The 72,089-nt window shown below is 35.7% G+C and overlaps 1 non-coding gene across 1 annotated transcript; it reads left to right on the top strand.

Moving 5' to 3' along the window:
• Nucleotides 1–44,601: 44,601 nt before the first annotated feature.
• Nucleotides 44,602–44,708, top strand: LOC116138761. The gene has a single exon (XR_004129341.1). It is a non-coding gene; the product is annotated as a small nucleolar RNA R71 (small nucleolar RNA).
• Nucleotides 44,709–72,089: the final 27,381 nt, after the last annotated feature.

Genomic DNA, 72,089 nt, shown 5'->3' with positions numbered 1-72,089 from the left:
AACAGTAATCTGCTACAGTAACTACGGTTAATTTGTGTAGTTTTTAATTGCTAATCCCTTACTTCTATTGACACTACGTGGCTCTAATACCATATTTTGCAGGATCGTTAAAAAATCAAAGTAAATCAAAGTAAATGAATGGAAAGTCAAGTAAATAAATGAAAATTAAAGTCAAGTCAAATATTGGATCATTAAAAGCAAAAAATATTTTAAATTATTTCAATGTAAAAAGAAGTCAAATAGTATAATGAATATGATGAAGAAAACTTACAACTGATATATTGCGTGATAACAATTTGTACATGAAAGTTTTGCTCTCAAAGTTTTGAATTCTAAAATCTAAACTCTCTACTTTTTGCAACTTTAAAATCTATCTTCTATCGATAACAAAGGATGTGACACAGATTTATACTACAACAGACCGGATTTCAAAAATATTTGAATCCGTTATCATTATTACAATATAGGAAAAAGATAAAGTTGTTGATAAGGTGATGAACTGTCTTGGATACATGTCTTGAGATATTGAGGGGTCCTACTCAAATAATGGCCGACAAAGTGATAATGTTCTGTTAATATTTTAAGCTCAAAACGCAACGTTTCTACAGAATTTCATTAAGCAAAACGCTGCAGTTTCACTCAAGATTAGAGCAGATCACAGCCACTGAAATCAAGCAAATCCAAGGGCCAGAATTAGCGCACAAGGTCAAACTATAAAAGGGAGAGCTTTTTAACACAGAAACTATTTTGCTTCTTCTCTTTTACGCATCAGATCTGTTTTACCTGTGAGTGTTAAGAGTTTGTTTCAATCTTGTTTTGAGTTGCAAATCTGTGTAATTCTAGGTGAGGGTAGCTTGTTTCTTCAGTTTTAGAGAGACTGGGTCAGGTCATCTCTAGGGTTTTTTCAGGTTTGTGTGAGTGGGTTTCTTGATTGAGATTTGGGTAAATCGATAATTGATAGTGAATTTTCATAATAGTGGTATCAGAGCGAGGTTAGTGTTGTCAATCCTAGGGTTTCTTGATTTTTCGAAATCTAGGGTTTGGTCATAAATTGGGGATTTCTTGATTAAAGGCTTGGGAGAGTCTAGGATTAGAAATTCTAAAAATTTAGGATATCAATTTGAGAAGGAGAGGACAATCTTGGTTTCTTTCTTGGGTTCTGTTTAGTAATCACCAAACACAAAAAAACAAACACATTCAGTCATGAGTACAACTAGGGTTGAGATCACCCAGTATGATGGAAAAATCAATTTCGGTAGTTGGAAGAAGAAGATGAAAGCTTTGTTGTCCCACAACAAAGTGTCTATCGCGCTGGAGAAGGATTCCACCAAGTGATCGGAGGAGAAGCTGAAGAAGAAGGCCGAAGTGGATGAAGAGGCCTACAATTTAATCATCATGAACCTTGTCGACGGTGTGTTGCACAAGGTCGATGAGCTTGAAACCCCAATCGGCCTCTGGGTAAGCTTGAAATTCTCTATGCTTTACAATCAGCTCCTAATCTAGCATACTTAAAAGGTGCCCTATTTTCGTATAAAATGGATAGTAATAGGACTGTTGAGGAGAACCTTGATGAGTTCTTGAAAATGACCCTGGTTCTCAAGGATACTGATCAAGAACTCAGTGATTTCAGCCTTGCCATGATTCTTTTAAATTATTTGAATGATGAATATCAGGTAGTAAAGAATGCTTTGCAGTACACTGGCACTGTACCTAGTGTAGATTTAATTGTTGCTAGGTTAAAAGCTAGGGAGTTAGAACTTAGGGTTCAGAAAAGGAGTAGTAATAGCCTATTTTTTAAGGGTAAGGGCGAAATTAGTCAGGTGGTAGTAATCCTCATCACGGCAGTGGCTCTAGGAACAAAAAGAAGGGTAAAAACACTAATAAATCTAAAGGGGAAACCTGAAAATGTTTCTATTGCAATAAGACTGGTCATCTAAAGAAAAACTATTTTGAGTGGATTAGGAAATAGAAACAAACCAACACTGAGAACAATTTAGCCACCACCAAACATAGCATTGAAGAATCAAAGGTCCTAACAGTGTCTAAGGCTGATACCATAAGGGAATGGGTGTTAGATTCTGGTTGCTCATTCCACATGAGTCCAAACAAAAATTGGTTCTAAGAATTTGAACCAAATGACTATGAGACTGTGTTTATGGGAAACAACAATGCATGCAAGGTTCAGGGAGTTGGTAGCATATCCTTGAGGATGAATAATGGAAAACTAGTCAAACTTACTAAGTTTAGGTATATTCCAGATCTTAAGAGAAACTTGATTTCAGTAGGAACCTTGGATGAATCTGTGTGTTGATATAAGGCAGAAAATGGTTGCTTAAATGTCTATAAGGGTAATAGCATAGTACTTAGTGGGGTAAAGAAGAATGGGATGTACATCTTGAGTGGGGGTTACTGTTCTGCTTGTTTGTTTACTACAAACCTGACAGACACTGAAAAATGGCATTTAAGGTTAGGGCATATGAGCCAAAAAGGCCTAGATGCTCTAAGTGAATAAGGGTTGTTTTGTAGGGATGTCATTAGTGATATGAAGTTTTGTGAAACATGTATAATGGGGAAGCAACATAGGCTAAGTTTTCATAAGGGGACACACCAGGCCACTAACTATTTAGAATACTTACATGCTGATCTTTGGGGGCCAGAAAAGATAAAATCTCATGGGGCAGCAGCTATTTCCTGCCAATAGTGGATGACTACAGTAGGAAAGTGTGGGTTTTTCTGCTTAGATCTAAAAATGAGGCTTTAGATAGGTTCAAGAATTGGCAAACACTTGTAGAAAATCAAGTGGACCGAAAGGTTAAAGCCCTTAGGACAGATAATGGGCTATAGTTCTACAATTCAAAGTTTGATAGATACTGTAGTGATCAGAGTATTTTGAGACACAGAACAGTCAGGGGAACTCCTCAGCAAAATAGAGTAGCTGAGAGAATGAATAGGACGTTGTTAGAAAATGTGAGATGCTTACTGTTCACATTAGGATTACCTAAGACCTTTTGGGGAGAAGTCTTTAACACTACATCATATTTAGTCAATAGAAGCCCCTATAGTGCAATAGGTTTCACCTGTCCCGATGAGAGATGGTCCAAAAGAAAGCCAAACCTAAACCACCTTAAGGTCTTTAGGTGTGCAGCCTATGCACACACAAATGAAGGGAAACTTGAACCTAGGTCACTAAAGTGTGTTTTCCTCAGTTATTAAGAAGGGATTAAGGGGTTCAGATTATGGGAAACATCACCAAGTGTTAAAGTAATAATCAGTAGGGATGTTATTTTTAATGAAGATATTTTTCCTTGCAAAACTACTAACCCTGATACTGGTACCTCTAACATTGATCCTATGAATCAAGAACCAAGTGCAGGGACACAAATTGAAATGGAGCCCTCAAGTATTCAACTTGATGAAGAAAAATCAGATGAAGAAACTGAAATGGCAGCCTTGGATCATGACCAAGAGGGTGAACCAGCTGAGAACTTAGAACCAACCTAAGAAGAGTCCCTGGCACAGTATCAGCTAACCAGAGACAGGACCCGTAGAGAGATCGGACCTCCAGCAAGATATTCCTATGCTTATTTGATCTTCACTGCACTAGTGGCTGGAGCTGAAGTACTAAGATCAGAACCTAATAGCTATAAGGAAGTAATCAGATCAAATGACAAGGACAAATGGCAGGCTACAATGAAGGAAGAAATGCAATATCTGAAGGTCAACAGAACCTGGTCCTTAGTCCCAACTCCAAAGGATCAGAAACCAGTTGAATGTCGATGGCTATTCAAGGTAAAAGAAGGTATAAACTCTTCTGACCCTCCTACGTATAAGGCTAGACTTGTAGCTAAAGGTTACACACAAAGGGAAGGCATTGATTTTAATGAAATTTTCTCACCAGTAGTTAAGTATAAAACAATTAGGATTATGTTGGCCGCAGTTGCACATTATGACCTAGAACTAGAGCAACTAGATGTTAAGACTACTTTTCTACATGGAAACCTAGAAGAGAAAATATATATGAGACAACCTACTGGATTTGTTGATAAAAGACTTCCAAATTATGTGTGTTTGCTTCATAAGTCATTGTATGGACTGAAACAGTCCCCTAGGCAGTGGTATAAGAGGTTTGATGCATTTATTTTAAGCATTGGGTTTAATAGGAGCAAATATGATAGTTGCTTTTATTTTGCTTTGGATAATGATATGCCTTTGTATTTACTCTTATATGTGGATGACATGCTCTTGATTAGCAAATCTAAATCTAGGATAGATGGGCTAAAGAGTAAACTTAAGGCTGAATTTGACATGAAAGACTTAGGATGTGCTAAAAGGATATTAGGATTGGTAATACATGGGAATAGAAACTATCATGAATTAAGATTAACTCAAAGCTCCTACTTGAAAAAATTAGTTTCTAAGTTTAATATGGCTGAATCAAAGGTTGTATCTATGCCTTTAGCAAGTCATTTCACACTTAGTAAACACCAATGTCCCAAAACAGATTCTGAGTTAATAAAGATGGAACAAGTCCCCTATGCAAATGTAATAAGGTCAATTATGTATGCCATGATTAGCACCAGACCTGACGTTTCCTTTTCTATGTCATTGTTGAGTCGTTTTATGTCAAATCCTGGGTCAGAACACTGGTCAGCCCTTAAATGGGTTCTGAGGTATATTAATGGCACTTCACATATTGGTTTGGAATACTGTAAAAGATATAATTCACTTGATCTTATGGGTTTTGTAGATTCTGATTTTGCAGGGGATAAAGACATGAGAAAATCAACCACTGCTTATGTCTTCACATTGGGAGGAAACTGTGTGAGCTGGAAATCCCAACTCCAGCCTATTGTGGCACTCTCCTCAACTGAGGTAGAGTATGTGGCTGTTGCTGATGCATTCAAGGAAACACTGTGGCTCCAAGGAATACTAACTAAAGTGAATTTGATTGATGGAGTAGCCAAAATTTATTCAAACAGCCAAAGCACCATTCACCTAAGCAAGAATCTTGTCTGTCATGACAGGACCAAACATGTGGATGTGAGATTTCATTTCGTCAAAGATCTAGTTGCCCAAGGATTGATCATCTTGAAGAAAGTCTCAACAGAAGATAATCCTACTTATATGGGTACCAAGATTGTCACTGCTGCCAAGTTTAAGCATTTCTTGAACCTACTGTTTGTAAAGTAACTGGCAGCAACTAAGCTATAAAGGGAGTTTAGGATGGTGAGCTGCACTTAGGAAATTTGGATTGTAGAAGTTTTAAGCTTCAAGGTGGAGAATTGTTAATATCTTAAGCTCAAAACACAACGTTTCTGCAGAATTTCATTAAGCAAAATGCTGCAGTTTCACTCAAGATTAGAGCAGATCTCAGCTGCTGAAATCAAACAGATCCAAGGGCTAGAATTAGCGCACAAGGTCAAACTATAAAAGGGAGCGCTTTTTTACATAGAAACTGTTTTTCCTTCTTCTCTTTTACGCATTAGATCTATTTTACCTTTAAGTGTTGAGAGTTTGTTTCAATCTTGTTTTGAGTTTCAAATCTGTGTAATCCTAGGTGAGGGCAGGTTGTTCCTTCAGGTTTAGAGAGACTGGGTCAGGTCAGGTCATCTCTAGGGATTTTTCAGGTTTGTGTGAGTGGGTTCTTGATTGAGATTTGGGTAAATCGATAACTGATAGTGAATTTTCATAACATGTTCATAAAAGGATATCTTGAAAAGTCTTGATGTCTGTCAGGGGATCTTGAAAATTGCATTTTGAAAAGTGATAACTTGAAAGTCTACAAATCCTGAAGAGTAACTTGACAGTCTTGAAAAGAGAACTTTGAAAAGTCTTCATTGTTGCAGGCATGTGATAAAAAAGGTCATGGAAAATCTTCTTGAAAAGTGTTGTACTGATAAGGAGAAGCTTGAAAGGTCTTGATCATTAACTACAAACTTTGAAAATCGGATAAAGGTGATGCTGAGTCATTGTCTTTTATTGAAATCATAATTGATTTGGTTTTGGAACATTACAAAATAATCATCCTCATCTTGATCACTCGGTGATTTGGTGTTGTCTGAATCTGCCTTTTGAGAAGAGGAAGATCCAATGGCCATAATAATTTTGTCCATATCTTGCGGGGTTTGGCATTGAGCCAGCTCAGCCATAAGTTTTGATTTTTGTGTTAGAAATGTTGATTGTTTTTTAGGCTGACATAACTGAGAGTGTTGAGAAATTCATATCTGCACAGCTGGTGGGCTAACATTTTGGATGGAAAAGCTAGGCCACCATTTAATAAAGAATTCTCTTTGTAGTTCTCTGAATTTTGGAGGAGGAGCTGTCGTGATATGAAATTGCTAGCTCATTATCCAGGCAAGTAAGAAATTACTAGAAAATGCAAGTAAAGGATCTTCACTGTTGTTGAAATTTTTGGCAAATAATTGATATCCTTCCCAAACCGAAGGTGGGAGGATTTTTTCATTTAAACCGAAAAAATTAAACCATTGTTGGAACCATTTTGGAAAAGTTTTTGGACAAGTTTTGTTAAAGATAAAAAACCGAGAGTGTGTTGTATGTGTTAGACAGAAAGCATAAAACCAGGCTTTTTGATAATCTTTATAAGAAAATTCTTGGGGAATAAAGTTTTGAGAAAATGGGCATTTTTGATAAATTTCAATGCGCCAATCTTGAGGTCTCAACACTTTTTTGATTTTGCACTTTGAAAAAGCAATTCTATTTGGATTATTTCTATCTGGATTATGGGTAATTTCTATTGAATCAGTATCAACTAAAATAAATTCATAAAATGTTCTTGTTTTTAATAAATCATCAGGAATAAAATAAAAATCTGGAGGGAAAATTTTTGATAAGGTTTCTTGCATAGTTTGTCCCCAATATTCGGGTTCAACAATGCAAATTGATTGAGTTATATCTTTCTCAATGTATTGAAAAGTGGGATTAATGTTGGTAGGTTTTGACGGAGAAGGTGAATAAGATGGTGGTATTGTAAGGGCTTGTTGGTAATTTTTTGGTGGTTGGTGATCTTTTGGGGGTGATGAAGAAACAGATTCTTCATCTAGAAGAGTGAACCGGTTTGGTTGGGTGATAATGGTTTTCTGTTTATTGGGCTTTGAAGATTTTGATTGTGAAGGTTTTGTTTGTGGGGTAATAGGTTGTTGAGGTGGTAGCATCGCATACGATGCTTTTGATTTTGGATTGTTTTTGGGTTTGATGGGAGTGCCCATCTTTTCCTCACTTTCTCTCAAAAACTCTGTGTCCTGAAAGTTGTTGTGATGAGAGAGTCTATTAGAAAAACTTTTTGACTTTTGCATTTTATTGAAAACGTAATTTTGAAACTTTTGAAGTCTTAATGCAAAAAGTTGAAAACAAGTTTTTGTAATGCAAGCATCCAAAATTTTGTGGTAATCGAGCCATTCTTTTGTAGGGACAATTTCTAGACTCTCTACTTTAGTAATAGTATTTATCTTAGATATTGAAACGTTTTTTAAATTACTAATATCTTTTATTAATGGTGGATTTACGAATTCAAACATTACATCTTGTCCTAAAATATTGGTTATAATTCCTTTATTGGTTACATTAAAAGGGTAAATTTGAGTAATAAAGGGGGTACCTAATATCACATCTTGATCTAAATCTTTTGCTAGAATAAAGGTACTTTTAATACAAAAATTTTGTATACATACATGTGCATTAGATAATTTATAATTAATGTTTAATTGTTGACCATTAGCTCCATATAATTTTTCTTTTGTTTTTTCATAATATTTTGTTGGAATTAATCCTTCTCTTATGCAATTTTGATCTGCTCCTGTATCTACTAAAGCTTGTGTAATAAGATCTAACTCTTGATTGATATTGATCCTAATGTAAACATGCCATTTTTGAAATTGAATTCGAGAGATTTCATTAATAAATGCTTCTTCAGTTTCTTCTATGATTTTTAATTCTGATTTTGAGGTTGATGGTTGTCCTATAGTTTCTTTGGAGGCTTTTAAACATAATAAATCTGTCTTGATTTCAATATTATCGTTTTGTAATTCTTTAACTTGATTTTTCAGAATATTGATTTCTTCTTGCAAATCACTTAAAGTAACTTGTGTGGGTTTATCAAATCTTTTGAATATGTCTTTTAAATTGTAAGAATCTACATCTTTTTGTTTTCCTTCAGATAAAATTAATTCTTTAAGTTTTAATAAATATTCTCTTTTAATATCTTCATCCTGAATTTTGTCAATAATATCTAATAAAAATTCTTTTGATTTGGTGATAACATTTATTGACTTAGGTTTAGATTTTGATATCATATTTATTGATTTCATTGCACAGTAGCAAGGCCCCATGCAATCACAATCATCAGAGTCTTGTGAAGACTCACTCATTGATTCAGAAGTATTTTCTTGAATTTGATATATCATATCTTCATTATCTGTATTGTAACTAGAATCTTCTTCAGAGTCTGTTTGAATAATTTTTAATAATTGTTGTTTTAATTCAGAATCTATTTCTAATTTTTTAATTTGATTTTTCATAGGGCACTTTGTTGCATAATGACCTTGTTGTTTACATTTCCAACATGTGATAGGTTTTTTGGATATTTTCTTGTTAGAAGATCTTTTCTTTTTATAAGGTTTATCATAAGATTTTTGTTCGTATTTATAATCTCTTTTGTAATAAGGTTTTCTATATTGTTTTTGTTTTTTATCTTTTTTTTACTTAATAGGGGGAGGTAATATTTTTTCATAACCATATTAACTACAAAATCCACTTAATTATGTTTTCTTATGTTTTAATTTATTTTTTAATTTTAAATCAGTGCATATTATTAAAGCTTCATTTTTAATAAAACTAATTAAATCTCCATATGTTAATTCTTCATAAGGTATATTTCCATTATATTTTTTATATAATGCATTCTGGACAGTTTGACTAAATAATCTAGGTAGACCGTCTAGGAACCTTTCTTTCCAACAGGGTTTCCTACAGTCTATTCTTGTGAATACTTTTTGTAAAAACATATCCTTATACCATCTAAAATCTGCCATGGTAGGACATCTTAAGTTTGATAATATTTCTTGTGATTTTTTCTGAAAACTTGTTGGGTCTCTTACAAAGTTTTTGGTTATTACATAAATTAATGTAGCTACAGCGTCTCCTTCTTCTTGATCATATTCTACTTGACTAGTACCTTCTATTTTGACTTTTCTAGTCTTTTTTGTTGCGTGTAATAGATGATATTTTTGTGATTCTGGTAAATCATTATCCCACCAATTTTTTAACATTCCGGTAAATCCTGAGACTAATATTTTTGCTATTTGATGATCAGTGTTGTCATGAGACTTATGAGCTAATGCTGACATAGTCATTTCTTGTAAAATATTTAATATTTGGTGTTCAGCTAATCCATCAATATTCCATTCATCTATTCCTATTCCAGCATAGGAAGATCTTACCATTTGTGTTACATCTTCAAATTGCATATCTACTAAGGAAGGTCTTGGGTAATAGTTTCGAGTTTTTGGATATCTCATTTTATTTCATAATTTTAAAATATTATTAGAATTATTCTGAATTTTAGTACAAAAAAGATAAAAAACAAGAAAAATTCAACACCCCTTTATTCACAAAAATATGTTAAACCATTTTTTGAACCCTTTGACATTCCAAAAGAAGAAATTGTTAAATTCAATAATCAACACACTATTTTAGAAACTATTAGTAAAAAACTTAGTGAACTTTCATCCTCTAAATCAAACACTAATGTATTTTCAAAATCAACCCCCATTAAAGAACAAAGTTATAGGAATAGCAAATGTTCTTATTACAATAATAAAAATAAAAGAAAAAAATGTTGGAAATGTAAACAAGAAGGACACGATGCTTTTAAATGTCCAACTAATAGACAAAATAAAAACTTAACATTAGAATCCCAACATAATCTAACATGAAAAGTATCATTTGAAATGCTATTATCTCAACAACTTGTTACCCCACAATCATTAAACTTTATTCAAAATAACTTTAATAACAAATTCAGTCATTTATCTGTAGAAAACTCTCTAGACATTAAAAATAAATCTCTACAAAATCCTAATAGTTTAATGAAATCAATAAATATGATATCAACATCTAAACATAAATCAATAAATGTTGTCACTAAATCAAAGGAATTTTTATTAGATATTATTGAGAAAATTCAGGATGAAGATATTAAAAGAGAATATTTATTAAAACTTAAAGAATTAATTTTACAAGAAGAAAAACAAAAAGATGTAGATTCTTATAATTTAAAAGACATATTAAAAAGATTTTACAAACCCACACAAGTTACTATAAGTGACTTGCAAGAAGAAATCAATATTCTGAAAAATCAAGTTAAAGAATTACAAAAAGATAATATTGGAATCAAGACAGATTTATTATGCTTAAAAGCCTCCAAAGAAGCCATAAGACAACCATCAACCTCAAAATAAAAATTAAAAATTATAGATGAAACTGAAGAAGCATTTATTAATGAAATACCTAGAATTCAATTTCAAAAATGGCATGTTTACATTAGGATCAATATTAATCATGAGTTAGATATTATTACACAAGCCTTAGTAAACACTGGAGCAGATCAAAATTGTATAAGAGAAGGATTAATTCCGACAAAATATTATGAAAAAACAAAAGAAAGATTATATGGAGCCAATGGTCACAATTAAACATTAATGATAAATTATCTAATGCACATGTATGTATACAAAATTTTTGTATTAAAAATATCTTTATTCTAGCAAAAGATTTAGATCAAGATGTTATATTAGGTACTCCTTTTATTACTCAAATCTACCCTTTCATAGTAAATGATAAATTAATTACAACAAATATTTTTGGACAATGTAACATTTGAATTTGTTAATCCACCATTAGTAAAAGATATCAATAATTTAAAAGACTTATCAATGTCAAAAATAAATCTTATTAATAATAAGAAAAGACAAATTAATTTTTTGAAAGAAGAACTAAAACATGAAAGAATAAAGCAACAATAAGAAACTCCAAAAATTCAAGAAATTATTAAAAATTTAGAAAAACGATTTTCACAAGATATATGCTCAACAATTCCAAATGCCTTTTGGAATAGAAAACAACACGTAGTTTGTCTTCCCTATATCAAGAATTTTGATGAGAAAAATATACCAACAAAAGCTAGACCTATACAAATGAATAAAGAATTACTTGAACACTGTCATAAAGAAATCAAAGACTTACAAGATAAAAGATTAATTAGACCAAGTAAATTTCCATGGAGCTGTTATGCCTTTTATGTTAATAATGCGGCAGAAAAGGAAAGAGGAGTCCCAAGAGTAGTAATTAATTATAAACCATTAAATAAGGTATTACAATGGATTAGATATCCGATTCCAAACAAAAAAGATTTAATTAATCGATTATATAATGCAACAATATTTTCAAAATTTGATATGAAATCAAGATTTTGGCAAGTTCAAATAGATGAATTAGATAGATACAAAACGACATTTAATGTTCCTTTTGGTCAGTATGAATGGAACGTTATACCATTCGGATTAAAAAATGCACCTTCAGAATTTCAAAACATTATGAATGATATCTTTAATCCTTATATACATTTTACCATAGTATATAGTGATGATGTCCTAGTCTATTCAGAATCAATAGATCAACATTTAAAACATTTAAAAATATTTGAAGAAATTATTAAAAGAAATGGATTAGTTGTTTCAGCCACAAAAATGAAATTATTTCAAACAAAAATCAGATTTTTAGGTCATGAAATTTATAAAGGAACTAATAAACCAATTGATAGGACAATAGAATTTGCAAATAATTTTCCTGATGAATTAAGGGACAAAACACAATTACAAAGATTTTTAGGATGCCTAAATTATGTAGCAAATTTTTTCCAAGACCTTAGAAACTATGTGAACCGTTATATCAAAGACTTAGAAAAAATTCTCCTGCATGGTTTGAGTCTCATACCCAAATAGTTAGAGAAATTAAATCCAAAATTAAATTCCTTCCTTGCCTTAGTATATTGGATCCCTCAGCCTATCCTATTATAGTAATTGATGCCTCTGATATAGGTTATGGTGGGATATTAAAACAAAAATTAAATAATAAAGAAAGTCTAGTTAGGTTTCATTCTGGAGTCTGGCTCAGTGCTCATAAAAATTATTCAACCATCAAAAAAGAAGTTTTATCAATTGTTTTATGCATTACAAAATTTCAAGATGATTTGATCAATAAAAAAATTTTAATTCGAACAGATTCTTCTGCATCAAAATTTATTTTTGAAAAAGATGTAAAAAATTTAGTTTCAAAACAGATTTTCGCCAAATGGCAAGCAATACTTTCTTGTTTTAACTTTGAAATTGAACATATCAAAGGACAAACTAATTCATTACCTGATTTTCTTTCCCGTGAATTCTTACAGGAAAAGAAAAAGCTGAGTGACAAAGAGAGAGAGTGATTGAGTGAAAGATGGGCACTCCCATCGAAAGCAATAATTCTCATGAAGAAAAAGTATTACCCGATTTTCAAAAATCAAAAAATCTTTTTACTATAGTCCAAAATCGTCATCTTTCCCAAAAGAAAAATACTCACAGAAAATTTCAAAAAAATATTCTTTCAAATGATCTTTGGCGAAGATTATGAGGATGATTTATTAAATTCTCAAGTTCCAGACCATTCTCAAAACTCTGAAGACAGTGATTCAGATAATTTTCTTTCAAGTGATTCTCAAGATTCTCAATTTGAAGATCATTAAGGGACAATGACTCAACATCACCTTTATCTGATTTTCAAAGCTTGCAGTAAATGTTTAAGGCTTTTCAAGCTTTTCCTTATCAATACAACACTTTTCAAGAAGATTTTCCACGACCTCTTTTATCACATGCCTGCAACAATTAAGTCTTTTCAAAGTTCTCTTTTCAAGACTGTCAAGTTACTTTGCAAGATTTGAAGACTTTCAAGTTATCACTTTTCAAAATGCAATTTTCAAGATCCCCTGACAGACATCAAGACTTTTCAAGATATCCTTTTATGAACATTATCACTTTGTCGGCCATTATCAGAGCAGGACCCCTCAATATTTCAAAACACATATCCAAGACAGTTCATCACCTTATCAACAACTTTATCTTTTTCCTGTATTGTAATAATGATAACGGATTCAAATATTTTTGAAATCCAGTCTGTTGTAGTATAAATCTGTATCACATCCATTGTAATCGGCAGAATGTAGATTTTAAAGTTGCAAAAATTAGAGAGTTTAGAGTTTAGATTTTAGAATTCAAAACTTTGAGAGCAAAACTTTCGTGTACAAATTGTTATCACGCAATATATCAGTTGTAAGTTTTCTTCATCATATTCATTACACTATTTGACTTCTTTTTACATTGAAATAATTTACAATATCTTTTTCTTTTAATGATCCAATATTTGACTTGACTTTAATTTTCATTTATTTACTTGACTTTCCATTCATTTACAATATCTTCATTCATTTACTTTGATTTACTTTGATTTTTTAACGATCCTGCAAAATATGGTATCAGAGCCATGTAGTGTCAATAGAAGTAAGTGATTAGCAATTAAAAACTGCACAAATTAACCATAGTACTGTAGCAAATCACTGTTCACAATCACTGTTCACACACTGTGGATTACTGTTCATCTTAGCACTGTTCATTTCTTGATTAAATTTAGGGTTAGATAAATCTAGAAGGTTTTAATCTAGAAGAACTCTAGAATTGATTCTAGGTTGCGCTTGGTCAGCCTAAAGGGCACGTTGGTCAGCCTGTAACCGTTGGTCAGCCGTGTTAGGTGGTCCCAAAGGCAGTCCTATACCTTGGTGGTCTCGTGATCTAAGAGAAAAACTGAAACTTTTAGGTTAGAATTATTTTAGAGATGTCTAATTTCTTAAGGAGATTAGGAAGTAGCAGTAGGCGAGATGATAGTAGTAGCAGTAACGCTATTAGAATTAATAATCAACAACAAAGTACAAACAATAATCAAGAATTAATGAAGTCTATTAACACTCAAGAAATTAATATGGCAAAAATCGATCAACATTTACATAACTATAATATACCACCAATAAAAAAAGACACAATATATCAAATAGTTAGTTTTGAATTTATGTCAGATTATTCCATTAAAACAACAGAAAACATGATAATGATAACCGAAGAAAGGGTTGAAGAAATTCAACTTCTTTCTAAAGAAGCAATACACAAACACAAACAAAACAATTATAAATTTTTACACATAAGATTAGTAAAAGTAGAAGTAAAACCATTAATTAGATTAGGATAAAACATTCCAATATTAGTAATGTTAAGAGATGCAAGAAATTTAAACTTCAATAACTCTTTATTAGCAGTATTAAATTCTAATTTAGAAAGTGGTCCAGTATATTTTGATTGTTATCCAAACTTTATAGTAGGTTTATATGATCCAACAATATTGTCTGCATTAACTATTAACTTAAAAGCTTCTAATCTTACTTATCAAGATAAAGACCAACCAGTAGCATTAATATATAGAATTTATTATAAAGTTATGAATACCACAATTAGTCCAAGAGCCATTAGGATGTCCCCACCAGGACACACAGTTATTATGGAAGCCGATAAAACAAAACATAAAACTTTTACACCAAAAAGATTAGCTTGGGATGAAATTATTAAACAAACAGATTGGAATTTGGAAAAATTATGCCCTCCAAAACCTTTACATGATTAAAATGAATCTGAGATACAACAAATAATACAAGAACCTGATGGTATAATAAAATTAAAATTTAAAGAAACTCCCATAGAACAAAATCAACCTATTATTACTAGCAAAAATCATCACAACCCTAGGATTGAAGAAATTATTACACCTAGGCCTTCATCAACAACTTCAACAAGTAAATTAGTAGGAGTAAATTATTCCCCTCATGTACCAAAACCCATATATGAAAACACATCAAGTCCACCTAGTTCACCAACACAATCAGAAGTATTAGGAAATTATAATCAAATCAACACAATAACAAAACACTTTGAAATTAACACAGAATTATTAAAACAAGAATTCCTACAAAACTATAATAAAGAAAAAAGAAAAATTTTCCTTACAACATTTAAACCAGAAGAACAAAATATCCTTAGATCTGAATGGTACAATACACAAGAAAAATTGAAACAAAATATTTATTTCTTTAATTGGTTAGGAAATAGAAAATATTATCAAAATTTAAGTGAAAAGAAAACTGTTTTTGTAACTACTAATGCAACAAAACATTGGCAAACATCAACAAATAAAACAATTACATCTGTCCATCCACCTTTAGAAGAAATTAAAATAGAACATCAACAAGCAGAAATAATAGCATCACCGTTTAAAAAAATTAATAGAATAGATGATGACCAAAAACAACCAACTTTAAGAGATATTAAAAATATTCAACATCAAAACAATTACTCTAATCAAATTCTCCACACTATTAGTCAACAAATGAATAGGATAGAAGATAATACTACACACATAATCTCTACAATTTCAAAAGTGCCCGGGAAGGAGATAGTAGAAAATTCATCACCCCTTTATTCACAAAAATATGTTAAACCATTTTTTGAACCCTTTGACATTCCAAAAGAAGAAATTGTTAAATTCAATAACCATAACACTATTTTAGAAACTATTAGTAAAAAACTTAGTGAACTATCATCCTCTAAATCAAACATTAATGTCCTTTCAAAATCAACCCCCGTTAAAGAACAAAGTTATAGGAAAAGCAAATGTTCTTATTACAATAATAAAAATAAAAGAAAAAAATGTTAGAAATGTAAACAAGAAGGACACGATGCTTTTAAATGTCCAACTAATAGACAAAATAAAAACTTAACATTAGAATCCCAACATAATCTAACATCAAAAGTATCATTTGAAATGTTATTACCTCAACAACTTGTTACCCCACAATCATTAAACTTTATTTAAAATAACTTTAATAACAAATTCAATCATTTATCTGTAGAAAACTCTCTAGACATTAATAATAAATTTCTACAAAATCCTAATAGTTTAATGAAATCAATAAATATGATATCAACATCTAGACATAAGTCAATAAATGTTATCACTAAATCAAAAGAATTTTTATTAGATATTGTTGACAAAATTCAGGATGAAGATATTAAAAGAGAATATTTATTAAAACTTAAAGAATTAATTTTATAAGAAGAAAAACAAAAAGATGTAGATTCTTATAATTTAAAAGACATATTAAAAAGATTTGGCAAACCCACACAAGTTACTATAAGTGATTTGCAAGAAGAAATCAATATTCTAAAAAATCAAGTTAAAGAATTACAAAAAGATAATATTGGAATCAAGACAGATTTATTATGCTTAAAAGCCTCCAAAGAAGCTATAGGACAACCATCAACCTCAAAATCAGAATTAAAAATTATAGAAGAAACTGAAGAAGCATTTATTAATGAAATATCTAGAATTCAATTTCAAAAATGGCATGTTTACATTAGGGTCAATATTAATCATGAGTTAGATATTATTACACAAGCCTTAGTAGACACTGGAGCATATCAAAATTGTATAAGAGAAGGATTAATTCCAACAAAATATTATGAAAAAACAAAAGAAAGATTATATGGAGCCAATGGTCAACAATTAAACATTAATTATAAATTATCTAATGCACATGTATGTATACAAAATTTGTGTATTAAAAATACCTTTATTCTAGCAAAAGATTTAGATCAAGATGTTATATTAGGTACTCCTTTTATTACTCAAATCTACCCTTTCACAGTAAATGATAAAGGAATTACAACAAATATTTTAGGACAAAATGTAACATTTGATTTTGTTAATCCACCATTAGTAAAAGATATCAATAATTTGAAAGACTTATCAATATCAAAAATAAATCTTATTAATAATAAGAAAAGACAAATTATTTTTTTAAAAGAAGAACTGAAACATTAAAGAATAAAGCAACAATTAGAAACTCCAAAAATTCAAGAAATTATTAAAAATTTAGAAAAACGATTTTCACAAGATATAAGCTTGACAATTCCAAATGCTTTTTGCAATAGAAAACAACACGTAGTTTGTCTTTCCTATATCAAGAATTTTGATGAGAAAAATATACCAACAAAAGCTAGACCCATACAAATGAATAAAGAATTACTTGAACACTGTCATAAACAAATCAAAGACTTACAAGATAAAAAATTAATTAGACCAAGTAAATCTCCATGGAGCTGTTCTGCCTTTTATGTTAATATATTTCAATTCATTAAAAAGGGTAATTTTTGATGAATACCACTATTTTAATATTTCTATTTATTTTATAATAAATAAGGACCATATTTTGCAGGATCGTTAAAAAATCAAAGTAAATGAATGAAAATCAATGTAAATCAAAGTAAATGAATGAAGATATTGTAAATGAATGGAAAGTCAAGTAAATAAATGAAAATTAAAGTCAAGTCAAATATTGGATCATTAAAAGCAAAAAATATTGTAAACTATTTAGATGTAAAAAGAAGTCAAATAGTATAATGAATATGATGAAGAAATCTTACAACTGATATATTGCGTGATTACAATTTGTACAGGGAAGTTTTTCTCTCAAAGTTTTGAATTCTAAAATCTAAACTCTAAACTCTCTAATTTTTGCAACTTTAAAATCTGCATTCTGCCGATTACAAAGGATGTATACAGATTTATACCACAACAGACCGGATTTCAAAAATATTTGAATCCGTTATTGTAATAACTCTTTTATACTAGGATACTCATAGAAATACATAAAGTAAAATACATTTATATCAACAAAAGTAGATGGGCCCAAAATTTTCCTTTAGTACATATAAACATTTTACAAAAGTTATCAAAAACAGTGGACAGTGTAGCTATTGCTCCTCGATTGCCGACGCCAATCCGACTGCGTCCTCACCTAGATCTTGTAAACACAAAGAAAAACAACGAGGTGAGCACAAAAATAATGCTCAATAAGTAAATCTTCTACTCGTCTGTCCCTGTAACTCTTTTTCTTAATTCTTTCCTTACACGCTTCTCGTCTCATTTATTTTCTCTTTCTGTTTCTCTTTCACATAGCTCTCTTTTATTAATTTTCTATTGTAAGTCACGACCTCATCTTACCGGAGGCACGACCGGGTGGAGTTCACAAAGTACCAATCCGCTCTTCATGACTCTACTCATTCTCTCTTTATTCTTTCTCACTTGAATGTCACGGCCTCGTCTTACCGGAGGCACGGCCGAGTGGAGTTCACAAAGCACCAACCCACTCTTCGTGACTGCCGGGTGGAGTTCACAAAGCACCAACCCGCTCTTTGTGTTTTTCTCATTCTCTCTACTCTTAGAGTAATTCATTCACAAAGTTTTCTACTCTTTCTCAAGCTACTTCTCAATGCACAATTAATGTATAAGGATGGTTCATACTTAAAATTTCTTACTTAAGGCACTTATGAAATGCACAAATGCAATGTTGCATCAAGATAGTCATTCTGCACATGTCACACTCAAGAAGGCATAACTTGGGTTATACACATTGGATTGCTATGGTTTTGGTCTTGTTTTAAATCTTAGAGACAGGGCTACAACTTTTATGTTTTGGTCTCAACACAGTTCAATCTATAAGATGCCCAAAAATCACTAAGAAGGTCACGGCTATGACAGGGCAACCATGGTAACATGTTCTCACTTAGGCATTTCATCAAACAAAATCGTCATCTTTCTCAAAAGAAAAATACTCTTAGAAAATTTCAAAAAAATATTCTTTCAAATGATATTTTTCGAAGAATTCTTTCTGATATCCATATTGATGATTTTTTGGAATTAAATAGATATCTCAAAAATCCAACACCAATTCAATTAGTCGAAGCCTAACCCATTTCTTCAAAAGCTATTAACAAAATTATTCTTGAAACTGAACTCCATGCTAAAAAATCCCCATGAAATATAAGGACGAATATCCACAAGAATCATTTAGTATTTGGGCGTCTTCTCTTTTTAATAAACCTTCAACATCAACACCTGAAAACAATACTTATATTCAGCAATTAGTCTCAGCTGAGGAGGCTGCTGAGTTAGTTGAAGCAGAAGATTACGAAGGAGAAAATGAGTTATTAAACTCTCAAGTTCTAGCCAATTCTCAAAACTCTGAAGACAGTGATTCAGATAATTTTCTTTCGGCTGATTCTCAAGATTCTCAATTTGAAGATGATTAAAGGACAATGACTCAGCACTGCTTTTGTCCAAGTTTCAAGATTCTCTCTGCCAAATTTTATGCAGGAAGCAACTTAGTCAAGATTCTCTCTGCAAAATTTTGGTGATTATGTGTGTAGTATTATCTTCGATTCTATTCATTTGTTGACTCATGGTGTGGAGAATTTGATTAGAGTAATTGTTTTGATGTTGAATATTTTTAATATCTCTTAAAGTTGGTTGTTTTTGGTCATCATCTATTCTATTAATTTTTTTATATGATGATGCTATTATTTCTACTTGTTGATGTTCTATTTTAATTTCTTCTAAAGGTAGACGGACAGATGTAATTGTTTTAATTTCTTCTAAAGGTGGATGGACAGATGCAATTGTTTTATTGGTTGGCGTTTACCAATTTTTTTTTTGCATTAGTGGTTACAAAAATAGTTTTCTTTTCACTTAAATTTTGATAATGTTTTCTATTTTCTAACCAATTAAAGAAATAAGTATTTTGTTTTAATTTTTCTTGTGTATTGTACCATTCAGTTCTAAAGGTATTTTGCTGAATTAAATGTTGTAAAGAATCTTTGTCGTTTTTCTTTAGTATAGTTTTGTAAGAATTCTTGTTTTAATAATTCTTTGTTAATTTCAAAGTGTTTTGTTATTGTGTTGATTTGACTATAATTTCCTAATACTTCTGATTGTGTTGGTGAACAAGGTGGACTTGATGTCTTTTCATATGCAGGTTTTGGTACAGGAGGGGAATAATTGACTCCTACTAATTTACTTGTTGAAGTTGCTGATAAAGGCCTAGGTGTAATAATTTCTTCAATCCTCGGGTTGTGATGATTTTTGTTAGTAATGATGGGTTGATTTTGTTCTAAGGGAGTTTCTCTAAATTTTAATCTTATTGTACCATCTGGTTCTTATATTATTTGTTGTATCTCAGATNTGTTGTTGGATATATTTGAATTATGAGAAGTGCTTTTGATTGTATGATGATGGGTTGAAGTTTGATTGAAGTTGAAAGAAGTTTGAGTAAACTTTTGGGAGTGTCTTTCCTTGACAGGTTTTGTGATGATACAAGGGAGCTTTACTCCCATTTTGGATGGTTAAAGAAAGAAGAAGAGTTATAGCTAAAGTAGAATTTATGTTTGCACATTTATTGTTTGATGAAATGCCTAAGTGAAAAGCCTAAGTGAAAACTATCCTGTCACAGCTATAACTTTCTGAGTGATTTTTGGGCATCTTACAGATTGATCTAGTTGAGACCAAAACATAAAATTTGCAGCCCTGTCTCTAAGCTTTAAAACAAGACCAAAATCGTAGCAATCCGACATGTATAACTCAAGGTATGTCCTCTTGAGTGTTACCTGTGCAAAATCGTAGCAATCCGATATGTATAACTCAAGCTCACGCCGAACGCGTACATGATAGCCGTGGCCATGTGCATCGCGTGTGGCGAAAATGGATTGGGCAAGCTAACCGCGCTAGAGCTCGGTTGCTTGTGCATTCTAAAAACGAGCAAGGACAAGGATTCCTACTACCTTTCCAGGCAAACTACCATTGAAGCGGGAATACATAGTTACCTAAGCAACATAGGGGCATATGAGACGATGTTCTTTTTCTTTCGTCATGATGGCATATGCCATTTTCAGGAGCCGAGTTGGTTCTGTCTTTCCTTTGAGTTTACGAGCTTAATTTCTGTTCTTTGCTAACGAGCTCTTTGTTTCTTCGCAGTTAACAAAACGACCAGGTTAAAGCTCCTTAAGGATCTGGATAGGATCACAACCCTTGGCTTTTTGCCAGAAGAGCGTCACGACGCAAGACTGCTCGTGACAACTGCAAATTTGCGGAAGTATAGTTTCTTCAACTCTAAAGCGACCCTAGAGACCACATCGAGTAAACTTCGTAGCCTTAGCTTATTTTCAGATTCCGCATGTAGTGAACTATTTGACTAACGATGTTTGCATGCAGCGACCATGCCTCCAAAGGTACCCAGATCACCGCGACTGAGGCAATTTTCCTCGGTTAGGTGCCATCAGACTAGCTGAAGCGACTCCTAGTGGTTCCCCTGCCAGAGGGGTGCTGGCAGGTGCTCCTATCCGGCCTACTGGCACTCCCAACCTATGGTTGCTTGCCCAACGTAGAGAGTGATGACCCAGAGGCCCAAGAAGAGGAGGTAACTTTGCACCGAGGAGTCGGAGTCCAAAATGGAAGGCTTGGGCGTTCAGCCCGAAAGGTCGCAGCCCTACCAGTAGTTCTGCTCGAAAGGGCCACTTAGAGGAGTGATCGATGTCTCCATTGCTCAGGGGGTCCACAAATAAGATAAGAGATAGCTGTAGTCCTCGGGAGGAGGTTGTGCAAAGAGCCAGTGGGGGAGACTCTACCTGCTGAGGGTACTGGCATACCCGTGCTAGACTCGATGGGCTAACTTCCAGACCATTTGCAGCCAGTAGTTCTAACTCTGTTGGAATGTAGGCTTGCAGAGGCGTTCAAGCAGTTCATGGCCTCTAACCCCATGGACCTGATGTCCACATCTTTCCAGCACCTGAGCTAGGTAAACGAGCTGTCCCCGACGAGGACTTTTATATTTGTTTTTGTAGTATAAAGGACTAACTTTATTCTCTTTGTTATGCAGGCCTTGCTTTCCCTTCACATGTCCTTGCAAAAGGTACAGCTAGGGGCTATCGAGGGACTAGTCGAGTTGAGGGAGGAGAATACGCAGCTTAAGCAGGAACTAGAGGCCGCGCGAGCAGATAGAGACTCGTCCATCGTTCAGGCAAGCCAGCATTTGTCTGAGAGGGATGCTGCCCGTCACACGGTGGACATTCAGAAGGCCGAGCTGGACAAGTGCAGCGAGAAGGTAAAGGAGCTCCAGAGGACTGTGGTAAAACTCACCAAAGAGGCTAGCGAGAAAGACCAGGCGCTGCAAACGACCTCTAAGAGGGCCTTATGAGCAGAGCAGGAAAGGGACGAGCTATAGAAGACTATTGAGAAGCAGCGATGGGCACTTGAGGCTGAGATCCGATATACCCAAGGTCATGTTACTTTACTAATTATGGAGATGCAGTAGCAAGAGTCAGAGCTTAAAAGTAGGGCTCCTGAATGGACGATCCAATCCATCTACGCCTTTCACCTAAAGAAACCTGAGATGGACCAGACTGACCTCCCTGACGAGTACCAGGAAGCTCTTGCCGCCATGGCGTGGACTGAGAATGAGGAAACGGCTCAGGGCCCTGACTAGAGGAGGAGTATCCGGAGTACGTCCCAAAGGAACCTGCAACCGAACAGGAGGCTGGCGACTAGCCTGGGGATGTTGAGGTTACCCCCTCGGGGCCTGGGGACGAGGATCAATGATCTGCTCTTGTAGTCTCTTTTGCTTGTTTATGTACTTTCCCTTTTATTACAAATAAATAAAGACATTGTTTTTTTTTAATCTTTCATGAGTACTTATAACTTTCATACCCTGTATTACATATGAGATCGCATGCTAACTGTTTACAATTACATTGGAACAAGTCTATGCAAACAGAATTATACATGCAAAAATGATTGCAAAAGAACAGAATTACACCTGTTATTTACATTTGCAAGTAGGGGTGTTCAAAAGAACCGGTTGGAACCGGAACCGACGGGTACCCTGGGTTTGGTTCCGGTTCCTACCCAGAACCAGTCGTCAATGGGTAGGTTCCGGTTCCAAATTTTTGGAACAGTTACTGTGCGGTTCCGATTCCGGTTCCAATAGTTAGGAACCAGAACCAGAACCAGGAACCAGGAACCGAGACTAATATAAAATAAAATTAAAGATTAGGGAAGTTAATATAAACTTTTGTAGAAAAAGTAATGTGAATACATTTATATTTATATTTCATAACATTTAAAGTAGGTTGGTTTGACTTTTGAGAATCCACCTTTACAAAGTAATGGAGTTTGTAATTTTGAATTTATAATTTGTAATTTTATTTTTGTTAACAAGTGCCAGGTGGGGGGGGTATTTGTAAGTTTTTAAAGGTTTTTTTGCCATTTTAAAAACTTTTGGGGGGTCATGTAATTTTACAGGGTACCCAGAACCGGAACCGGAACCGTTGTTACAGGTTCTGGTTCTAGGTACCTAGGAATCGGAACCGTGGGTTCCGGTTCTGGTTCCAAATTTCAAGGAACCGTCGGTTCCAGTTCCAGTTCCGGTTCCGGTTCCTTCAAAAAGTGTAGGGTACCCGGAACCGAACACCCCTATTTGCAAGGACTAAGAAAAGTAAAATCTTTACAAGAAAAAAATGAGTTCGGAATTACTGATAATACGATCGAAGATGTTCAGCATTCCAAGGTCACAGTACTTCGGAACCATTCAGCATTTTGAGATGATAAGTCTCCAGTCTTATCACTTTGGCGATGTGATATGGGCCTTCCCAGTTCAACCCCAAAACTCCTGCACTTTCTCAATCTCATCATGTTCAACAAGTAAAATCAATAAAAATCAGAATAACCACACAATCTGTGCAATAGCATATGAAAGCAAAAACAATCAATTGATTAATCCATGGAAATCCGAATTACATCAAAACCCTAACCCAAAATGGGTTAGTTCATAGCTAAATCAACACAACTAGAAAGAAAAACAATAAACACAACAGTCAATATATTGTAACAAAGAGAAAAGAATTGAGATCTCCCCTGGTTGAAGAATCCACAAGATTAAATCTCAAATCTTCTCACTTCCTCCACAAAAATGTCAAATCTACACTAAAGAAAATGAAAACCAGGTGAGCTAGATGAACCCTCTCAAAATGGCAAAGTTTTCCTTAAATAGTTCACCCAAAAACCTAAAACTTTCCTAAAATAAAACTGTGCGTTTTGGAGAAAACAAAATTTTGCAGACTTCGCCGTGGTGAAAAAGGAATTTTGCCGCGGCGATGAACTGAAGCTGAATCTTGCACTTGGCTTCTTTTGTTGCGACGAACCTTCCTGGAAAATTTTGAATTTACAGAATTGCCCTCCACTTGCTTCTTTGCTTGAATCTTTGATCCTCGATGCTTTCCCATTGGAAAAAGCTTCATAGTGCTTTAACTTTGCTTCAGAACATTCCTAAATTCTGAGATTCGCCGACTTCTGGGTCCAAAAACTCTAATTCGCTCATTATTTGCTCAAAATGTTTGTTTTGGTCTGAAATAAAAAATATATGGAATTAAGTAGCAATTCAGGCATAAACGAGCTAAGTATCCAAAATCTAGCCAAAAAGCCTAAATAGAATAGTATAATCCTTGGATTATAAAATACCCCCAAACTAAAGACATGCTTGTCCCTGAGCATTAGGTACAAAACACGACAACAAGAAAAACGACTAGCAAACAAAAACACAAAACAACAAAATTGAAAATGAAATAAGAACATTAGACTCAACTTCACACAACAAGCTGCCTAGAATTTATACAAGTCTCAAAGGTTGTTGAAAAATTATTACTAGAAAATGTTCAACACTCCAAGAAGTTATAAGTTGCATTGACTATCTTTCTCTATTGGTCCCCCAAGTAGGTGATCCCTACTTCAATCCACATTCCGACTTCCCGAACTATTTTATGCAGAAAAACAAAGTTTATCAAATGGCGGCAGACTCCATAGGCCTAAATATCGAACTACTCTCCACTAATGAGGATTAGACATTATTAAAGATCAAAAGGTCTTTACAGGCTTCTAACGTTAGGCTCGGTTAGTGGGCTTCAAAGAAAAGAAAAGGATAAACAAGACAAGAGAACTCGATTTCCTTTACGCAGACACCAAGACTTAAATCAACTTCAACTTTCTTCCTCAACCACCACTTAAGATGTCAATCATTTTATAACCCTCTAACATGTGCAATTCTCATTTTTGCTACTGCAATGCAGTTCTTGAAATAAATTTTTTTTTTTAAAGCAACCATAATCAATTTGAGGTTAATTACCTCTCTTATTCTTCTTGACCTTTTCACAACCCCCAAACTATTCTTTTAGTACATTCACACAACTCTCCAAGCTCTTTGTGTTTGCATCAGGTTTAGAATTCTCTTAAAGGTTGTGGGCGTGTTTAAGGTGAAAGGTTTTGGGCATTATTGGTTTCACAAGAAAAAAAAAGGCAACGATGGTTTCATAAGGTTCAAATGGGTCACTAGGGATAAAATTTATGGTCGGCTGGAAAGGCTCAAACATTCCAAAAAATTGCCTAAATCACTTCCTCAATAATTTCTATTCCTAGAATTTCACCTCAAGCACTTCTCTACTAGATTCTAGAGTCCACCAACATTATCAAGACTTTACCTAACCACATAAAATGAATGTAAGCATGCTGGAATAATGAAAATGGTGGTTGAACCACTCAACAAACCTCAAGCGAAATTCAGTCAACCCAACATAAACTTGAAGCAATGCTTAACATTTTTCAACAATAAAATCCCAACAATCCTATTCTCTTCATGGACTTATTTAATTCATCATTGGCATAACACAACAAAACATGAAAATAACTAAACATCTAAACAAAAAATAAAAAAATTTCTCAAATTTTTCCTACCCCCAAACTAAAGATGACATTGTCCCTAATGTCACATTATGCACAAATTAGGAATAGAAAAATAGAATTTACAAAGGTACGAGATAGTTCCCTGATTAATCCGTGAAGTTGGAGTTTCGCTCAACAGCATGCACACCCAGTCCTTGGCTTTCTCATCACCATAATCTATAAAACAATTGAAATACTGTAGTGTCTACTATGTTAGAAAATTTCACTGACTAATATGAAAATATTACAATCCTAATCTCACCTTTACAACTACTAGCAAGTTAAAACAAAATTTAAACAATCCAAAACGAAAAGCAAATTAGTTCAATGTTCAAAATAAAAAAAAGATGACAACTAAAATAAAGAAAAATAAACTACAAAACAGGTGCTCAGGTTTCATTCTTTGGCCTCCTCCTCTCCATCGGTGCCGTCATCTTCTGAGTCGAAGCCCATTCATTCCTCTGAATCCTAGTCTTCCCATTGGAAGTTCGAAGTATCAATGTCGAACTTGGTATAGCAGCTCTGTTGCAAATTATATATCATCCTGGCCTGCTCTGCTAGCTAATCTTGATGTCGTTCCCTCCGTTTCATCATATCCATCATCTTCTGCAGCAACTCCATCATTGTGGCTATTGAACTGGATGATGTGGCAGCTGCTGTGGTTCTTCGTCTTTTCGTTCTGGATCTGGGTCCTTCATTGGTTGGATGTTCAATATGCTTGTGAAAGTAGTTGGTGTTGAGGACTGGGGCAGGATGGATAAGTGGTTCATCATCAGCCGCCTCGACCCCTGCCCAAGTGCACAGCTCTGTAATGAGATGTGGGAAAGGGAAGCTCCCTCGACTTGGTTCGGTTGCATGCTGGATACTAGTCAGGATAATGTTTCCCACATCAATGCTCTTTCTTGTGGCAATAGAATAAAGCAACAATGCCTTCTCATAAGTCACTGTACTATAGTGCGTCTCCGGCATCATCCTCGCACACACAAAGTACTGTCACAACCTAGCCATTGATGTCAAATTAGTTCCCTTAATGCTCTTCCTGCCTTTCTTTGAAATCTCCCAAGAGGTATCCGATTTTGCTATAACCTTAAGTATCATCTCATCCTTAAACTGTCTCTTCCTAAATTCCCTATACTCATCACGGTCAATTTGAGGTAAGTTATAAAAATCATTGATGTCCTTTGCATCAAATGGCATATCGGTACCCCTCACAAACACATGACCAGGATCACAATTAGGGAGGGTGGCATAAAACTCTCTCACTATCGGCTCTATGGCCATGTTCACTCATAAACAACCCCCAATTTCTCCCTCGACTCCACTCAATAGCATGGCTCATGGTCAATCTGCGCTCGGCAACAAATCCCTTATCTTTCCTTTGGATTGCTCCTTCATATCGTTGCCGAGCCTTATCATTAACAAATCAGTTGTCAACCTTTTTCCCTTTTCCTTTACCCCGAGACGGTGCTTTGAGCGGCATTTTCCCCAAACTACAAATCTAACTTGATAATTCAACACTAAGCACCCTACTATTAACCACAATCACTCCTGCAAAAACACCAAAGTTTAAAAAAATTACACCTAGACCCCCAAACTACGATTCTTCTAAACTCCACAAAACACTCCCAGATTTGAAAACCCAACCTCTTCAACACCACACAATTCAATATCCACACTTCTTGAATCAAAATCAAAGCACAAATAACACTAAAAATCCACAACTCACTCAAACAATCAAAATCTCAGATTTAAAACTCTAATAATCGAAATTATTAATTAAAAGTTTGGAAAACTCGAAATCTTACCAAACCCAAGATGTATTTGCCACCAATTTAACCATATTCGGCCTAGATCGCAAAATCCCCAAACTCTTAAACCCAAGGGTTTCCAACAAATTTCTTCAAATTTTCATAGAGATCCTTGTTAAAATGAGTTGTTTTGGTGTTTGTGACGGTTAAGGAGTGAGGAAAAGTGATGGGAATTCACTGAAGATGGAAAAGTTAAGCTCTCGGAAGTGTTTGAAGCTTTTCGCAAAAATGAAGAGTCGCGGCTCACTATTTATAAAGAGCAGTTTTTGCCGCGGTGAAGAACAAATTTCGCCGCTGCGAAGTTCTTCATTTAGTTAAAAATTCAACCCAGTCGATGCCGCAGTGAAGAAACATTCTTTGCCATGGTGAAATTTTCCAAAGAGTACTTCGCCTCGGCGAAGAAAGTGCTTTGCCACAGCGAAAGTTCCTTAGTTAAAATTCACTCAAACCTTTCTGTCGCGGCAAAGAAAATTGGGTTGCTGCGGTGAAAAATTCCAGGGAGTTGATGCGTGTTTATTATAACATGCAAAACTAGCAAGTGCACTAGTCGCTCAAGTAATAAAGTGATGGGTAGGATATCGTTCCCACGAGGAATGTTTTGCTATCGATCCAAGTATAGGATCGAACTGCGTATCCACACGAAGACAATCTCAAAAGAACCAAAGGGGATTTGCTAGATCTCTTTGGCTTCAAGATTAAGAAGAAAACAAAATCAATTGAAATGATTTTAGGCCATAGGTGTTACTGCCGTGGGAATTGATTTTAGGCCATAGGTGTACTGCCGTGGGAGAAGCAAAATGGGGCTGCTGTGTGTTTTGGTTTTTACAAAGAAAACCTTAATTAAAAAATCACACACTTTTCCTTTTATATTTAAAAAACAATTTGCCCTAATCCCATGGAATAGGCTGGCTCCAACCCAAAAAACCATGTGCCAAACACTCCCAATTTGATTTATTTTATTTCCATCCTTATCTCAATTAAAATCAATTAATATATATATTTAAAATATATATATTATAATATAACATTTAACAATAATGATATATATTTAAATATGTGCGAACACACATTTAAACGTAATTTCACTTATTAATTTTTCTAACAAATTAAATAAAGGCTACGACCTCAGCAAATTTAATTGCATGTGAATTACCAAAATACCTTTCGCCTTAAAAGACGAAAACGCCCTTCTTTCTTCTTGGATCTTAAATTATCTTCTATGTGTGTGACCGTAGGCTCCTCATCATATCGGCAGTGTATAGTATTGCGATTAACACAATTAAGTCTCACTAATACACAGACCAAGATTGGCCCCTAGCAAGGCATCATGACCACCAGTAGATTCGGATTCAGCAAAGAGTAGCTACCTGTCAACGATATGGTTTACCGTGCAATCAATCCTTTCATACGTTATCTCGACAAGACGAAGGCATAGAAATAGTGTCAACCTCGGTTACTCTCGATTATATTTATTCAGTTTCTGGACCAATGACCCGTATTATAAACTGGATAAAGCAACAACTCAATCCCACTGTGGCCCAGTTTTAGTGTCTTGCCATATACTGAATTGCGCCGCGAGAAACTTTCTCCCATACCCGGGAGTGATGAATCCTCTGTCAATCCAACATAGTCTTGATACACTCCTTGATGCAGCCAATCACCACCGATTGACAGCTGAAAAGAACTGCGTTAGGTAGTGTCAAACTACACAAATCGGTGCACAAGGCGCTCCGGTGATCTCAAGTCTAAGGATCACATGCACCACCATTCGTTAGAGGATTTTTCCATAGACACTGGGGTTACATCCATAGGGATCCTCTGGTGGGTCAGTCCAGTGAACTTGCTGCGGTGTAATCGACCAGTAAGCACCATGTGTTGCACCAGGTTGTCACCAAAACAACCTTGACAAGTGAGATCAGTCACTGCCTTTCGACAGGGTTGTTCAACACTATGATAGCCTTACCGTATTATCTGTGCCCTTACTTTGAATAATACTGGGGCTACGGACGTTTCTAGAATGGCCACCTATGTGCTCATAGGGTTTCACTATCAAGATTTGAAACACTTGATACCCTCGTCACGGTTCTACCATTCTAAGGACTATATACAATACATATTGCAATAATAATGATTTACGCTATATAGTATAAAATGCCTTTTATTGATTAATGAACATTATTACAAAGAGTCATTCCACAATAGGTGATTGGCTCTAGGGCATCTACTTTAACATCATCATAAAATCAAAAACAAAAACTTTTAATCAGTAAATTGCAAAGGGGTTTGGGATTTTAGAAAAATCCTTGATAAGCCGTCTATAAAATCCGCATGGCCCAAGAAACTCAAATTGCCTTAACCTTTGCAAGTGGTGGACGCTTCTCAACACTTATGTTTTTGCTCGATCCTTCTATGTCGTCCTTTGAAATTCTGTGACCGAGCACTATTCCTTCCTGTACCATGAAGTGGAATTTCCCAGTTGAGCACCAAGTTCATCTCCTGAAATCGCTGCAAAACACAATGAAAGATTAGATAAGCAATTGTCAAAAAATGAACCAAAAACAGAGAGTCATCCATGAAGACTTCTATAAACCGCCACACATGTCACCAAGATTGACATCATGCATCTTGAAATGGGCCGGTGCATTGCACAACCGAAGGGCATCTTTCTGTAAGCAAAGTGCACAAGGACAAGTGAATGTCGTCTTCTCTTGATTCTTAAGAGCAATGGCCTTGATTATATCCTGAAAAACCATCCAGGAAACATAGTAAGCATGCCCTGCCAATCTCTCCAACATTTGATCAATGAAGGGAAGTGGGAAATGATTCTTCCTTGTCACTTCATTCAATTTTTGGTAGTCAATGCACACTCTCAACCCGTGACTGTCCTGGTTGGTATCAATTATTGCTTTCATTCTTTATCATTGTGATACCCCATTTCTTTGGAACCACTTGTACCGGGCTCAACCATGGGCTATCAGAAATAAGATAAATATGCCCGCATCTAGAAGTTTCACCACTTCCTTTCTCACCACTTCCTTCATTGAAGGATTCAATCTCCATTGTGGTTGTACCCTAGGCGACCATCTTCCATAAGTATCTTATGCATACAAAACGATGGAGAGATGCCTCTAATATCTGAAATAGTCCATCCAATTGCTGATCTATGTTCCCTTAACACCTGAATCAACCGCTCTCTTCCACTTTACTTAACTTGAATTGATAATCCTTGGGAAGGTTTCTGCTTCACCAAGATACACATATTGAGGTGGGAAGGTAAAGGCTTCAGTTCAAGTTTTGGAGGTTCTTCCTTTTTTTCCTTTCCTTCTCTTTCTCAAAATCAAACTCTTCAAATTCTTGATCTTGGCTCTCATTAATCGGCTAAGTGCTTCCAAAATTCTAGCACACATCATTCTTGCCGGTTATCTACCTTATTGTTTTTTATTAGGCATACATGCTTCTAGAGGTAGTTGAGGGGTGTTTCTTCAATAGCCTCTGCCATAGTTTATCCACCACGTCTACACTAAAGCACGAATCTGATCAGATGGAAATTTCATAGCTTCAAAAAATTGAACGTTACTGTTTCATCTTGGACTCTTAACAGTAACTTTCCTTTTGCATGTCAATGAGGGCTCTTCTGTGGCCAGAAATGGTCGGCCCAAAATGAGAGGCATTTCCTTATCCTCTTCCATGTCAAAAACAAAAGTCCGTCAGAAAGATAACTTTGTCCCCCTCACCAAAACATCTTCAACTATACCCCTGGATGCTTGATGGATCTATCTGCAAGTTGTAAAGTATGGTCGTGGGTTTCATGTAATGACTTCTCCTAGCTAGATACTCGTAATAACAGTACAAAAACCATAAATAATATAAGAAAAGTATATAAAAAGAGTATAAAAGTATGGGCCCCTATTTAATCTTTATACACAAAAATTTACATAATACAAAAAGTCTCAAAATATAGCTTGACAGTTTTGCCCAACCTTTCTGTTGCATGATGATCCAAAGACCGCATTTCACCTATTACCTGCAAAAACAGTAAACAACGGGGTGAGCACTAATGCTTAGTAAGTAAACCCGATAGTTATTTCTTTCCTTTGCTTAAATTCTGAATTTTTCCTTACTACATTTCCCATTCTTCTCTATTCTTTCATTACACTTACTTGTTTTTCTCTCTGTTCTTTCTCTTTTCTTTCTCATTCTAATTTCACACTCTATAATGGGCATGATATTATGCATAAATAAAATGCAAATGCACAATTGTATAAAAGGTGCATTTTTTTTCTGTTTTTCTTTTTCTCAGTTCTATTCTGTTTTTCTTTCTTTCTTTTGTGCTTCTTTCTTTTCTTTTTCTTTTTTGTATTCTTTCTTATTCTTCCTCTTTTCTTTTCTTTCTTTCTTATTCTTCTCTTCTTTATTTTCTCTTTTTTATTATTCTTATTATTTGCCAATCGGACTCGGTTGAGGCATGGATTTGAAACCTTGGCGTGTGAGTGTATTCTTCTTTCTTGGGTACAGCCCTCATCCACATGCACTCTTACGGACTGTACCAATTCTTCTTCTTCTTCTTAGGTGGCATAAAGGCGGCGTGATGTAGGGAAAATTTTTTGTCACTCACGGTGACATCGCAACAACCTTTTCTTCTCTTTATCTTTTTACACTTCTTTAACTAAAATTCAGATTTGGAACTTTAACTTCTCATTTCTTTCTATTTAATCTTGATATCTTTAGTGTTTTTTCATGCTCTTATGAATATGTAGCATGTTGATGGTTTCATGCTTATACTTCTTCTAAATCACAATATTTAAATGCAATATGCAATATGGAATGCAAACATGTATCTCTACCATTACAAACTCACTCAAAATAACAAATACTCATACTCAAACAAACACTTTCTTAACATTTCATCAAACAAATTAGGTGCCAAAAAGTGGGAATTAACCCTCCATATTTAACACCAAATCTGCCCAAAATATACACTCCAAAATTTCCACTCCAATTCTTCCAAATTTCATCCAAACATTCATCAAACATCTAATACATCAACACAACTTCTCTGATAATTGATAATCATCATTCAACACAAAACCATCAACAATCTACATATAACACTATGTATACATGAAAGAAATTCTCTACACCAACATAACTAAATCATAATTGAGGTAGGATTTACTTACCTTATAAAGAGCAATCAACACTTTAAAAACCTTCTTGGATCAACTCTTCCTTTAAATCCTATGAACATAAATCATCAAATTCAACACTTAAAAATTAAAACTCATTCTAGTGCAGGATCTTACCTAAAGAGCTTAGGATAGAAAATCCACCCAAAAGTACCCAAAATCTATGAATTTCTTTGAAGAAAAATTGAAGAGCTTGAGAGAATATGGAGGTGGAAAGGCGTGCATATGGTTGAAGAGTGGCTAGGGTTTCACTCTTCAATTTGATATAACATAAAAATATATATGTAGTTCTCATTTTGCCCTTGCACTTTCTTTAAAATTTCATCTATGTCTCTACATCAATTACCATAATGCCCTCATATTATTTACACTCCCATGAAATTCTACTCTTTTCACCCCCACAATTCCAACTAATTTTGAGTGAAAATGTTTTACCTTAATGCAAGTTAAGGCATTTTTTTCACTTTTCTCAAAATAACTTTAACAAAATCAACTAAGGGGTATAAAAACATAAATTAAATTATGTACCTCCATGTGGGGGTTAAATTTAACTTCACCAATCCCTAATCTCTTGAAAACAGAAAAGGGCATTAGGTTTATGCTTGCACCTAAATCACATAAACTCTATCAAAAGTAATGTCTCCTATAACACAAGGAATAGTAAAACTCCCGGATCTTTGAGTTTCGGGGGCAGTTTCTTATAGAAATGGCACTGCACTCCTCCGTAAGCATCACAGTTTCCTATTTCTAACTTTTTTGTTTATAAAATTTCCTTGAGAAATTTGCGTAGCTCGGCATCTGTGCAAGCATCTGTAAAAGGAATGTTATATGCAGTTTTTTAAATATTTCAATGAATTTGGAAAACTGCTTATCCTGATTCTTCTTTCGGAGTCTCTGAGGGAAGGCACAGGAGGAGTGTGATGTGCCACTCTGGTGGTATTTGGGGAATGGCAATTTCTCTTTCTTTTGTCTTTGCCTTCTTCCCGCTTTATTATTTTTCCCTAGAACTAGTTGGTTTCTCCTCAACAATTATTCTTCATCCACATCCTCACGAACTCTTTTTTCTTAATGTGTCTTTTCCCTGATTGTTCTACCTATTCCAAGACTGTCCCACTCTGTAGTGTTATTGCATTTGCTTGTTCACGTGGGTTTGTCACGTGTTACTTGGTAGGGAACCCTGTGGTCTCCATTGAGTTTATCGGCCAATTGACCCACCTGTACCTCCAAGTCTGAATGGACGCCCCTTGGGTTCTGAAATTTGTCCTGTCTCATTCATGAAACTGTGGTCTCTTGCATAAACTTTCTAAACATATCCTCCAGTTTTGTCAATCTTTGCTCTTCCTGGTTGATTGTTCACCCCGCTTGGTGTTGGCATCGTTCTCTGGTTCCATGATTATTCTGCTGATCTATTGATTCGATTGCCCCAAGATAGGTTCGAATGATTCCTCCAACCAGGATTATATGTGTTAGAGTATGGATTGTTCCGTTGTCCTGCTTTCCTGCCAAGTAGTAACCTGTTTTGATGATGAAGACGTTGAAGCAAACGTGTTCCCATTGGCATTCACTGCTCATATGACTACCTGCCCAAATTCACAAGTAAGTTGAGGTGCTGAATAGAATTACTGCATATCCCAATTTTTCGGAAGTGCTGTAAGTTGGACTGAATAGCCGTGTATGCATCAACTTCATGAAGACCCATAGATTTCTTCGATTGCATTCTCTCATTCAGTCTTTGATAGTTGTTACTTGCCAAAACCAAGCAACTCATGAGCTTTTCCGGTGTATTATTTTGCAATGCTCCTCCGACGCTGCATCCACCATGATTTGCACATTAACCATCAATCCATTGTAAAACGTTTGGACTTGATCAAACAGGCAGCCCATGTGTGTGGACACCCCTCAATAGTTCCTTGTATCTTTCCAAGCCTCATATAATGATTCCGACTTCTATAGAAAAGAGTGTGATATCATTTCTCATCTTCGCAAATTTTGCTAGAGGAAAGAATTTGGTCAGGAACTTCTGTGCTAATTCATTCCAGGTAGTGATTGTCCTGGTGGTAGTGCCATTAACCATCCTTTGCATTGTCCCTTAATGAAAAAAGGAAACCATCTCCACCTAATGGCATCATCTGACACTTGTTGGATTTGAAGGTATCGCAAATCTCCAAAAAATTTGCAAGGTGTAGATTGTGATGCTTCCTTCAAATCCCCTTTAAACTGTACGACTTTGGATCATCTGGATAATTGCTGGCTTTATTTCAAAGTTGTGGCTTGTACTGTGGTTAACAATACTGACCCACTGCCATTAAACGAGGGAACTGAGATTCCCTTAATGTTCTATTCTTGCCATCTCAACAGCTATAGCCTCTTGTTCTCTTCTTTCTCGTTAGTCTTCTTGTGGTTTTTCAATCTCGGATCTACAGGAACCACTAGCTGACGTCTTGCTTTCGCATAAACTACACAGAACAAAAGAAAACATAAGATCCTAACTAACCGAAAAGAAACAAAAATAAACTAATAACAGTTAAAACAATTAAAACTCCAATCTAGCTAATCAAGAAAATTCAATGTTACAAAAATCAATCCTGGAACGGCGCCAAAAAACATTGAGGCATGTATACAGGCTATACCCGAGTACCCGAGAGAGAGATTATATACTCACATGGCCAAGGGTTCCGAATCCATGCATAACCGAGTCCGATCGGCTAGAATGAATAGAGGTCACGTAGAGTGGGAGTGAGTCCCGGCCGTGCCCCCGGTAAGATGGGGTCGTGATTTATGAAAGAATTATGAGAAAAGAGTTTCTAAGAGAAAGAGAAAGAGAAAAAGGAAAGACGTACCCAAAGAGAAATTGAACGAGGAGTTGTAAGGAAAGAATTAGAGAGAGAGTTACGGGGCTAGCATGAGTAGAGGATTTACTTACTGAGCATTGTTTTAGTGCTCACCCCATTGTTTTCCTATGTTTTGCAGGACCTAGGTGAGGACACTGTCGGATGGATGTCGGCATTCGAGAAGGAGTGGCTACACTGTCCCTTATGTTGTTGATGACTTTTGTTTATGTTATGCATTTTGTGTAAAAATGTATATGTTTGTAAAGAATATGTATATATGTTTAATAAAATAAAATTTTGGGCCCAATTTCTTTATTTTATTTTATATGTATTTCATTATAATCTTTTGAGTAGTAGTGGCTATTACAATTGACCTTAAATGTGCCCTTTTCTTCATGTGACACCTCCACCGCCTCGAACGGGTAAACTCTTGTAACTATGAAGGGTCTGGACCATCTAGACTTAAGTTTTCCAAGGAAGAGCCTAAGTCTAGAATTGTACAACAATACTTTCTGACCCACTTCAAAGTTCTTCTTCCTTATATGCTTGTCATGCCACCTTTTTGTCTTTTCTTTGTAAATCCGAGCATTCTCATACGCTTCGTGACGGAACTCATCAAGTTCATTCAAAGTCAGCATCCTTTCCTCCCCAACAGCTCATAAGTCCATGTTTAGCTGTTTGACTGCCCAGTATGCCTTATGCTCGAGTTCTACCGGCAAGTGACATGCCTTCCCATAGACCATCCTAAATGGAGACATACCAATTGGAGTCTTAAATGCAGTGCAGTAGGCTCATAATGCATCATCCAATTTCCGTGACCAATCCTTCCTAGATGCATTCACTGTCTTCTCTAAAATTCCCTTAAGTTCTCTATTTGATAGTTCCACTTGCCCGCTAGTCTGTGGATGGTATGGTGTCGCAACTCTATGTTTCACTCCATATTTTCCCAACAGTGCATCTAATTGCCTATTGCAAAAATGCGATCCTCCATCACTGATGATTGCCCGTGGTACCCCAAATCTTGAGAAAATGTTTTTTCTCACAAAATTAACCACCTCCCTGGCATCATTGGATGGCAACGCAATTGCTTCCACCCATTTCGATACGTAATCCACCGCTACCAAAATGTACATGTTCCTATAAGAATTTGAGAAAGGACCCATGAAGTCAATTCTCCACACATCAAACATCTCAACAACTAAGATATTGTTCAGCGGCATCTCATCTTTCTTCGAAATATTTCCACTCCGTTGACATTGGTCACATTCCTGAACCATCCGGAAGGCATCTTTGAATAGGGTTGGCCAATAAAACCCAGATTGAAGGACCTTGGCCGCTGTCCTAGTTCGTCCAAAATGACCACCCACTTCTCTCTTATGGCAATGTCGTAGAATACTCTCCATCTCCTCTTCTGGTACACACCTACGTATCATCTGATCAGCACAATGTTTGTACAGAAATGGTTTTTCCCAGAAATAATACTTCAAGTCAGAGAAAAACTTCCTCTTCTGCTGAAAGGTCATGCCATTCGGGAGCACTCTCGATGACAAGTAGTTTGCAAAATCTACATACCACGGTGCTTCTTCCACTCTCATCAATTTCTCACCTGGGAAAGTTTCTTTGATTTGGGGTTCCTCTTCACTTCCCTAACTTGGTCGTTCAATCCTTGACAAATGATCTGCCACTATATTTTCCGACCACTTTTTATCTCAGATTTCCAACTCAAACTCTTGTAGTGGTAGGATCCATCTTATCAGTTGTTGTTTTGCTTCTTGCTTAGCCAATAGATGCTTGAGTGCCGAATGATCCATGTAGACTATCACCTTAGCACCTAGCAAGTAAGAACGAAATTTTTCAAATACAAAAACCACAGCTAATACCTCTCTTTCAGTAGTGGCGTAATTCAATTGTGCATCGGTAAGTGTCTTGCTAGCATACTGAATTACATGCAACACTTTGTTTTTCCTCTGTCCTAATACTACTCCTAGTGCACAATTACTAGCATCACACATCAATTCAAATGGTAGTCCCCAATCGGAAACTGCAATAATAGATACAGACATTAATAATTTTTTAAGAGTTTGAAAGGCATGCATGCATTCATCTGTTAGTAAACGGTCCCGTATACGCAGCGGAAACAAAAAAATTATAATATAACAGGATCGTTTACATGAGCCAAGATCAAGGGTATGATTTTACAATTTTTATTAAATAAAATCTGCATGAATATTCAACATGAGTTTAAAGAAAACAAACGCACGTTGGAGGCTCCTCCAAATTTGTTGACGAATGTTTTGCTATCGATCCAAGTATAGGATCGAACCTGCGTAGTCCACACGAAGACAATCTCAAAAGAACCAAAGAGGGATTTGCTAGATCCTCTTTGGCTTCAAGATTAAGAAGAAAACAAAATCAATTGAATTGATTTTAGGCCATAGGTGTTACTGCCGTGGGAGAAGCAAAATGGGGCTGCTGTGTGTTTTGGTTTTTACAAAGAAAAATCCTTAATTAAAAAATCACACACTTTTCCTTTTTATATTTAAAAAACAATTTGCCCTAATCCCATACGGAATAGGCTTGGGCTCCAACCCAAACGCCCCATGTTGCCAAACACTCCCAATTTGATTTATTTTAATTTCCATCATTATCTCAATTAAAATCAATTAATATATATATAAATATATATATATTAACATTTAACAATAATGATAATATATTTAAATATGTGCGAACACACATTTAAACGTAATTTCACTTATTTAATTTTTCTAACAAATTAAATAAAGGCTACGACCTCAGCAAATTTAATTGCACTGTGAAATTACCAAAATACCCTTTCGCCTTAAAAGACGAAAACGCCCTTCTTTCTTCTTGCATCTTAAATTGTCTTCTATGTGTGTGACCCTTAGGCTCCTCATCATATCGGCAGTGTATAGTATTGCGATTAACACCAATTAATCGTCTCACTAATACACAGACCAAGATTGGCCCCTAGCAAGGCATCATGGCCACCCGATAGATTCGGATTCAGCAAAGTAGCTACCTGTCAACGATATGGTTACCGTGCAATTCGATCCTTTCATCATACGTTATCTCGACGAGACGAAGGCATAGAAATAGTGTCAACCTTCGGTTACTCTCGATATTATTTATTCAGTTTCTGGACCAATGACCCGTATTATAAACTGGATAGAGCAACAACTCAATCCCACTGTGGCCACAGTTTTAGTGTCATTGCCATATACTGAATTGCGCCGTGAGATAACTTTCTCCCGTACCCGGGAGTGATAAATCCTCTGTCAATCCACCATAGTCTTGATACACTCCTTGATGCAGCCAATCACCACCGTATTGACAGCTCTGAAAAGAACTGCGTTAGGCTAGTGTCAAACTACACCAATCGGTGCACAAGGCGCTCCGGTGATCTCAAGTCTAAGGATCACATGCACCACCATTCGTTAGAGGATTTGTTCCATAGACACTGGGGTTACCATCCATATGGAATCCTCTGGTGGGTCAGTCCAGTGAACTTGCTGTGGTGTAATCGCCTACAACAAACACCCATGTGTTGCACCAGGTTGTCACCAAACAACCTTGACAAGTGAGATCAGTCACTGCCTTTCGACAGGGTCGTTCAACACTATGATAGCCTTACCGTATTATCTGTGCCCTTAGTTCAGAATAATACTGGGGCTACGGACGTTTCTAGAATGGCCACCATATGTGCTCATAGGGTTCTCACTATCAAGATTTGAAACACTTGATACCCTCGTCACGGTTCTACCATTCTAAGGACATATATCAATACATATTGCAATAATAATGATTTACGCTATATAGTATAAAATGCCTTTTATTGATTAATGAACATTATTACAAAGAGTCAATTCCACAATAGTTGATTGGCTCTAGGGCATCTACTTTAACATCATCATCAAAATCAAAAACAACATTTTTAATCAGTAAATTGCAAAGGGGTTTGGAGATTTTAGAAAAATCCTTGATAAGCCGTCTATAAAATCCCGCATGGCCCAAGAAACTCCAAATTGCCTTAACATTTGCAAGTGGTGGCAGCTTCTCAATCACTTATGTTTTTGCTCGATCCACTTCTATGTCGTCCTTTGAAATTCTGTGACCGAGCACTATTCCTTCCTGTACCATGAAGTGGAATTTCTCCCAGTTGAGCACCAAGTTCATCTCCTGAAATCGCTGCAAAACAAATGAAAGATTAGATAAGCAATTGTCAAAAGATGAACCAAAAACAGAGAAGTCATCCATGAAGACTTCTATAAACCGCTCCACCATGTCACCAAAGATTGACATCATGCATCTCTGAAATGTGGCCGGTGCATTGCACAACCCGAAGGGCATCTTTCTGTAAGCAAATGTGCCACAAGGACAAGTGAATGTCGTCTTCTCTTGATCTTCAAGAGCAATGGCAATCTGATTATATCCTGAAAAACCATCCAGGAAACAATAGTAAGCATGCCCTGCCAATCTCTCCAACATTTGATCAATGAAGGGAAGTGGGAAATGATCCTTCCTTGTCACTTCATTCAATTTTTGGTAGTCAATGCACACTCTCCAACCCGTGACTGTCCTGGTTGGTATCAATTCATTGCTTTCATTCTTTATCATTGTGATACCCCATTTCTTTGGAACCACTTGTACCGGGCTCACCCATGGACTATCAGAAATAAGATAAATTATGCCCGCATCTAGAAGTTTCACCACTTCCTTTCTCACCACTTCCTTCATTGAAGGATTCAATCTCCATTGTGGTTGTACCCTAGGCTTGACATCATCTTCCATAAGTATCTTATGCATACAAAACGATGGAGAGATGCCTCTAATATCTGAAATAGTCCATCCAATTGCTGATCTATGTTCCCTTAACACCTGAATCAACCGCTCTTCTTCCACTTTACTTAACCTTGAATTGATAATCATTGGGAAGGTTTCTGCTTCACCAAGATACACATATTTGAGGTGGGAAGGTAAAGGCTTCAGTTCAAGTTTTGGAGGTTCTTCCTTTTTTTCCTTTTCCTTCTCTTTCTCAAAATCAAACTCTTCAAATTCTTGATCTTGGCTCTCATTAATCGGCTCAAGTGCTTCCAAAATTCTAGCACACTCATTCTTCGCCGGTTCATCTACCTCTATTGTTTTTTATTAGGCAATACATGCTTCTAGAGGTAGTTGAGGGGTGTTCTCTTCAATAGCCTCTGCCACTAGTTTATCCACCACGTCTACACTAAAGCACGAATCTGACTCAGATGGAAATTTCATAGCTTCAAAAACATTGAACGTTACTGTTTCATCTTGGACTCTTAACAGTAACTTTCCTTCTTGCATGTCAATGAGGGCTCTTCCTGTGGCCAGAAATGGTCGGCCCAAAATGAGAGGCATTTCCTTATCCTCTTCCATGTCCAACACAACAAAGTCCGTCAGAAAGATAACTTTGTCCACCTTCACCAAAACATCTTCAACTATACCCCTTGGATGCTTGATGGATCTATCTGCAAGTTGTAAAGATATGGTCGTGGGTTTCATGTAATGACTCTCTTCCTAGCTAGTATACTCGTAAAATAACAGTAAAAACTCATTAAATACATATAAGAAAAGTATATAAACGAGTATAAAAGTATGGGCCCATATTTAATTTTCTTTATACACAAAACTTTACATAATACAAATAAGTCTCAAAATATTAGCTTGACAGTTTTGCCCAACCCTTTCTGTTGCATGATGATCCAAATGACCGCATTTCACCTATTACCTGCAAAAACATTGTAAACAACGGGGTGAGCACTAATTGCTTAGTAAGTAAACCCGCTATGTTATCCTTCTCTTTCCTTTGCTTAAATTCTGAATTTCTTTCCTTACTTCACATTTCCCCATTCTTCTCTATTCTTTCATTACACTTACTTTGTTTTTCTCTCTGTTCTTTCTCTTTTCTTTCTCCATTCTAATTTCTCACTACTCATATAATGGGCATGATATTATGCATAAATAAAATGCAAATGCACAATTGTATAAAAGGTGCATTTTCTTTTCTGTTTTTCTTTCTTCTCAGTTCCTATTCTGTTTTTCTTTCTTTCTTTTCTGTGCTTCTTTCTTTCTCTTCTTTCTTTTCTTTATATTCTTTCTTATTCTTTCTCATTCTTTTCTTTTCTTTTCTTTCTTATTCTTTTCTCTTCTTTCTTATTCTTTTCTTTTCTTATTCTTATTCTTATTATTTTGCCAATCGGACTCGGTTGAGGCATGGATTTGAAACCTTGGCCGTGTGAGTGTATTCTTCTTTCTTGGGTACAGCCCTCATCCACATGCACTCTTACGGACTGTACCAATTCTTCTTTCTTCTTCTTAGGCTGCTCACTAAAGGCGGCGTGCATGTAGGGAAAATTCTTTTTGTCACTCACGGTTGACCATCGCAACAACCTTTTCTTCTCTTTATCTTTTTACACTTCTTTAACTAAAATTCAGATTTGGAACTTTTTAACATTCTCATTTCTTTCTATTTAATCTTTGATATTCTTTAGTGTTTTTTCATGCTCTTATGAATATGTATGCATGTTGATGGTTTCATGCTTATACTTCTTTCTAAATTCACATATTTAAATGCAATTATGCAATATGGAATGCAAACATGTCATTCTCTACCATTTACAAACTCATCTCAATATAACAAATACTCATACTCAAACAAACACTTCTCTTTAACATTTCATCAAACAACTTAGGTGCCAAAAAGTGGGAATTAAACCCTCCATATTCAACACCAAATCTGCCCAAAATATACACTCCAAAATTTCCACTCCAATTCTTCCAAATTTCATCCAAACATTCATCAAACATCTAATACATCAACACAACTTCTCATGGATAATTAATAATCATCATTCAACACCAAATCCATCAACAATTCTACATATAACACATATGTATACATGAAAGAAATTCTCTACACAACATAACTTAAATCATACTTGAGGTAGGATTTACTTACCTTATACAAGAGCAATCCAACACTTTAAAAACCTTCTTGGATCCAACTCCCTTCCTCTTAAATCCTATGAACATAAATCATCAAAATTCAACACTTTAAAAATTAAAACTCACTTCTTAGTGCAAGGATCTTACCTAAAGATGCTTAGGATAGAAAATCCACCCAAAAGTACCCAAAATCTATGAATTTTCTTTGAAGAAAAATTGAAGAGCTTGAGAGAATATGGAGGTGAAAATGGCGTGCATATGGTTGAAGAGTGGCTAGGGTTTCACTCTTCAATTTGATATAACATAAAAATATATATGTAGTTTCTCATTTTGCCCTTGCACTTTCTTTAAAATTTCATCTATGTCTCTTACTCAATTACCATAATGCCCTCATATTTATTACACTCTCCATGAAATTCTATCTCTTTTCACTCCCCACAATTCCAACTAATTTTGAGTGAAAATACTGTTTTACCTTTAATGCAAGTTTAAGGCATTTTCTTCACATTTTCTCAAAATAACTTTAACAAAAATCAACTAAGGGGTATAAAAACATAAATTAAATTATGTACCTCCATGTGGGTGTTAAATTTAACTTCACCAATCCCTAATCTCTTGAAAACAGAAAAGGGCATTAGGTTTATGCTTGCACCTAAATCACATAAAACTCTATCAAAAGTAATGTCTCCTATAACACAAGGAATAGTAAAACTCCCTGGATCTTTGAGTTTCGGGGGCAGTTTCTTCTATAGAATGGCACTGCACTCCTCCGTAAGCATCACAGTTTCCTCATTTTCTAACTTCCTTTTGTTTGATAAAATTTCCTTGAGAAATTTTGCGTAGCTCGGCATCTGTTGCAATGCATCTGTAAAAGGAATGTTAATATGCAGTTTTTTTAAATATTTCAATGAATTTGGAAAACTGCTTATCCTGATTCTTCTTTCGGAGTCTCTGAGGAAAAGGCACAGGAGGAGTGTGATGTGCCAACTCTGGTGGTATTTGGGGAATGGCAATTTCTCTTTCTTTTGTCTTTGCCTCTCTTCCCGCTTTTATTCATTTTCCCTAGAACTAGTTGGTTTCTCCTCAACAATTATTTCTTCATCAACATCCTCATCGAAATCTTCCTTTTCTTTTAATGTGCTTCCTTCTTTCCCTGATTGTTCTACCTATTCCAAGACTGTCCCACTCTGTAGTGTTATTGCATTTGCTTGTTCACGTGGGTTTGTCACTGTGTTACTTGGTAGGGAACCCTGTGGTCTCTCATTGAGTTTATCGGCCAATTGACCCACCTGTACCTCCAAGTTCTGAATGGACGCCCCTTGGTTTCTGAAATTTGTCCTTGTCTCATTCATGAAACCTGTGGTCTCTTGCATAAACTTTCTAAACATATCCTCCAGTTTTGTCAATCTTTGCTCTCCTGGTTGATTGTTCACCCCCGCTTGGTTGTTTGGCATCGTTCTCTGGTTCCATTGATTATTCTGCTGATTCTATTGATTCTGATTGCCCCAAGATAGGTTCGAATGATTCCTCCAACCAGGATTATATGTGTTAGAGTATGGATTGTTCCGTTGCCTCTGATTTCCTGCCAAGTAGTTAACCTGTTCTGATGATGAAGACGTTGAAGCAAACGTGTTCCCCACTTGGCATTCACTGCTCATATGACTACCTGCACAAAATTCACAAGTAAGTTGAGGTGCTTGAATAGAATTTACCTGCATACTTCCCAATTATTTCGGAAGTGCTGTAAGTTGGACTGAAATAGCCGTGTATGCATCAACTTCATGAAGACCCATAGATTTCTTCGATTGCATTCTCTCATTCAGTCTTTGATAGTTGTTACTTGCCAAAACCTCAAGCAACTCATGAGCTTCTTCCGGTGTATTATTTTGCAATGCTCCTCCCGACGCTGCATCCACCATGATTTGCACATTAACCATCAATCCATTGTAAAACGTTTGGACTTGCATCCAAACAGGCAGCCCATGGTGTGGACACCTCCTCAATAGTTCCTTGTATCTTTCCCAAGCCTCATATAATGATTCCGACTCTTCCTATAGAAAAGATGTGATATCATTTCTCATCTTCGCAAATTTTGCTAGAGGAAAGAATTTGGTCAGGAACTTCTGTGCTAATTCATTCCAGGTAGTGATTGTCCCTGGTGGTAGTGCCATTAACCATCCCTTTGCATTGTCCCTTAATGAAAAAGGAAACAATCTCAACCTAATGGCATCATCTGACACTCTGTTGGATTTGAAGGTATCGCAAATCTCCAAAAAATTTGCAAGGTGTAGATTTGGATCTTCCTTCAAATCCCCTTTAAACTGTACTGACTGTTGGATCATCTGGATAATTGCTGGCTTTATTTCAAAGTTGTTGGCTTGTACTGCTGGTCTAACAATACTTGACCCACTGCCATTAACCGAGGGAACTGAGAATTCCCTTAATGTTCTATTCTCTGCCATCTCAACAGCTATAGCCTCTTGTTCTCTTCTTTCTCTGTTAAGTCTTCTTGTGGTTCTTTCAATCTCTGGATCTACAGGAACCACTAGCTGACGTCTTGCTCTTCGCATAAACTACACAGAACAAAAGAAAACATAAGATCACTAACTAACCGAAAAGAACAACAAAAATTAACTAATAACAGTTAAAACAAATTAAAACTCCAATCTAGCTAACTCAAGAAAATTCAATGTTACACAAAAATCAATCCCTGGCAACGGCGCCAAAAACTTGATGCATTGTTACTACAACATGCAAAAATAGCAAGTGCACTAGTCCCACAAAGTAATAAAGTGATGAGTGAGTATCGTTCCCACGAGGATTGATTGCTAAGCATTGATTTTCCTATTTGTCCTCAAGTTGGAGAAACCAAAAGTGTTTGGATTTATGGGAAAATATAAATCTAACTGAAAACAAAATCTACTATGTAATTCAAGAACTAATTAATGAAAGCAAAATTTAAAGCAAGAGTAATATCAAATAAAGCAAACAGTTAGGGTTTTGACTTTATTAGGATCCTATGGATTGATTCTACAAATTATGCTACTTTTACACTCACATGCACGGATTGTAAATCGAATTACTAAGTTGTAAAACATACCTTTTCAGGCTATGAATTCCTACTTTTCCCCATCAATCTTCACTTTTCCCCATCAATCTTCTGCACCCAACAAATTGAAGATTAACCAATCCAAGTTCATTAAGCTAATGGAATCCTAGATTGATTTCATTGTTTCTCAAATCTATCTCTAGCATTCAAAATAACAATGGTGATTACCCAAGAAGCTCAACATGATTCATTTCTCAATCTCATCATGTTCAACAAGTAAAATCAATAAAAATTAGAATAATCACACAATCTATGCAATAGAGTATAAAGGAAGCAATAATCAATTAATTAATCCATAGAAATCCGAATTACATCAAAACCCTAACCCAAAATGGGTTAGTTCATAACTAAATTAACACAAATAGCCAGAAAAACAGTAAACACAGCAGTCAACATATTGAAATAAAGAGAAAAGAGTAGAGATCTCCCCTAGTTGAAGAATCCACAAGATTAAAGCTCAAATCTTCTCTCCAAATGTAAACACTACTCTAAACAAAACGAAAACCAGACGAACATAGACCAACCTATATGAAAATGGCAAGGTTTCTCTTATATAGTTTGCCCAAAAACCTAAAACCTTTCTTAAAATAAAAGTGTGCGTTTTGGAGAAAACAAAATTTCACAGACTTTGCCGCGGCGACGAACTAAAGTGAATCTCGTGTTAGCTTCTTTCGCCATGGCGAAGAATAAACTTCGCTATAGCAAACCTTCTTGGAAAATTCTGGATTTACATAATTGACCTCCGCTTGCTTCCTTGCTTGAATCTTAGATCTTCGATGCTTTCCGATGGGAACAAGCTTCATAGTGCTTCAACTCTACTTCAGAACTTTCCTAAATTCTGAGATTCACTTGGTTTTGGGTCTAGAAACTCCAATCTGCTCATTATTCGCTCAAAATACACATTTTGGCCTGAAATAGAAAATATGTGAAATTAAGTAGTAATTCAGGCATAAACGAACTAAGAAGTATCCAAAATCTGGTTAAAAAGTCTAAATAAAATAGTATAATCCTCGGATTGTCAAATCATCCTCAAACAGATGGTCAGACAGAGAGAACAAATCAAATACTTGAGGATATGTTGAGGGCTTGTTGCATGGATTACAGGATGTCCTGGCATGAGATGTTACCGTTGGTGGAGTTTGCTTATAATAATAGCTATCAGTCTACAATTAAAATGGCTCCTTATGAGGCCTTGTATGGTAGACGTTGTAGATCTCTAATACATTGGGATGAGATAGGCGAGAAAGATGAGTTGAATACAACGCTTGGACCAAAACTAACTCAGAAAATGATATAAGATGTCAAGTTAATTAGAAGTAGAATGAAACAAGCCCAAGACAGGCAGAAAAGCTATGCAGACTTGAAGAGAAAAGATGTTGAATTCGAAGTGGGTGATAAAGTGTTTCTAAGAGTTGCCCCCTACAAACGGGTGATGCGTTTCGGTTGCAAGGGAAAGTTAGGACCGAGATACATTGGTCCATTTGAGGTATTACAGCAAGTGGGAAAGGTAGCCTATAGGTTGGCTTTACCACCTAGCATGGACAGAGTACACAATGTATTTCATGTCTCAATGCTTCAGAAATATGTAAGTGATCCCTCCAATATATTAAGTGTAGAGGATGTGGACTTAGAAGAAAAACTTGTGTATGAGGAGCATCTAGTTCAGATATTGGACAGAAAGATTAAAGAGCCCCGAACCAAGAGTATCCCTTTAGTGAAAGTCCTCTGGAGAAATCATAAAGTTAAAGAAGCTACATGGGAGGTGGAGCAAGATATGCAGAACCGTTACCCAGAGTTGTTTGTTTGAATTTCAGGGACAAAATTCTTATAAGAGAGGGAGAATTGTAATACCCACATGGAGGTACGTAATTTAATTGACGCTCTTATACCTTTAGTTGATTTTTGCTAAAGTTATTTTAAGAAAATGTGAAGAAAATGCCTTAAACTTGCATTAAAGGTAAAATGGTCTTTTCACTCAAAATTAGTTGAAAAAGTGGGGAGTGAAAAGAGATAGAATTTCACGGAGAATGCGATAAAATGAGGGCATTATGGTAATTGATTAAGGGACATAGATGGAATTTTAAAGAAAGTGCAAGGACAAAATGGGAAACTAATATATAATTTAATGTTATATCAAGGATTGAAGAGTGAAACCCTAGCCACTCTTAAACCCATTTTCACGCCACTTCTCCTCCAAATCCTCTCAATTTCTTCACTTCTTTTTCAAAAGAAATTCATAGATCTGGTATTCTTGAGTGGATTTTCAATGTCAAGCCTTTATAGGTAAGATCCTTCCACTAAGAAGTGATTTTTTATTTTTAAAGTGTTGATTTTGATGGTTTATGCTCATAGGATTTAAGAGGAAGATGGTTTGAGCAAAGAAGATTCTTAAAGGGTTGAATTTGCTCATATCAAAGGTAAGTAAATCCTACCCTAAGTATGATTTAAGTTATGTTGTGTAGAGAATTTTATTTATGCGTATATATGTGTTATATGTAGAATTGTTGATGGATTTGGTGTTGAATAATAATTAGAACCTATCCATGAGAAGTTGGGTTGGTGTATGTGATACTTGATGACTGTTTGGTTGAGATTTGGAAGAGTTGAAGTGAAAATTTTGAACTGTGCATTTTGGGCAGATTTGGCGGTAATTATGGGGGAGTTTATTCCAAATTTTTGGTGGCCTAAAATAGAGATGGAAGTGTAGCCAAATTAGTGTTGATTTGTGCACACGAGTTGTTTGATGAAATGCCAAAGAGAAGTGCATGTATGAGTATGATTATGTATTACTTTGGGATGAGTTTGTAGATGGCAGAGAATGACATGTTTGCATTCCATAATTCATAATTGCATTTAAACATGTGAATTTAGAAAGAAATATAAGCATGAAACCATATATATGCATACATATTCATAAGAGCATGAAAAAGCACTAAAATATGTTAAAGAGAAAATAGAAAGAAATTAGAATATTAAAGATATTCAAATCTGAATTTTTTTAGTTAAAGAAGTGTAAAAAATAAAAAAAATAAAGAGAGAATGTTGTTGCGATGGGGAGCCGTGAGTGACATAGTCCCACATGAAAGTCGCCTTTAGTGAGAGGCCTCAGAATTCAGAGAAGAATTGTGCAGTCTGTTAGAAGTGCATGTGGATGAGGACTGTACCCAGAATTAGAGAATTCACTCACACGGCCAAGGCTCCAAATCCATGCCTCAACCGAGTCCGATCGACAAGAAAAGAAAAGAAAGGAAGAATAGAAAAGAAAGAAAGAATAAAGAGAAAGATAGAAAGATAGAAAGAAAGAAAGAATAGAAAAGAAAGAAAAAATAAAAGAAAGAATAGAAAGAAAGACTAGAAAAGAAAGAAAGAAATAAAGAAAAAGAAACAGAATAAGAATAAGAATAAGAAAAATAGAAAAGAAAATGCATAATTTATGCATTTGTGCATTTGTATCATGTATATGCATAATACCATGCTCAATATCATGAGTAGTGAAAAATTAGAAAAACAGAGAGCAAAACAGAGAAAGAATGAGAAAGAATAGAGAAAGAACTGAGAGAAGAACAGAGAAAGAATAGAGAGTAATCGGGAAATGAGATGTAAGGAAAGAAAATTCAAAGTTAAGCAACGTAGAGAGAAAGGTAGCATAGTGGGTTTACTTACTAAGCAATTAGTGCTCACTTCGTTGTTTTCAATGTTTTTGCAGGTAATAAGTGAGTTGCGGTCGCTCGAAACGTCACGCAATGGAAGGGTTGGGCTACACTATCAAGTTGCTATTTTTGAGTATATTTTGTAAATATTTGTATATAAAGAAAAAATTAATATGGGCCCATACTTTATTACTTGTTTATATGTGTATTTTTATATATATATTTTTAATGATTATTTTACGAGTATACTAGCTAGAAAGAAAGTATTACAGTGTGGCCCAAAAAGATAACTTGATCCAGCTAGAACTGACATTTAGAAAATTTGGCATACAGCTTATTATCTCTCAATCACTGCAGCACAAATCTCAAATGCTCTTCATGCTCTTCTCTTGTCTTAGAATAAACCAGGATGTCATCAATAAACACCACTATAAATCGATCAAGACAGTCATGAAACACCCAGTTAATTAAATCCATAAAGATTGTTGGGGCATTGGTTAACCTGAAAGGCATTACTACAAACTCATAATGCCCATATCTGGTCCGAAATGCAGTCTTGGCAATATCTTGCTCTGCAACTCTTACTTGAAGATAATCGGACCTCAGATCAATCTTTGAAAACACTGCTGCTCATTTAAGTTGATCAAATAAATCATCTATGCGAGATAACGGGTATTTATTCTTCACTGTCATTTTATTCAACTCTTTGTAATCTATGCACATCTGTAGCGACCCATCTTTTTTCTTTACAAATAGAATCGGAGCACCCCAAAGAGAATGGCAAGGTCGAATAAAACCCTTGTCTAGGAGTTCTTGGAGCTGCTTCTTCAATTCCTAGAGCTCAGCTGGTGCCATACGATAAGGGGCTTTAGAAATCGGTGCTGTCCCTGGTGCCAACTCAATGCTAAACTCTATTTCTTTTTCTGGAGATAAACCTGGAAAATCATCTAGAAATACATCTGGAAACTCCCGGACTGCTGGCACATTCTGGATCTCTGATCGAGGGACATCACTACTTTGCACCACATTGGCAACATACCCAAAGCACCATTTTCTTAGCATCTTTCTAGCTTTTACACTGCTAATCAACATACGAAGCTGGTGGCCCTCTCCGAAACTAAACTTATCGCCGTCATCAAGATTAAACTTTGCTTTCTTCTTTCGGCAATCAATCTCTACTCCATATCTCCTTAGGAAATCCATGCCCAAAATAACATCAAATTTGGGCATATCAAATACAATCAAATCCACTGTTAACATCCTTCCATGGATCACTATAGACTCCCTTGAAAACATCTCCCGAGTTACCACACTATCACCATCTGACAATTCTATCTTAATGGGTTGATCTACTGTAATAGGTTTCAAACCCAATCTCTATATAATCCCATGTGTAATAAATGAGTGTGTGGCTCCAGAATCAACTAATGCATAAAGGGCAACTGAATGAAATAATAATTGACTAGTAACTGCAGATGGGCTGGTCTTGGCTTCACTTTGTGTAACTGTAAATACCTGAGCATTATTACCTCTAGATGTCTATACTTTGGGTGTAGGAGGGGCCTTACAGTCTTTCATCATATGTCTGGGCTGTCGGCATCTAAAACACACACCTTTGAGACACTCTCCCGGATGATGTTTCCTGTATTTCTGACATTGGGGAAACTTACTAGTCCTTGGCCGTTTATTCTTCCTGTCCCTTCTGTTCTTCTTTGACTGAAATCTTTTCTTATTCTTCCCTTCTCTATTGCTGGGGGTATCCAATCTGTCTCTCTGTGGAGCAAGAGGTGGAATACTGGACATTACTGTTGATGGAGTCAACTTATTCACAAATACTTCAGCTCGTAAAGCTCACTCTAAAGCCTCACTATAAGTCTGAAGGGGCTGGGCACCTGCCATCACATCTCGAGCTATTTCTGGATTCAGCTCATGCACAAACTTGTTCATCCTCAATTCCAGTGTGCTCATTATACCTGGTGCAAACCCTGCTAAAGAATTAAATCTGAGGGAGTATTCTTTCACTGAACTAATTCCCTATCGTAGGCTAACAAATTCATGTATCTTTTCATGCATTTTGTTAGCTGTCTTATATTCTGCCTCAAAAAGTCATCTAAATTCTCCCCAGGTCATAGTGGCTACATCATGAGTCTCTTCCATCAGCTCCCACCATATTCAGGCATCATTCTTAAACAAGAAACCCGCATACCGAATCTTCTCCCAATCTGTCATAGGAAAAAGCGTTGTTGTACGCTTCACAGATCTAATCCATTCTTTTACCACTGATGGGTCAATCTAAATTCTGATGGCTGATGCTGACTAGGTAACCCATAAATAGGGTCAAGACGACTTTGTACTATCGGAGGTACCGACATTTCTCTCTCCTCTCCAGTGGTCGGTATTACAACTGGGGTCTCAACTCTCTCCGATATAGGTCTCCCTTGAGTCTCTGCCAATACCTACTGAATAATGTTGCGAATCCTCGCTTCATCGAGGACAGGGAGAGTAAATCCGGACGGGTTGGATGGCTCACCCGTACTCGATGCATTCTTATTACCGGATCGAGTCGTCCGTCTCATCTAAAGCATGTAGCACCAATACTATTAGTCAGCTAATACAAGTGAGAAAAAGAAATAACTTACAACGATCGGCTATGGTACGTCAACGCGGCAGGAAAGGTACACAGTTAATTTCCCAAAATCGATGCTCTGATACAAAAAATGTAATATACTGTATAGCTAGTAATTCTTTGAGAAATATATGATAAAATCCACTAAATAACTTTTATAAACATATATACATAACGTAAAATCCAAAAATTCTAATTTTAATTCATATAAATATATACACAAAATACTGATATACTTTAGTAAGCACAAGGTAATCATGAACAATGCCGTCAAATTCCTCTACTTCTTAACGTCCCATCTGGTCGTAAATCATCTAGTACCTGCAAAGCAGTAAAATAACAGAGTGAGCACAAATTGCTCAGTAAGTAAACCAAACTGCACTACTGTGTTTCCTCCGTTACTCATGTTCTGATTTTCCTTTTCTCACTTTATTCTTTGATAATATTCTTTATTCTTTTCTGATACTCTGATTTGCTACCTATCAACGTGCAAAGACAATGAATAAAACTATACATCATCAAGCACATAAGAAATACTGAATCACGTAAGTAGCATAATACATATGCAAAATAAGAAACTTTCCTGAGAAAAGAACTTTCTTTTCTTTTCTGTTTTCTGTCTCTAACGATGTATCTCTTTCTTTTCTTCTCTGTTTCTCTTTCTTTTCTTTCTTCTTTCTGGTTTGCCGATCGGACTAGGTTGATGCATGGATTTGGAACCCTGGCCATGTGAGTGGGTATAGTCCTCATCTACATGCACTGCTGACGGACTGTACAAATACTGTATCTCTCTCTGCTGTGGCCACTCGCTCGTGGCAGCGTGCATGTAGGTATGCTTTGTTGGGTACAGTCCTCATCCACATACACTATTGACAGACTATACAAATACTGTATCTCTCTGCTGTGGCCGCTCACTTGTGGCGGCATGTATGTGGGCATCTCTGTCACTCATAGGTTCCCCATCGTAAAAACCTCATAACATAGCATGCTGTAGAAAAAGAATAGAAAGACATACTATACACATTTCAACATGAATTTCCAAGCTATGGAAATTCTATACTTCCATTCTTTAGTAAATGAGAAAATATACATACTTGCATGTTAGCTTAAAAGAAAATTACTAGCCATTTTCTTTTCTTTCTTTCTCATTCTTTGCAAACATATTCTCATTTACTAAATCAAGGCTATATATATAATCATGTGCACAAAATATGCATGATCAAGCCCATTCTTTTATATGCTTTCCAAGTTCACATATACAAACTTGCAAATTCATTATGGCATAATGGTATGTCATGACATATTCTACCATTCTCTACTATCTCAAGTGCCATATCAAAGTAACACTTTAACATGCAATTCTTCTCTAACACTTCCATGTGCTTTCCAAGAAGTAGTAAAGGTTCAAGTAACTAGAACCAAGCACTAAGGGCCATTTCTCTCATGGAACTACATGACCAAGTGATGTATTAAATTTTGGCATAGCAATATGCACTCTTGACAAGTGAGATCAATCACTGCCTTTCGACAAGGTCGTTCAACACTATAATAGCCTTACTGTATTATCTGTGTCCATAGTTAGAATAATACTAGGGCTACGGACATTTCTAGAATAGCCACCATATGTGATAATAGGGTCCTCATTATTGAGATTTGAAACACTCGATACCCTCGTCACGATTCTACTATTCTAAGGACATACATTATGATATACAATAAATATGAATTACATAATGTAGAAAAAGCCTTTTATTGATTACAAACATTATTACAAGAGTCAACATTACAAAATGTATTGGCTCTAGGGCACTTACTTTAACAATCTCCCATTTGAACTACAGCTAGTCATTCTTGTATTTAATACCAGATGATCTTAAATGCTTTTCATGCTTCTTCTGCGACAGAGCTTTTGTCAGTGGATCAGCAAGTTTGTCATCAGTATGTACTTGTAAATCTGCACATCTTTTCTCGCAATCATTTCTTTGATGAGATGAAAAAGCCTAAGTATGTGTTTGGATTGCTAGTGAGGCCGTGGTTCCTTCGCTTGAGTTATTGCCCTATTATTGTCACAATAGACATCTATTGGATCAACAATAGTGGAAACCACACCAAGTTCGGTGACGAACTTCTTAATCCAAACTACCTTTTTGGCCTTATTGGATAATGTGATATACTCAGCTTCTATTGTAGAGTATGCTATAGTGCTTTGGTTGGAGCTCTTCCAGCTCACTACAGCTCCATTGAGACAAAATACAAAACCAGACAACAAATGATAATCATCCTTGTCTATTTGGAAACTAGCATCTCTATATCCTCTAATAGTGAGCTCATCTTCCCCTCCATATGCGAAGAACATATCTTTATTCCTTTTCAGGTACTTAAGGATGTTCTTGACATATATCCAGTGACGTTCACCTGGATCCAAATTGATATCTATTACAAGTGCTTAATGCACATGAAACATGGCATACATAATGGATCCAATGGCAAAAGCATATGGGATCCTCTTCATCCTATCTTTTTCATCTTGTGTTTTAGGACACATGTCGTTAGAGAGATATACACCATGTGACATCTAAAGAAATCATTTCTTGGATTCTTTCGTATTAAATCTTTTCAATACCTTGTTTATGTATGTACTCTGACTTAGGCCTAGCAACCTACGTGATCTATCATGATAGATCTTTATCCCGAGGATGTAGGTTGCTTCTCCTAAGTCCTTCATGGAGAAGCACTTGGATAACCAAGTCTTTACTGACTGCAAGGTCGGTATATCATTCCCGATAAGAAGTATGTCATCAACATACAACACCAAGAATGCAACTGCGCTCCCACTTACTTTCTTGTAAACACAGCTTCATCAAAACGAATGTTCCAGCTTTTAGAAGTTTGCTTAAGTCCATAAATGGACCTCAGCAACTTGTATATCTTATCAGCGTGTACATCAAGAACGAAACCATAGGGTTGTGTCATATACACATCCTCTTCTAGGTTTCCATTCATGCAAGCTATTTTGACAACTATCTGCCAAATTTCATAGTTGTGATATGCAACAATCGCAAGCATAATCCAGATAGACTTAGTCATGGCAATTGGAAAAAAGGTTTCTTCACAGTCAATGACATGAATTTGTTTGAAACCTTTGGCAACCAGTTGTGCCTTATAGGTATGCACGTTGCCACCTATGTTAGTCTTCTTCTTGAAGACCCATTTGCACCCTATGGGTTTCACCCATTCAGATGGATCCACCAGAGACCATACTTTGTTTTGGTACATGAAGTCCATCTCAAATTTCATGGCTTCAAGCCATTTGACGGAATCTTGATCCGATATAGCATCATCATTGGTTATGGGTTCACTGTCTTGATAGACCAGTACGTCGCCATGTTGAGTCATGAGAAAACCATATCTCTTGGGCTTATGACGTACTCTTCCAAACCTACGCAGCCCCTATGCTACTTGTGGTGGTTCACTTTGATCCATAGATTATGGAGTAACCTCCTCACGATGTTCAATCACTTCTTGTGGTACGTCATCCCGTCCTTCGTCTAATGTATCTTGTGGTACTAGAACTTCATTGAGTTCTACTTTTCTCTCACTAGTACTTCTTAGAAGAAATTCCTTCTCTAAAGAAAACACCAGTACGAGCAACAAAAATTTTGCGCTCTTCTAGGTGGTAGAAATAGTATCCATTAGTCTCCTTATGCCCCACAAATATACACTTATTAGATTTCAAACCCAGCTTGTTCGAAGTCAATTTTTTGACATAAACTTCGCAACCCCAAATCTTTAGATAAGACAAGTTAGGCTTTCGCCCACTCCATAGTTCATGTGGAGTCTTATCCACAGACTTTGACAACACACAGTTCAGTACGTGAGTCACAATTTCTAGGGCATAGCCCCATGATTAGATATGCTTAACTCAATTTGCCATACTTGGCATAGTTGTTACTTTGAGAATGTCCATATTGTTTATTTCAAGAACATATAAAATATTATGAAACAATTCCATAAAGAATATTATTTATACTAAAAGACAACGATCCATTAGTAATAAAAGCAATATTCTCATTTGTCCAAAGTGGACACAAAAATATTATTTCTAGAAACCAAGGGTAACTCATAATATTCCATAAGTTCTAATAACAAGTCCATAGGCAAAGTCAAACAATAAGATCTTACAGCTAAAGCAGCATCACATGCTCCATTTCTAACTAGTAGGTCCACATCTCCTTGACCGAGTGATCTAGTCTACCATAGTCCCTTCACATTATTAAAAATGTGAGAACCACATCTAGTGTCAATTACCCTAGATGTAACAAGAGATAAATAAATCTCAATACACATCTTTAGAAGAAGAGGCGTTCTCAAGGAAGGCCTTGTAGTGTTTCCTCTACTAGCTAGGCTTGCCATAGTAGAAGTAAAGTACCTTCCCTCCTTTGTTGATGTCAAACCTAGACTTAAGAGCATCCCGAGGTTCGGACTTAGGTTTGGGTTTGGGTTTGGGTTCGGCCTTAGCCTTACCTTTACCTTTGACTGCCCCTCTACTAGTGTTAGTAACTAACATCACTGGTTTAAACTTTTAATGTCTTGCTTTATAGTCTTTAAAAAGGTTAGGAGCTTAGGAAGAGTCTTCTCATTCGTGCTCATATTATCTATGAATTAAGAATAAGCATTAGGTAAGGACTACAAGACTAAGTCGATTGCTAAGTCATTGTCCAAACCACATCCCAAAGTCTCAAGCCTTTCAATGAACTTAATCATCTTGAGTACATGATGGCCAACTTCAGTATGCTCTTCCATTTTGCACCTTAATAATTGTTTAGACACCTTATACCTTTCATTATGTTGAAGGTATAAAATCATGGTGGAAGGATCCTTGTTTTTTATATTGCTATTGCAATCAGGTGTCATTAATGCTAACATAATGTACTTAATAAGTTCTATGTTAGTATCATCCATATGTTTTTAGTAAAAACCTCGCTGTTCTCGAGTGATGTCATCATCAGGCTCTTGAGGCAGAGCCTGATTGATGGTATACAATTTACTTTCAAACTTAAGTACAATCCAAAGATCTCTATACAAGCTTGAAAAATTATAGCCATCTAGCCTGTGTTATTATCGGATGCATTGTAATGTTGTTGTTGTTCATTTTATGATTCTACAAGTGTAGAAGACAAACTTTACTATAATGTTTATTATTATTTAATAAGGCCTTTTATTAAATAATTGCTCCCACTATTTTCCTTAAGCTAATAACCCTCACTATTAACTCAGGAAAGCTCGTTGACTATCCTAGTGGACCGAGATCCCGTCTAGCCCAATTCAAACCTTCACTTTGGTGAAAAAGCCAAAATGGGTTGATTAGGTAGGTCAACAAACTTAATTTACACCAGTGATAACTCCTACTACCAACCTCAAATGTAAAATAAGTCAACAAACCAATCACACAATTCAATGGTTGAAACCATTGCCCTCAAGTGTGATTCTCAGTATCAGTGGAGTGGACACTTAATGTCACCACGTACACATAACAAGTGTACTTCTCTTACTATGCCTATGACATGTTTATCAACCTTTGCTTTGGTGAACAAGCAAAACACATCAATTAAGTCGACCTATCACCATTAAGGAAAACTCTAATGAAGTTTGACCTATCACTGGTAGAAGTGTACCCTTAGCTGTGGCGAACAAGGTTCCAATGAACAGTGGCTTGATCAAACTCATGGTGATGGAAGACCTTTTAATTAATTGACCTAATATACTTTAGATGAGGGATTTTTATTTTATGTCTCACCAATTTTATCTTATTAGCATGTTGTAGTCATAACATACACCCTTAGCATGCGTACTAAGCATTAAGGAAACTTGTTGGTGCATAGCCTTAACTAAAACCGATTTCCTCAAGCCCAGAGGAATTGGTAGGTCAACCTAGGCTTAAATAATTAAATGGATTCTTCAAGTAATTCGCCTTCTTCTTTCCATCGCTTCTTATTCTCGATCATTACACAACATTCAAAATAAAATTACATTTTATATACTTGAAATGAAACCTAGAGTTACATTCGAGGGAGTGAGATGAGAGAGAGAAGTTACATTGGAGAGTATAGAGAAAGGCAAGGCACGCATGCCCTATTATAAAATTACTTAATCCGAAAAATTATTAAACTAGGTTCATCTGTTTATGCACCAAACTCCATGCATTTTCACAAAAAAGAAGATACATAAGCAATCAAAATCAAAATTTTGATTAAGTTGGTAAATTAGAAGTTACCCCTTGATATTCGATAGTGTTGCATTTAAGTCCAACAAGTTTTAAAATTTTCATTTTAGTCCCTCATTATCGGGCCTCACTCAATTTGGTGTCCATAATTCTTCTAACATGTAACAACATTTAATGGACTTAAAAATATCGCGTAACAACGCAATCACGACCTAAAATTCAGCCTATTGCATCAAATCGTGGGCTGCCCAAAAAATCCAGATTTGGTGCACGTTTTTGTTTGAGTAGATGCCCTAGAGCCAATCAATTATTATAGAATTGACTCTTTGTAATAATGTTCATTAATCAATAAAAGGTATTTTATTCTATATCGCGTAAATCATTATTATTGCAATATGTATTGATATATGTCCTTAGAATGGTAGAACCGTGACGAGGGTATCAAGTATTTCAAATCTTGATAGTGAGAACCCTATGAGCACATATGGTGGCAATTCTAGAAACATCCGTAGCCCCAATATTATTCTGAAGTAAGGGCACATATAATACGGTAAGGCTATCATAGTGTTGAACGACACTATCGAGAGGCAGTGATTGATCTCACTTGTCAAGGTTGTTTGGTGACAACCTAGTGCAACACATGGGTGCTTGTTGTAGGTAGATATACCGCAGCAAGTTTACTGGACTGACCCACCAGAGGATTCCATATGGATGGTAACCCCAGTGTCTATGGAACAAATCCTCTAACGAATGGTGGTACATGTGATCATTAGACTTGAGATCACCGGAGCGCCTTGTGCACCGATTGGTGCAGTTTGACACTAGCCTAACGCAGTTCTTTTCAGAGCTGTCAATACGGTGGTGATTGGCTGCATCAAGGAGTGTATCAAGACTATGGTGGATTGACAGAGGATTTATCACTCCCGGGTACGGGAGAAAGTTATCTCACGGCGCAATTCAGTATATGGCAATGACACTAAAACTGTGGCCACAGTGGGATTGAGTTGTTGCTCTATCCAGTTTATAATACGGGTCATTGGTCCAGAAACTGAATAAATAATATCGAGAGTAACCGAAGGTTGACACTATTTCTATGCCTTCGTCTCGTCGAGATAACGTATGATGAAAGGATCGAATTGCACGGTAACCATATCGTTGACAGGTAGCTACTTTGCTGAATCCGAATCTATCGGGTGGCCATGATGCCTTGCTAGGGGCCAATCTTGGTCTGTGTATTAGTGAGACGATTAATTGGTGTTAATCGCAATACTATACACTGCCGATATGATGAGGAGCCTAAGGGTCACACACATAGAAGACAATTTAAGATGCAAGAAGAAGGAAGGGCGTTTTCGTCTTTTAGGGCGAAAGGGTATTTTGGTAATTTCACAGTGCAATTAAATTTGCTGAGGTCGTAGCCTGTATTTAATTTATTAGAAAAATTAAATAAGTGAAATTACGTTTAAATATGTGTTCGCATATATTTAAATAAATTATCATTATTGTTAAATGTTAATATATATATTAAATATATATTAATTGATTTTAATTGAAGATAATGATGAATTAAAATAAATATCTAATTGGGAGTGTTTGGAAACATGGGGTGTTTGGGTTGGAGTCCAAGCCTATTCCATAAGGGAATAGGGCAACTAAAATATGACTATAAAAGAAAAAGGTGCGTGTGATTTTTAATTAATGATTCATTCTTTGATTGAGAAAGAAAAACACACAACCCCAAAACACTCTCTCCCACGCCACATTGCTTATTTTCTTTGAAATCAAATTCTTTTGTTCTTTCTTCTTTGTTCTTAAGGCTAAAGAGGATCTAGCAAATCCCTCTTTAGTTCCTTGTGATTGTCTTCGTGTGGACTTCATCGGTTCGATCTTACACTTGGATTGGTAGCAAAACACGTTCAGAGATAAAATTAGAGGAGCCTCCAATGTGGGTATGGTTCTTAAACCTTGAAATGATTTTTCTACAGATTTGATTATTTTTGTATAAACTGTGATTTTTGTACCCGGATCTTGGTTCTAAGGAACGATCCATGTAGTTTATGTTTTTGTTTTCCGCTGCATAACTGGGTCGTTCACTAACAGTTTTAACATGCACCAGATCATGCCTTTGGCTGAAAAACTAGGTGCTGGTCAAGGCCAAGTGCAGGGAGCACTTGGCCACCATGGGGCAACCATAAATAGTAGCTCACGAGGAGGACAGCAGCGGCACATTCGTATTTGCTGTTGCTACATGCGGCAACAGCCTTTGTGTTGTCATACAAGGCTACTGCAGTGCCGTTTGTGGTCGCATAACTCAAGGCCACATATTGGAGCATGCGGCCAACACTCCTCCGCACACGATGGCATGTAACAATTGTGTTGCTATGCACTGCTGTGTGAATTTTAACTAGCAACAGCGCCCGTTTGTGGGTTGCCGTTGCTGCTCATCGCTACTGCCATGTGCAACAATGCATAGCAGCAGGTATTGCCCTTCATGGTAGTTCACTCTATAGATCAAGATCAAGTTTTATTTGATCTTGATTGAATACAAACAAGTGATGCAATATATATTCAACGCAACACATCAACCAAAACAGTTTTTATTGATCAATTTACAGATTTTAAGAAAAATGTTAAAACCCTAATTGATATATCAAAACCAAATAAACCAAACGTCATTTAAAATAATATAATAAGGTATAAGAGGCTCTGATACCACTGTAGGTTTAAGGATCAGATTTGCGCAGCGGAATGCAAATAAAAACTTTGATCCATAAACCTTGAGCCTTAGATCTTTATACTCGTTTATAGTGTTTGCATATGAAACATATATTAAACCAAAAATTAGAGTTTCATAGCAGAGTTTGGAGGCTATTTCAATCGATACAATGCACTCCCAATTCAAGTTAAAACTGCACTTTCGGTATCCACACGAAGACAAGACGTCGATCCCTAAGCGGTTCGATGTGCTAGCCAAAACCACGAGCATCAAGGATGGGAATGCATAATTTTTCTAAGAACAGTTCTCCTTCAACAATGGAGAGTCCACGGTTTGGGAGAGAGACAGAGAGAGAGTGGATAGCTAGAATTTAGTTCTTGTGAATAATATTTGTTTTTGATTTTAAGTACACTTAAATAGTGTACACCAAAAACCCTAATTTAATTTGGGAATTACATCAAATAATTACATAATTAAATTAAATATATATTCAATTACCAATATCAAGGTAACTTCCCACATGGCATTTTATATTTTATATTTCAAATTCAAATTCAAATTCAAACTTGAATTTGATTTTATATTATCTTTGATAATAATATTGTTCAAATACTAATATTAATAGAACATTTAAACACACACACACACACACACACACACACACATATATAAACACATATAATCTCACTTATATAATTTCCATATGAAATTAAATATAGGCAACGACCTCAGCAAATTTAATTGCACTGTGAGATTACCGAAATACCCTTTCATCTTAAAAGATGAAAATACCTTTCTCACTTATTTATCATTAATTTGTCTTCTATGTGTGTGACCCGAAGGCTCCTCATCATATCGGCTGTGAGTAGTATCATGATTGACACCCAATCAATCGTCTCACTAAACACAAACCAAGATTGGCCTCTAGCAAGGCATCATGGCCCCTCGATAGATTTGGATTCAACGAAACAGCTTACCTATCAACGACATGGTTATCATGCAATTAAATTGTTTCATCATTCATTATCTCATCAAGGCTGAGGTACAGAAGTAGTGTCAACTGCATATATCCCTAACATCTCGGTATTCAGTTATTTGACCAATGATTGAAAATAGATTGGATTGAGCTACAACTTAGTCCCATTGTGGCCACAGATTTATTGTCATTGTCATTTACCGAATTGCTCAGTGAGATAATTTCTCTTGTACCTGGGAGTGATGAATCCTTTGTCAATTCATCGTAGTCTTGGACACTTGTCGATGTAGCCAATCACTACTGTTCTGATAGCTCTAAATAGAACTGCGTTGGGCTAGTGTCAAATTACACCAATTAGTGCACAAGACGCTCCGCTGATCTTAAGTGTAAGGATCACATGCACAACCATCTGTTAGAGGATTTATTCCACAAACAATGGGGTTACCATCTATGTGGAATCATTTGGTTGGTCTATCTAGTGAACTCGCCTATGGCAAGCACCCATGTGTTGCTCCAAGTTGTCAAAAAATAACCTTGACAAGTGAGATCAGTCACTGCCTTTCGATAGGGTCGTTCAACACTATGATAACATTATCGTATTATTTGTGTCCTTAGTCAAAATAATACTAGGGTTACAAACATTTCTAGAATAGCCACCATACGTGATAATAGGGTCATCACTATCGAGATTTGAAACACTCGAGGACAAACATTACGACATACAATAAATATAAATTACATAATGTAGAAAATGTTAGAGTAGGTGCCCTAGAGCCAATCAATTATTGTAGAATTGACTCTTTGTAATAATGTTCATTAATCAATAAAAGACATTTTATACTATATCGCGTAAATCATTATTATTGCAATATGTATTGATATATGTCCTAAGAATGGTAGAACCGTGATGAGGGTATCAAGTGTTTCAAATCTTGATAGTGAGAACCCTATAAGCACATATGGTGGCCATTCTAGAAACGTTCATAGCCCCAATATTATTCTGAAGTAAGGGCACAGATAATACGGTAAGACTATCATAGTGTTGAACAACCCTGTCGAAAGACTGTGACTGATCTCACTTGTCAAGGCTGTTTGGTGACAACCTAGTGCAACACATGGGTGCTTGCTATAGGCGATTACACCGCAGCAAGTTCACTAGACTGACCCACCAGAGGATTCCATATAGATGGTAACCACAGTGTCTATAGAACAAATCCTCTAACAAATGGTGGTACATGTGATCCTTAGACTTGAGATCACCGGAGCGCCTTATGCACCGATTGGTGCAGTATGACACTAGCCTAACGCAGTTCTATTCAGAGCTGTCAATACAGTGGTGATTAGCTGCATCAAGGAGTGTATCAAGACTATGGTAGATTGACAAGGGATTCATCACTCCCGGGTACGAGAGAAGTTATCTCACGGCGCAATTCAGTATATGGCAATGACACTAAAACTGTGGCCACAGTGGGATTGAGTTGTTGCTCTATCCAGATTATAATACAGGTCATTGGTCCAGAAACTGAATACATAATATCGAGAGTAACCGAAGGTTGACACTATTTCTATGCCTTCATCTTGTCGAGATAACGAATGATGAAAGGATCGAATTGTGTGGTAACCATATCGTTGACAGGTAGCTACTTTGCTGAATCCGAATCTACCGGGTGGCCATGATACCTTGCTAGGGGCCAATCTTGGTCTGTGTATTAGTGAGACGATTAATTGGTGTTAATCGCGATACTATACACTACCGGTATGATGAGGAGCCTATGGGTCACACACATAGTAGATAATTTAAGATCCAAGAAGAAGGAAATGCGTTTTCGTCCTTTTAAGGCGAAAAGGTATTTTGGTAATTTCACAGTGCAATTAAATTTGCTGAGGTCGTAGCCTTTATTTAATTTATTAGAAAAATTAAATAAGTGAAATTACGTTTGAATATGTGTTCGCATATATTTAATTAAATCATCATTATTGTTAAATGTTAATATATAGATTAAATATATATTAATTGAGTTTAATTGAGATAATGATGAAATAAATAAAATATCTAATTAGGGAGTGTTTGGTAACATGGGGTGTTTGGGTTGGAGCCCAAGTCTATTCCATATGGGAATAGGGCAACTAAAGTTTTAATATAAAAGAAAAACTTTAATTGTAAAAGTGTGTGATTTTTCATTATTCACTTTTTCTTTGTAAAAGAGAAACACAGCAGCCCCATATTCCCTCTCCCACGGCAGACTTGGTTTTTGCTTGAAATCAATTCTTCCTTTTCTTCTTTAATCTTAAAGCTAAGGAGGATCTAACAAATCCCTCCTTAGTTCTTTGTGATTGTCTTCGTGTGGACTTCATAAGTTCGATCCTACGCTTGGATCGATAGCAAATACGTACAAAGACTATTTTTGGAGGAGCCTCCAAACGTGCGTATGTTATTCTAAACTCTTGATTAATTTTTCTGCAGATTTTACTTTAATATAAATTGTAAAATTATACCCTTGATCTTGGCTCATGTAAACGATCCTTGTATTATATTTTTTTTTGTTTTCGCTGCGTATATGGGACCGTTTACTAACAGAAAATGCCTTTTATTGATTATAAACATTATTACAAGAGTCAACATTACAAAATGGATTGGCTTTAGGGCACCTACTCTAATAGAATCGTCTTGGTGGACTAGTCTAGTGAAGTTGCATACAACAAGCATCCACGCATTGCACCAAGTTGTCACCAAACAACTTTGACATGTGAGATTTATCACTACCTTTCGGCAAGGTCGTTCAACGCCATGATAACCTTACCATATTATCTGTGCCCTTGGTTAGATTAATACTAAGGCTACAGACGTTTCTATAATACCACCACATCTGATCATAGTGTCCTCACAATCAAGATTTAAAAACATTTGATTCCCTCGTCATGGTTAAGCTACTCTAAGGACATATATCAATACATAAAATATTATAAATCACACGATATAGTAAATATGCCTTTTGCTATATTTAACATGATATACAACGAGTCAAAATTACAAATAATGTTGGCTCTAGTGCACCTACACCAATAAAATGTTGGTAGGAAATGGAGGGCAATAAATGATAATAATCTCAATTATATCAGTGAGAAAGATAAAATGAATAAAATGGTGGTGTAGAATAATTTTGGAGTAAGTTAAAATCTATCTAAATTTAATTTTTTAAGTCAATTTGAAGCTTACAAAGAGCATAAATGAGACTTAAATAACATTATTCATTTTGTTTTTTGACTTTAGTAAAAAGTAGCCCCTAAAAAGGGGAGGGGGTTAATAGATTGCACTTGGGTTATGATAAGAGCTTGAAAATAAGTGTTTAGTTAGTGATTTATTTAGATTATTTGTGGGAAAATTAGTTTAAATTGCAAAATTTGAGTTAATTATTTCATAAATACCTTTAATGGGATCACAGGTGTATTTTGAGTATTTTTAGGCCATAAATGATATTCGAATGAAGAATTATGTTGGCGACTGAATTGGTGATGGCCAGGAACAAACGGATTAAGAATCAGAGTTGAAACAAGAAAGTTGTATATTTTTTAAGATGAGATTCAAATCCTGGAATTTCTTCAAGAATGAACATGCTTCAGTGTTTTGATCATAATTTGAGCTGTAGAACTCAGAATTGGATGATTCTTATGGCCATGGAAACTTTATTCAGAGAGCTACGATTCTTTTGTTGATGACCTTGTCAAATTCTGAATTTTTAGGACTCTTTGGAGGGGTAGAACGATCACTGCAGCAACCATTTCTGTCGCTGCGATGGAGAGCGGGCACGTATGGGTTGTGTAAAGCCTGGTCCGAATTTCACTTATTCTAGTTGAATTAGACTTTTCAAAAACCCTGGCACCATAAATAAATGTCTTTAGTTAGTTTTAGAAAGATCAGAAAGAGAGAAGATTAGCCACTCATTGGAGATTAGAATTCTTGGAGTTTTGGTTAGCCAATTAGAGAAGTTTTTCTATTTTCTTTCTTGTACTCATGTTATTCAATATGATGGTTGTTTTTAGTACTGAAAGCATGAACTAAATATCTTTTCTGGGGCTAAGATGTAGCCCAATTTGTGAATATGTATTGATTTTATCATTGTTAATTTTAATTGAGCATTGTTCTAAGTTTTATTATTGCACGTAATGCTTTCAATTCTTATGGATCCGAGAGTTGAATGATCTTATGGGTTAGGTTGAATTAAGAGGGACAAAGTGTTGTTGTTTAAGTCAAGATTACGACTTGTCCTGGGAAAATTGCACTCAAGATGGCCTGGACCATTCATAGTACATCGTGTGTTTCCAAATAAAGCAATACAGGCTCACCATCTGATGAAGGAGACGTTTAAAGTCAATGGACAAAGATCGAAACCTTTTATAGAGAATGGGATGGAAGATGAGAGGGTTTCAATTTTCCTTCAGAATCTGCAATGACCAAAGATAGGAGTCAAGCTTAAGACTTTAAACAAGCGCTTCTTGGGAGGCAACCCAAGATTTTAATTTCGTTTTGTTTTGAGTCCTTAAATTTTTTTTTTATTCTAAGTAGTTGGTAAATTTTATCTTTAGTCTTGTTATTTTTAGTGTATGTGTATGTTGTGTCGTCAATCCGGAGAGGATAATTCCCTATTAGGAGAGAAGATATTTAGATTGGCTCAATTTGGATGGAAGATATTCAGATTGACTTAGATTCCAACTAAGGTAGTCGAAGAGCATGCAACTTCTTAATTCTATGTATTTGAATTTTATCTCAACTCTATCATGTAAATGGGTGCTATATAAACCCATCATAACTTGTTTTCAAAGGGAGGCTATGCAATTATTCTAAGCAAATTTTCCTAGGAATTATACTGTTTTTTGTAAGCTCTCAAAAACAATAAGATAACTGTGGACGTAGGCTCAAGTTCTAACTTGCCAAACCACTTTAAAAATCTCTCTGCCATTTACTTTATTGCATTTATTATTCATCCATTACTGGTTATCCATAATCACGCGCATACCCATTCCGGTTTCGACAAGGTCAATCAGAATTCTCTAGTTGGTGTAGATTTCTATATCAACAGTGTACATATTTTAAATGTTTTGTTTTGTTTTTCCAAGTTAGTAGTAGACCCAATTTAGTAAAGGGCCACAGAAGAAAACTACGCTCGCCGCGGCGATAGAAATTATCGCCACAGCGAGCAAAGTCAGATTGCCCAGCCACAATAATAACAATGCTCACCACAGCGATAAACATTATTGCTGCATTGAGCATCCAAATTAGGCAAGCGCAGAAGAAAGTAATGCTCGCCGTAGCGATAGAACTCATCGCTACAGCGAGTGTGACTCAACAGCCAATGACAAAATTAAATAACTATCACTACAGCAATAAAACTCATTGCCACAGTGACCATTCACTTAAAATGTGATTTTGCATTTAAAGCCAATGGGCGACCAAGGATTTCATAACCTAACCTCCTTTTCTTTTACATCTTCTTCTTTTCTCTCAACACTCATCTCTTTTTTCTTGAACTTCATCATCATATTTTCATCAATCTCTCACTAATAATTGTCCTAAAGCTCTATTCCATAGGTTTATGAGAAAAACTTCAAGGATTTTTATCCTTTCGCAAGGTTAGGGTTCCAAATTAGGTGTTTTTTGAATTTGGGCCAATTTTCACGAATTCAAGGCAAGTTAACTACAAAATTGGTTCAAGTAAGTGTTTCCTATCTCATATTTCTTATGCCCTTCAATTGCTTGAAGATTGGTTGAATATTTTGAATGTTTGAGGAGTAGTTTGCTTGTGATTTGGGAGTTTGTGGTGGTTGAAGATTGGTAGTAATAGTGTAGAAGAATTGGTTGATTTGTTTGAGTGGGGGGAATTGTGATTTTTATGGCACCTAAAAGAAAACAAAAGGAGATGACATACGGTTTGTAAGTCAAGCTGCCAAAAAGAGGTATGAGAATTTTGCGTAGAAGACTAGAGGCGTTATTGAAGAGAGGGGGCTATTGTTTATAGAGAATGTTAGGGGGATTTATGATAAAATCTCAACTCTGGGTTACATTGTGCAAAAAACCTAAGGCTTCTGTTGTAGCCTCTATGGTGAAGGGATTTTACGCCAACGTTCCAAACAACATTGATGGAAGAACAATGGTGAGAGGCAAGTTGTATTTAATGCAGCCACTATCAATTAGTTTTATGGGCTGCCAAATATCAGAGAGAATGAGGATGTGTATGTGGCTTACAAGTAGGCGGTGAATTATGATGCAGTGATAAAATTCCTAACTAATGGGAATGCAACATGGTTTATTGTTGCTAGTGATCAACATATACGGTTTGAAAGTAAGTACTTGGGTTCAATTGTGTGCATTTTGCAGTGCTTTGTGTGCTCTAGGTTGATGCCAACCAAACATATGAGCATTGTTAGTAAAGCTCAAGCTATTTTGATGTTCGCTATTCACAACAAGATAATGATGAATGTGGAAACTATTATCTTTTATGAGATACAGATTTCGGCGAAGCGTTTAAAAATAGGTTTCTACTTCCCTCATTTGATAACTGCATTGTGTAAGAAAGCTGGGGTGCCATTAAATTCTAAGGAGATGTTAATCCCACCTGGAGTGTGTTTGACAGTGCAATTTCTGCAAAATCTCACAAGTGGGGGGAAAAGTGGAAGGATCAAATCCTAAAGCCTCTACATCTAAGAATACAACCAAGAATGATCAATTGACAAAGATGAGTGAGGATATAGAAAAATTGAGTAAGCGACAAGATCGACAAGAGACTTGGATGATTTGGATGACTACACAAATGAAGGTGCAATATGAAATGCAACGTTTGCAACTAACTCATGTTGGGATAGAGGTGCCTAGGTGTGATTAGAATGAATTTGTTTATTCGGCCGATGAAGAAGATTTTGAAGCTACTGATGAAAATTCTGAGGATAGCATGGAAGAGTAAAAAGTGTGTTGCTATTAAAAGAATAAAGTTGTTATGTTGATTTGTTTTGGTTGATTTGCTTTGTTCTGTTTTGTTTATGTTGTTTGTTTTTAAGCTGAACTTGGTTTATTTTGCTATTTTGAGTGTGTTTTGTTGAACATTTTTTTTTTCTTCTTTGTATTGCGTTGGTGCAAGTTTATCATATTTTAGGTTTATTTTTATTCTCTATTTCTCTTTGCATATAACAATGGTGGCCGATAAGGTCCTTCTAGTTTTGTGATTTTGATTGAACAAATTAGGCATGNTGAGTGTGTTTTGTTGAACATTTTTTTTTTCTTCTTTGTATTGCGTTGGTGCAAGTTTATCATATTTTAGGTTTATTTTTATTCTCTATTTCTCTTTGCATATAACAATGGTGGCCGATAAGGTCCTTCTAGTTTTGTGATTTTGATTGAACAAATTAGGCATGCACGGACACGAAACAAGTGAACCAATCTCACACCATTATGAAAGAGGTAACGTATTATTTTCTTTCCTTTTTCCTTTTCTTAACATTGAGGACAGTGTTGATATTAAGGTGGGGGGTAGGAATTCGCCTTTTCATCAAATTTTGAAAACTATGGACATATGGATCTTAGGGAGCATAATTTTTTTTAGTTTGGTTGTTATTCTTGGATTAATTTGTATGTCTATGATAGTAATGTAATTGCATTCACATGTAACATGTAGAGGACATTAAAATTTGCCTTTATTTACAGATGATTGTGAATGTTAATTACATCTAGTTTGAGACCCTAATGGTATGTGCTATGAAGGTTGGTTAGTATAGATGCTTAGAGAAGTTTTATGTGTGAATTTTCCATGGACATTTTTGCGATCTCAACAAACTCCTTAATTGATTTGATAACCGTTTAAGGTGAAATCCTAGGATTCACATTAGTTAGGAAATGATTTAGGCTGTTTTTGGATCAATTGAGCCTTACAAGCCAGCCATTTATTAAATTACCACTAGTTAACGCTTTGAGCCTTTTTAAACACATTTAAGCCTTGTTGTTCTTTCTTTAAACTTATTTAAACCTACCTTCATCATGAACCTGAAACACATCCTTACCCATTTATTTTAAGAGACTTAATCCGAGTACAAGCTTGGTGAGAGAATGTGGACAAATGAGGGTAGGAAGTGGTGAAAATTTGTCACAACCCAAAATTATTAAAAGAAATAGGTTGGGGGTTGTGGAGAGTTAAAATGATAGGGTGTAGTGGAAAAACATTGCGATGGTGTTAAATTGTGAAGAAAAAGGATTTGCACTAGTGAGAAAAAAGAAGTTTGATAAAGGTTGGGAAGGTGTTGAGTGAAAAAGGGAGGTGTATGCATGTGTGTGTGAATGATGAGAAAGAAGGAGGATTTAAGTGTCTTAATTCTTGTTTGTTTTTCCTTTCCCTTCTTTCATAAACCCATACCCAAACCTATTGTTACGACTTTTATAAAGGCCTATTGATCCAAGGTACTGTGAATTTCTACATTAGTGGAGAGTGGTGTGAAAAGTGAGCCTATGGAGTTTGATTCCGTGATTCATATTTGAGTTAAAACCCGAATATTGAGATCAAAATTTTGTCCGTGAATGTTATGCATAAAATCATCTAGGTTCTTAGACTAATGGTTTGAGGTTGTTGAATGTCTAGGGTCAATAGCGAAAATGGAATTAATGTTTGCATTGTTTGTGGGTTTAGGGGATTTTTAGTTATTCTATTTTATTATGTGTATATGCAATTTTTGAGACAACTTTGTGAATTGATCCAAGAATTTTTTTTGTAATTTTTGTTTTTATTTATGGAATTTAGGATAGGTTTAGTGGGGATGTTTGTGGGTATCATTGGTAGAAACCCTCATGAGACTATAACTCTTCCAACTAGAGCCATCTAGGGGTTTAAAGCTTGTTGCATACATTAAATGCATTTGTGTCAATCTACAGGTTATTTAGGATAGTTTAAATATAGGTTTTAATTATTTGTTTTATTTTCAAGCTTAAGGACAAGTATTATTGCTTAGTTTGCTAGGGACTAGCAAGAAGCTGGTTGGGGATTGTGATAAGAGCTTGAAAATACGTGTTTAGTTAGTGATTTATTTAGATTAATTATTATTTGTAGGAAAATTAGTTTAAATTGCGAAATTTGAGTTAATTATTTCATAAATACCTTTTATGGGATCATAGGTTTATTTTGAGTATTTTCAAGTCATAAATGATATTTGAATGAAGCATAATGTTGGCAACTGAATTGGTGATGGCTAGGAACAAACAGATTAAGAATCGGAGTTGAAACGAGAAAGTTATGGATCTTTGAAGATGAGATTCAAATCCTAGAATTTCTTCAAGGATGAACATGCTTCAGAGTTCATAACATGAGCTGTAGAACTTGGAATTGGATGATTCTTGTGGAGTTAGAAAGTTTATTTAGAGAGCTATAATTCTCATGCTGATGACCTTATCAAGTTCTAAGTATTTCAGACTCATTGGATGGGAAGAACGATTGCTGCATTAACCATTTCTGTCGCTACAGCGATGGAGAGTGGGCCTGTATGGGCTGTGTAAAGCTTGGTCCGAATTTCACTTATTCTAGTTGACTTAGAATTTTCCCTATTCGACCCACAAACCCTAGTACTATAAATAAAGGTCTTTAGTTAGTTTTTGAGAGATTGGAAGGAGAGAAGATTAGCCACTCGTTAGAGATTAGAATTCTTGGAGTTTTGGTTCGCCAATTAGAGAAGGAGAGATGCTTCTAGGGGAGTCCGTAGTGATCCATGGAAGGAAGTTGCCAGTGGATTTGCTAGTGTTTGATATGTCCGATTTTGATGTTATTTTAGGCATGGATTTCCTGGGGAGATTTGGAGTAGAGATTGATTGTCGGAAGAAGAAAGCAAGATTTAATCTTGATGATGGTGATAAGTTTTATTTTGGCGAGGGTCACCAACTTAGTATGTTAATTAGCAGTGTAAAGGCCATAAATATGCTAAGAAAAGGGTGCTCGGGGTATATTGCTCACGTAGTGCACAGTAATGATGTCCCACAACCAGAGATTCAGAATGTGCCAGTAGTCTGAGAGTTTTTAGATGTATTTTCGGAAGATTTGTCGGGTTTACCCCTGGAAAGAGAAGTATAATTCAGTATTGAACTAGCACCAGAGACAACACCAATTTCTAAAGCCCCTTACCAGATGGCCCAAGTTGAGCT

The sequence above is a fragment of the Pistacia vera genome, unplaced genomic scaffold (genome assembly GCF_008641045.1).
Source record: "Pistacia vera cultivar Batoury unplaced genomic scaffold, PisVer_v2 Contig343, whole genome shotgun sequence".
NCBI lineage: Eukaryota > Viridiplantae > Streptophyta > Magnoliopsida > Sapindales > Anacardiaceae > Pistacia > Pistacia vera.
The sequence above is the reverse complement of the archived record's forward strand: the minus strand, read 5'-3'. Positions and strand labels throughout refer to the sequence as shown.